At 39.0% G+C, this 64,651-nt stretch overlaps 2 protein-coding genes and 1 pseudogene across 2 annotated transcripts; all 3 read left to right on the forward strand.

The window, feature by feature from the left end:
• Positions 1 to 5,824: 5,824 nt before the first annotated feature.
• On the forward strand, positions 5,825 to 8,484 carry LOC147327266 (ras-related C3 botulinum toxin substrate 2-like; annotated as a pseudogene).
• Positions 8,485 to 33,048: 24,564 nt separating this feature from the next.
• On the forward strand, positions 33,049 to 50,878 carry LOC147327267 (uncharacterized). The gene is made up of 6 exons (XM_086297382.1): positions 33,049 to 35,813; positions 45,539 to 45,603; positions 47,519 to 47,602; positions 49,093 to 49,276; positions 49,361 to 49,506; positions 50,807 to 50,878. Exons 1-6 carry the CDS (start codon positions 35,438 to 35,440, stop codon positions 50,876 to 50,878), a joined length of 927 nt encoding a protein of 308 aa, XP_086153508.1. The 5' UTR covers positions 33,049 to 35,437.
• A 4,981-nt stretch (positions 50,879 to 55,859) lies between these two features.
• On the forward strand, positions 55,860 to 60,374 carry LOC147327268 (serine protease 1-like). Its single transcript, XM_086297383.1, has 6 exons — positions 55,860 to 55,896; positions 58,639 to 58,834; positions 58,930 to 59,103; positions 59,553 to 59,614; positions 59,912 to 60,054; positions 60,135 to 60,374. Exons 1-6 carry the CDS (start codon positions 55,860 to 55,862, stop codon positions 60,291 to 60,293), a joined length of 771 nt encoding a protein of 256 aa, XP_086153509.1. The 3' UTR covers positions 60,294 to 60,374.
• The last annotated feature ends 4,277 nt before the right edge of the window (positions 60,375 to 64,651 follow it).

A 64,651-nucleotide genomic window follows, 5' to 3' on the forward strand; every position in this document is an offset into this window, starting at 1 on the left:
GAAAACAAGCAAAAAAAACAAAGCAACATACTAAACACAACACCATCGCATTAATCTAGCTAAGTGTAAACAGCAGTAAATACTAAATATTCAATGTTGTTGTGCAGCACGCAGGACAGATGTGCTTCGAAGTAGCGGCCAAGAAAGGTGTAATTTGGGTCTACGAGCAGTGAACACCCGTGTACATACCTGTGTGGATCAGCGCGCTTGTATTCCAAAGGTTTCTCCATGTAACGATCTGCTAGGGAGTGTGGGGGGGCCACAGCCCCGTCCTCCAGGGTGTGAAGCGGGTATGGAGGAGGTCAAAACTCCAGACATCCAGAGGCCCCCAGAACACAAGAGACCATGGAAGACCAACAGAGGGGCAGCCGCGCCACTGTCCCAGTAAGAGCTGAGGAGAGTCCCAGATGAGGGTTCACTCAGCAGCCGCGGAGCAGAAGCCAGGGGGAGTTGCAGTGACGCGCCCATGAGCTCCGCCGGCCCCCAGCTGCGCCTGAGTGACCGAGCCCCAGGCCGAGAGGCCGGGGGCACCCCACCTCCGAAGGGGCCCGAGCGAGCCCCAGGCTCCAGGCCCCGATAAGCGGCCACCAAGGAGTGAGCCGGTGTGTACCTGGACACCCACCCCCAGACACAAAGAACCACCAACGCACCGACACCTGAGGGAGTCCGCCACCGGCAGGGGAAGTGGTGGTGGGTGGAGATAGGCCTCCAAATCTTGGAGGACCTGAGGTGTCCCCAGAGAGGTGGCGTCTGATACCCAACCTGACATATAGACACAGACATACAGGCACACACAGACACAAACATCCATTCCCACCCTCATGCTCTCATGTGCACTTACTCCACACTCAACCAACGTGGAGACAGACATAAAGAGACGCTGTACACACGATCACACTCCCCAAGCGTACTCTACAAACCGGGTCTAGGTACCCTTGCCCCTGGAGGGGGGAATTGCACCCAGACCCAGGTGGTGTTACCCTTTTCCCTGCGGTGGGGAGAGGCAGACCTCCCCGACTCCGTAGCAGCAGGGAGGCCCCACACCCCAGACCGCAGTCGGACGGCCAACTTCTCCTAGCCCTCCCGCTCCAGCAGGCCGCAGAGAACGGGGGTGGGAGAAGACTCCAAACCTCCCTCCACCCGCTCATTGTAGTGTTGATGCATGTGTGTTCTAAGGTGCAATTAAAACCCAGGAGGGCATAGAGCTACCTGCCAAGGAGCAGCAGGTAAGCGCATAGTCCCTCCTGATAGTCTTATTGAACAAAGCATCTGAAGTTCTTGCACATTCATATAGTGCTTTTACTACTAAGCAATTTTCCACTCACACACACACACACACACACACACACACACACACACACACACACACAACACTGGTTTTTCTGCAGCAGCTGTTACTTTCAGTCTGTATTATGCATTTAAACCCTTCATATTTTTCTAATATTACAGTTTTATCTTCCTTTTTAAAACCTGCACTGCCAGTATAGTTTATCCACATCCATTAGGATTGAAAGCCCTGGTTAACTTGATAACCAGGGCTTTCAATTGATAAGCAGCTTCCTGTGAGTACTTATCCTGATTCCCACTGTTGGGATAAGATAAAGGAAATATATTCTACATATGCTGAACTCACTTCACAGCACAGAGCTCAGGTCAAGAAGAAACTTTAAGAAAAAAAACTTCAAAGCAAGAAACTTTGAGCCACAGGAACATAAATGTATCATTTGAATCTAAAACTGAAGTTAGCACGACGTATCAGTATCTGTCAGAACACATGAACCTGAAGCAGAAACATCCACAACTCACAGTCAGGTAGTTTTATAGGATGGACATCAGAGCTGCTAGTAGCTGCAGCAGCATGATGTCATGAACTCTGCCTGTGCTGGTGTCTTTGTCTGTATAGATCTCAGCTTCTGCTGTTATCTGCACTTCTTGTTCCGGACCCCCTTGATGCACACTTAGATTTGCAAACATGGTCCTGCATGTGCACAGCAAACATAAAACATGATTACTGATGGTCACCATATTCTATTTCTCATCTTGTCTGAATGTATTTTACTTTTTACTGAATAGCAAAAACATGGCTACTAGACATTCCTTGGGTTAACAAGTTTTAGTTGCTGCTCTGGTCTCCTCACCCTCCTGGCTTCAGACGGTGAGCTGCAGAATCCAGCGGTCGCTGATCAAAGAGCCTCCACACAAGCTGGAAGGTCCATGTGGATAAACTGCTCTGAGCTGTACATGATACTGTCGCTCACATTCATCACCTCCAATGACTCTCTTTTGCAGAGCGACCTCTGTGTTCGCCGTCACACCTGAAAGAGGAATCCCCCGCCCACCAGGTCACTGCCAGTTTTTCTTTGTACCTGTAAAATATCTGCTCTCAGAAGTAAGGCAGAAACACACAGTGAGGACCAGAGCCATTAAATATAGATACTGTAGCTGAGCACTCGCTGATACAGAGAAAAGAGAAAAGGGCACCACACATAGTGTTGCTGCCATTCACTCTCTAATGACTGCATTTCAGTTTGAATATTGGACACTGCATAGTCACATAGTGTCATTATGAAGCTTTATGAACTGCAAAGCTGCAAAGCTCCACACATTTATGCAAAGTTACTTATCGTCTCTTTTTGCTTTTGGCTTTCATAAAGTTACAGAAGGGAAATGAAGGTAAAATATTTCTATAGAGAAAGTGCTTCACAATAATAATCAATAAAAATAAATACAAACATTAAAAGACAATAATAATATCCACTACCTAAAATTAAGTGTGTACAAATAAGTAGAGCTGCTCTTTCAAATGTTCAGACCGCAGAGATCAAATGTAATATTAGTGCATTCCATAGATTATCAGCCAACAGCCTTGAAGACACACTTAGTCTCTTTTAGTTTTCAGCCTAGAACGAGGAACCACCAGCAGGTTTCTGTCAGAAGACCTCAGTGACCTGCACCTTATAGATGGAAGCAAATGAAGTTTGATCTCAGCTTCATGCTCTTGTTCTGCTCGTGCTCTGATTTGAATTACATGTTCTACACACTTCACTGTATCTCACTGTCAGTTTGTCAATTTGTGACATTAATTCAGAGGAATGTGGTGTAAACCAATGATTTATAAACCTAAAACAGGCCATGATCACTAACCAATGCTAACTTTGAGAAGCAATGCAGAACATATTGTGCCCTCTGTGTGGCTAATGGAGCTCTTAAGAGTAGAAGAGCAAAACAAAAGAAAAAAAAAACCTCGCTCACGAGTCTGCGACTGCGTGCTGACAGAGAGCGAGTGGGTTACCTCTGTGTGACTTCAAGCAGCAGAGGGTAAGGCTCTGACTGTGGTCTGCATATATGTGCCGAGCAGCAATTCAGAATACCCACCGTGCACAGTTTCTGTGAGGTTTGGCATAACTCGATGCATTGAATCATTTTCATATTATACAGACAGAATTATGCAGTAAGAACCTGCAGTTAAATATAGAAACTGTTGTTGAATACTCACTGATACACAGAGGCAAGAGAAGAGGCAGCAGACACAGTGTTCCTGCCATTCACCCTCTAACAACTGCCTTTCTGTTGAGCAAACACTTTGGCGACAGTGGGAAGGAAAAACTCCCTTTTAACAGGAAGAAACCTCCAGCAGAACCAGGCTCAGGGAGGGGCGGGGCCATCTGCTGGGACCGGTTGGGGTGAGAGAAGGAAGACAGGATAAAGACATGCTGTGGAAGAGAGACAGATTAATAACAAGTATGATTCAGTGCAGAGAGGTCTATTAACACATAGTGAGTGAGAAAGGTGACTGAAGAAGAAATACTCAGTGCATCATGGGAATCCCCCAGCAGCCCACCGCATTGCAGCATAACTAAGGAAGGATTCAGGGTCACCTGGTCCAGCCCTAATTATATATTTTGGAAAGTTTTAAGCCTAATCTTAAAAGTAGAGATAGTGTCTGTCCAAACAGGAAGCTGGTTCCACAGAAGAGGGGCCTGAAAATTGAAGGCTGTCCCTCGTATTCTACTTCTAAATACTCTAGGAACAACAAGTAAGCCTGCAGTGTGAGAGTGAAGTGCTCTAATAGGGTGATATGGTACTACAAGGCTTTTCAGGGAGTTTTTAGGACATCCTGATAATAATGAATTACAGTAGTCCAACCTGGAAGTAATAACTGCAGCTTCACTCTGAGACAGGATATTTCTAATTTTAGAGATGTTGCTCAAATCGAGGAAAGCAGTCTTACATAGTTGTTTAATATGTGCATTGAAGGACATGTCCTCGTCAAAAATCACTCCAAGGTTCCTCACAGTGTTACTGGAGGCCAAGGTAACGCCATCCAGAGTAAGAATCTGGTTAGATGCCATATTTCTAAGATTTTAAGGGCCGAGTACAATAACCTCAGTTTTATCTGAATTTAAAAGCAGAAATTAGAGGTCATCCAGGTCTTTATGGCTTTGAGACATTCATGTAGTTTAACTAATTGGTCTGTGTTATTTGGCTTAGCTAAGCTAAGGTAGCAAATTCCTAAAAATACAGGGAGTGAATACAAGAGAGTGTGCTTCGGATGAAGCAAGTGAAGATTAAACTATGAAATAAGAAGTTATCTATAAGTTTTTAGTTATTTCGGCTATCCAGATAAGCTACACAAAAACACAACCATGTGTTGGAACAGGAAGTGATAGGAGGTGAGAAAAATAACCTTAGGACAGGTGAGATTGGTCAATGGTAGAGCTATTTTTCTGAAATTACACACGTTAGTAACGTGTGTAATTTCAGAAAAATAAAATAAAAATAAAAATAAATAAAATAAAAATAAAAAATAAATAAAAATAGGAAGACACAGTGCTGGTTCAACAAGACAAAGTGGACAAGTTTACAACACCATTCAACGCAACACCACACAAAGTTGTAAGCAGAACTGGAAACCAAGTCATTATTGAATCACCAACAGGAGCTCGCTATCACCGGAATACCACACATGTGAAGAAATACGAGACAAATGAGACCAGAGAAGGACACTATGACACAATACCTGAAAGGGAGGAAGGTGAAACACCCACAAAGACTGACACCTTCACTCCAACACCACAAGAGGGCTCCCAGGGGCCAGAGAGACCAAGTAGATCACAGAGGGCTAAAAAGATACCCGAGAGGTTTCGTGATTTTGTGGTGAAATGAACTATAATATGTTAAGGTGAAGAGGTAACTTACATTTGGCAAGTTTCAAGTTCATATGTGTATTTCGACATGTATATATTGAAAAAAGAAAGGTACATGTGTGGTGAGACATTTAGATTATATAATTGTTAGAAAGTAAGACAAGAAGAATGTTCAATGTTGGGGGGAAAAAAGACATCAAAGTTATTACAACTAAAGTTTGAATCTAAGGAAAAGGGGGGTGTCATGTATTGATATGGCTATGTCTTAATGTGATGACCTTTGAACCGGATGTGGTTGTCCGAAGGAAGCCCCGTTAAGTGGCTAGTTGTAAGATGGACAGTGTTCAATAAAGCAACATAAAGACCGTGCTTTATGTCCTGATTCAATTCAGAGTGCTCTGCCTAATTTAGTAATAAGGTGGGCACACAACAAGTGGGCTTGACTTTTGCGCCTATTGGCTGATCGTTTACTATCGACTAGTTTTCCTGGATACCTGCTCCGCGGACGGCTGCCACAGGTAGCAAAAACGTGCTAGGTCAAAGGTCAGGGAGGATGGCGGACTGGTGTGAACTTCAGTCAATTCTGCTCATTTTAGCAGATCAGATAGAGAGGGTAGATACATTTACCTGTAGATACTGTTTTGAGTCGTTTAGATGATGTTTCTGAAATGCTTGGGATGATAATTGCTCTTCAAGATGTTAGCATCGATGACAGCATTGTCGAAAGTTTAAGATCAATTCAGCACCGTGTTCGTTTGGAATACGCCGAGGAAGAACAGTCTTCAAATGTTGGTCGTCCACGTCTTGAAATCCCGGCTGCAGCACTCAGGACTTTAGTGCTGTCCTGGATAACCATCGGGGTAATTGCCGATATGTTTTCTGTGTCTCCGAGCACAATTAGGAGGAGAATGACGGAGGAAGGTCTAAGGTAAGTTTATGCTGTAATTTAACACCTGTGTGAGTCTGTACACAGCATTATTTAGATGTTGACCTTAATTATGACGTTTGATATTGAAATATTATCGCTTACTTTTTTATTGTGAATGTCTAAAATAAGCGGGGCAGCTACGGCTAGTATAATAACTATACTAACTATATTATATATGTCAAAAAATACACTCTGTTAATATCACTAATGGCACAGGAGGATGAGTGTACTTAAGTAGTATTTGCACAGACCTAATGGAAAAGCAGAGTGTGCCATGGTTAGCAGGTGTTTCTACATTTTGGGAGAAAAACAGCAATCAGACTGCGTGAATGTTGTTCTTCCAGCAATCTGAACTCTTAACTCTATAAATATGTTTAAACAACAAACAGAATCACGTATATCCTCCCTAACCACCAGCAGGATCTCAGATAGTGTTGACTGTTTGTCATAGTTGTTCTATGTTTGACAGTTTACGTTATTTCAGTGACTTTTCTATTTCAGGAAATCCATCCATCTTTTTAACTACTGGGTCATTAAGGAGGCTGAAGCCCATCCCAGCTGTCATTAGGCAAAGGGCGGGGTAGACCTCGGACAGGCCATAAAACAGGATTAATCTGGTACACTAGTCTCTTTCTTTCTGTAAAAAAAACATCTGTGTCTGCAAACATTTGTGTTATCAGTTTCATTTGAGCCTGAATACATTTGAATATGAATATGAAATTTCTCAAGTTTTTAAAAATGAGAAATTAAACTGTTATTCTACTATGAGACCACACAGGGGCAGCCCTGCCTTATTATGTATTATTCTCTCTTACTAGACATGGTTAGGATGGCTTTTGTGTCAAACTAACCAAAGTAATGTTGTTGGTTAATGTTTTTGTGAACAGTGGTATTTCAAGTATGGTCCTGTTTTTTTCTCCATTACAGGAGTTTCACTGGTTAAACAATCAGTGAATTGAAAGATTGTTGAACGAATGAATAACCAATGAAATGAAAGGTTGCCTATGACTTGTTGGCTGATCGCTGACCTTCTCTACTCTCCCCACAGATTCGACAAATATTCAGCTAATGTGATGGTGGACAGCAAGCCGGTCAACCTGGGCCTCTGGGATACAGCTGGACAGGAAGATTATGACAGGCTCCGCCCACTGATCTAGCCACAGACGGTACAGAATCACACATACACACACAGGCACACACAGTAACTAATGGACATAAAGTTACAGAGACAGAACTTGTATAACATGTCAGCTAATTAAAACTGCAGCAGCTATTCTAATTCTTTGTCTCCTTGTCTCTCCATCCAGGATGTTTTCCTAATCTGCTTCTCCCTGGTTAGCCCGGCATCCTATGAGAACGTCAGAGCTAAGGTGAGTTTTGGCTGTTTTTTATGAGGCCTGTCTCTCAGCTGCCGAGGAACAAAATGTAAAAAAGAACAAACAGAACAAAAGCAGGAATTTATTATAGAGAAAAAAAATAGGTACTTGGATTACAAAATGGAGAAAAAGCCTAAACAGGTCTAATAATTGATGTGAATGAATGATTGATGCTGTGGGTGAAAGTTGGATGATGTATTTCTCTCATCTTTAATAGCTACAGCATATCATTTGTTTTTCATGCCTTCATCCACCTTTCTGTAACACCTGGCATCAGAGCTTCATCTCCCTCCACCTTTGATTCTGTTTTTTGCCTCTAACACGTTCCTTGATTTTGCGTGTTCCCCTTTCTTGCCTCTTATTTAGTTTTCCTTTACTCTGTATTCTGCCAGTGGTACCCTGAGGTCCGTCACCACTGCCCCTCCACGCCCATCATCCTGGTTGGCACTAAGCTGGATCTGAGGGATGAAAAGGATACCATTGAGAAACTGAAGGACAAGAAGCTGGCGCCTATCACCTATCCACAGGGCCTAGCTCTGGCTAAGGAGATAGGTCAGTCACTCTTACTTTATTTGCTTGAAAAGCACTTTAAGATTTGAAGCTCTCCTCACCAGTGAAGATATGAAACTAGCAGATGAAGATGCTAGAGAACTTTGTAGCCTGACTGCCTCTGCAAATTTTTGTTATTCCCCTCATTTCCTGGCATCACAGTAAAAGTATAGTAGCTGTAGTTGACTATAGTGTTCTTTGAAAGTTGAACTTATTCTTCTCCACTACCAGCAAACCTTTCTTCTCTTACTTTGTCTTTGTAGTTCTTTCTCTTCTTTTATTAACATATATGTGTCTTCGCATGTATAGATGCAGTCAAATACCTGGAGTGCTCAGCCTTGACCCAGCGTGGTCTGAAGACTGTGTTTGATGAGGCCATTCGTGCCGTCCTCTGCCCTCAGCCCGCCAAGGTCAAGAAGAAGCCCTGCTCGCTGCTGTAAACGGTACGACTGAATAAAACACAGAGGAAGAGGAGGAAGAGAGATTAGACGTTTGAGAGAAGAGAGAAACAAAGTTAACTCGCTCATTAAATCAACACATAAAGTAGAGTAGAGGTTTGAGGGCTTCTTTTCTTTTCTTTGAACATAAGTCTGAAGCTATTCAATCAAGCCTTTTATTTGTCACATGCAATGTTTACATCTGCAGTGAAATTGGACCCCCCGAACATACATACGTATCAGCTCCAGCCTTGAGACCACAGCTGACACCGATATGGTAGCTGCATGAAATGATGGTGGTTTTCCTTTAGTGCGAACAACTGCATGTCAATTTCACAGTTGGTCTAACAGTCCGTCACTGGTCTCTCAGTCTCCCGTTGGAGAGCTTCTCTGAGATGTTATCAATCTTGTGCTCAGAGAGCAGAGACTGCCGTGAGCTTCTCCAAGATCTTATCCGTGCTGCGTTCAATGAGCCCATTTTGAGAAGTCACGACCCGTCCCATCATTTCCATCATAGCGGGCAGCCTTGTGGGGTTTTGGAAAGCCAATTCCGCCTTCCTTGATAAGCCAGGGCCAAGCCAACTCCGAACAGCAAGAACCCTGTTATCATGGTTCCGAAAAGGTAGATGTCTACAATGTCCTCGATTGACAGTCCCGCCAGGCACACGACCCTCCAGTTCCTCCACCCGTCCATTGTGTATCCAGAGGGGAACGTCCCTCTAGGACACTCGGACTTACTCAAGCCCAGGCTTCTCGTTGAGAAGAGCGTGTCAATTGCATTCAGGGACCAGTTGTTCAAATCCATAATTCCTCTTTTAGGTTGTAACAGACCGTGAGAGTCATCCAGGGCAAAAGTAGAAAAGTAAACGAGACTAGACAAGGACATTGAGAAGCCAAGCAGGAAAGAGAAGGAAGAGGGAGAGGAGAAAAGTGCGACTGCCTTCATCCAGAGCCAAACGAGAAAGGAAACTGTAGACACTTATCACTAAGAGGTGATTCAGAAGTTTGTTCTTGCACATATAATGGACAGAAACATTAAAGAGAAAAGAAAAGACATAAATGAACACAACACAAGACAGAAAAGTTTCACATGCTTTGTACTCAATTTCATTTTTTTGCAGAGGAAAAATAAATTTGTCCTGAATATTGTTGGAGTAATTTTGTCCCACAGGCATCAATTTAACCCCATGATTTATGTGACCTTTGTTTTAGATTCTCACAGGAGCACAGAAGAAGAGAAAAGGACTGCAGACCCTGAAGAATATATGCAAATCTGCCATGTCTCTAATGTATATCTACAACTTTAAACAAAACAAAAAACCAAACAATGTATGGTGTGCAGGTTTGCTATTGTTTTAGAAATGCCAACGAGCTCTTAAGTCCAAATCCAGACGCTGCCCAGACAGGATTTCTTTGTAAAATATATCAGTTTAGAGATTATAGACCCTTTGAGTTTAAGTGTAAGTCTGAGAGCAGCATGCTGCCTTCATCTAAAGTACTGCCAACAATATATATGTGTTTCATGAAACCTAAAATAAAAATAACTTTTGTAACTGAAATAAACACAGTGTTTCAGTGTGATTTGTTCACTGTGCTGTTTTCAGGGTGATGAATGTAAGGAGCAGAAATGGTCGTTTGTGAGGAAGCAAGCAACAAGCAAACTTGTGTCTGAATAAGATTTATTAACAAATGTATTATTTGTTGTGCTATTAAAATAAAAATAAAACATTTGATTGCACAAAAGATTCACATTATTTCTCCACAACATGTGACCTTTTGGATTGAATGCCTATACTCAACTATGGGGGATATAAAATTCTCATTTTGATCCAGCTGCTGATATCGCCTATACTCTATCCTTATTTACATATTGTGGAGAACAGCATCTTTTTCTGGTGGTGAGTTGAAAATGTTCAGACTCAAACAGCACTTTCAGTTTTGCAGTTTAATGTTTGACCAGCTTTTTTGCCAAAACACCTTCATGTTTCAATCATTTTAGTAATCCTGCGAACAGTTAATCATGTCACATGGTGCTCAAGTCTTCAGCTGTGATTTTATTTGTTATTTAATTAATACAGTTTAATGTCTTATAATATAGATAGCTACACAGGCATACAGAGAGATTGTTTACTTTATTAATCCCCAGTGCGACTGAAGATTAAACTGAATATAAAGCATTTAAAAGAAGCTCAATCTTAAACTCATAACAGAACAGTAATGTTAGTCCATATAAAACTGATGTGGAATATTTTCCTCTTGAATTATTAGGTTAACTTTGATATTTTGTGGTTAGTTTGCCAGGATGATGACTGTCATCCTCTCTGCCTTTCTGCAAGAGGCTCCATATGCCGCTGTTCTAGTGGATACTGTAAAAATAAATAAGCAATGATATATGATAATACATTATCATTAAACTCTTAACTATACAGTAGTAGTAAAAAATATTTTACTACTTTCCAAATATCAATGAAAGTATAGGCATTCATGTAATAATAATAATAATAATAATAATAATAATGAACATGAATTATGTTTCATTCACAAAATATTTTCTCTTGCCAGTTAGTATTGTATTGTAGTGGTATTGTAATTTTCAGGAGACTGACAGTAACAGAAATTAATTCCATAGACAAGAAATCAACATGGATGTGGACCGCCACACTGCAAAACATTTGGTAATCTTTTCTGAATGGTTTATAGTTATGACCCTATTAAGGATACACAGAAGACAATGGACGAATGGACAAAATAAAGCATGTAGAGTACTTTTCAAATTCTTTTTGGTGTTTGCTCAAATATGGGACCTTAAATAATTTTTTTTTAATAATATAATTTAACTAGACCATACCTAGAATTTTTTTGTGGTACATTTCCCTGATGACAGATCCTGATTTAATTTCATGGTTGGAAGGACCAGGAAAAATTCTAAAAATTGTTTGAGTTGAGACAAAATGACCCTATTAGCAAATCACCATCGGTTTAAGAAAGGACACAAAAAAATTCAGTTAACATACAAAATCTGATATGAAAGAGGCAACACACAGTCTAACTCTTTTGTTTTTATGTTGCATAATACAGAGAAAAACTGTTTTTACGACACTAATGATGCCAGTAACAGTCGCTGTTGGGGAGGACAGTTTACACTGAGCATGTGCAGTTTAAAGATGCCTTTTATTTTTAAGGAGGAAACCATCCTGAGCTGCTAGCTGTCCAGTTTAAAATCTATAGTGAAGCACTTTCTGATGTCTTCTTATTCCTTTTCAGTATTGTGGATGTTTTGTTCAATATTTCCTTTTTGATGTTTGTTTACCAGCCGTATTGGTATCAATACTTCCTGTTATTTAGCCGTAAATAGCCATTGTAGTGTCTTTGATTGAGATATGACTTATCGATCGTATTGATAATTTACGGAGAGCTTAGAGATGGATATCTGTGTAAGTAATGGCACAGCTTTTTTCCCCTTTTTTGTTTTTAGAATTAAGATTTTAAGAAAAGAAAAACAATTAAACCGTAGCTGAATCTGATCAGAGGAAAAGAGGTATCCGTCAGCTGTGACGCTGCGTTCTCGTTGATCTCCTTGAGATCTGAATGACATCAAACTTATTTTTGAAGTTTGCATTTACCCTGTTGTATTAAAAGAATACCTAAAGTTTCTTTTCCATTAGAGAATTTTTTGTTAACCTGTTTACTGGTCTTGATTATGCATCAAGTCAGAATCTGAAATTCATTTTTTTTAAAAAGGACGTAAAAACTCCCACGTTTTACAGCGTCGGCTATGCGGAGGCTGCCAGGCGTCGTATTTACACACCCATGGATGTTTAACTGTATTTATTGCGTACAAATAAATGTGAAATAAAGATAGCTTAAATGGAACAAGACTCTGTTTTAACACTTAATTCCTGCATCCACCTGTTTAAAATATATTATTTTAAAATAATGTGTTACATGACTACACAGAAGGATGTTTCAGCTCAGTATATAGCAAATAGAAAAAATATAAATAATTCTTAATTTTAAAATAAACATTAATCTGATTATTAAAAAAAATTATTGGACAAAAAGTACATGGAAAAAAGAACTCGGTGAAATGGAAAAAATAAAGTTCAATATCTTGAAAATCAAATAGAATACAAGCTTTGTTTTCTTCCTTGTTTTCTGTATTTATCTGTTTGTATAAGACAAACAGTTTATCATAAGTAACTGAAAGTCTTTCGGCTCTTCGAAGAAAAACTGATGGAATCCAACAAATAAACATAACTAAAAACTGCAGCCTCAAAAGTAAAACTCATTTGTTGCTGATAACGAACGCAAATCCAAAGTGTTGTTGTTCCCACCCCAGAGCAGCAGGTGGCAGCAGCACGATACAAAGGAACTGTACTGTACTGGGATTTCTGTTCGTTTTTGTTTTTATTTTCCAAAAGAAGAAGCTGTTTTTAACGTAAACTGTTGATTATAGAGTTTTTTGTTGCAGTTTGACCTTCAGCTGAACTTAATGTTGGGTTTCTATTGATTTTAGAGAAGCTATTCGCTGAGAGGTTGTCATAATTCATGCATGAAAGGGTTAAAACATATCCTTTGTTTCATTTTTTAGTGAAACTCTGGTAGAGTAGCTTTGAAACTGATAATTCAGCATATACTAAAAAATAAAGCCTTTTCTTACAGTATATTTGTGTGTATTTTATTTTGCAATATTTCTAATTACCACACTTAAAAGTGAACAGCCTATAATGCTATCATGACTCATCACTCAAACGCATCTTTTTCTCTCCGTTTTGGCCTTCCGTCCACACTGAGACAGCGTTTTCGGTCAAGGAAAGCGCAGCGTTTTGAAAACGCTCTCCAAAGCGTATACATTTGACGCCGTTTTCGCATAGCATTGTGGAAAGCGAACTGGAGCCTTTTTAAAAACAATGACACATTGTAGACTACGTCCACACATACACGGGTATTTCTGAAAACTGAGATTTTTTGTTTTTTTTTAAAATCCCATTCACACCTCAACACCAAAAACGAAGGAAAATGCTGCCAGGAGCATGCCAAAGCAACAGGTGGCGGTATATTCCTAACCGTGTAGAAATGTTGGCCAATCAGATGTCTAGACGCCTGGGCGGGAAAGAGTAAACAAAGATGGCGGCGCAAAGAAGCAGAACCGAGTACTATGTGTGGAGGGACCGTAACTGTCTGTGTATGTAAGCATTTAAACACTACAGAGAGTAAAATTAACAGTATTTTGTCTAAGTCCGCCATTGTAGAAATTAATTTCACCGAAACAATAACTTGGCGCACAGTGTGACGTCAAAAAAGGCGCACACCTTTGACCCTGCGTTTTCTCCGTTTTCCTTGTCCATAGTAAACGCAAAAACGGAGTTCTTGAAAATCTCCACCCAGGCAGGAATTTTTAAAACTCTCCGTTTTCAGTGGACGAAAGGTACAAACGCATAGATAAATCTACGTTTTCAAAAATACCCATACATGTGGACATAGCCTAGTCAAGTGATGCAATCATGTGATAAATTGTGACAGCCCCGTTAAAGATTAATATCAGTTTGTACATCCTCCAGATAGCTTTTCTTCAAATTCTTTAATTCTCAATCGCTTTTGTAACTTTGTACTTTTGTATTACTTGCAGCAACAACTCCACCTCATTGTTAGTCCATTTAAAAAACTAGTCGCTTTTCCTTTTCATTTTGCTGCATGTTTCAAAGAGCCGGAAAGTAAATAAACGGCAGACAGAAATGAGGCAGGTCGAGTCACCTTGCGTTTCACGCATGCGCAGTGCTGGAACAACTCTGTCAAAACGGTAGTTTGGACACGAGCATTTTCAGACAAAAACACCTTTTTCAAATTGATCCGGCCTAGTGTGACGTAAGATCACAGGCCGTTCCAATGACGTCACCAATCACCACACTTCAAAGCACAAAGCCTGCGTTGTCACAGTAACGCATTCTGCGATAGGAGGTCATATATAGGAGTGAACTTGACTCACACAGCCTTAACTGTCTGTCTGTCCTCATGTCTGCAGTGCTGCTGTCTCCTGTCACCCTGCATGTTTCTAAGGTTAGTTTTCTCCATATTTATATTGTTCTTGTAGTTTTTGTCCTCTGGTTATTGTCCTTGAGGTTTGAATATATGTGTGTGTGTGTGTGTGTGTGTGTGTGTGTGTGTGTGTGTTTGTGTGTGTAAATATATATATATATATATGTATATGTTTTTTGTCCACAGATGAGGTTTGAAGTGTCTGTGTGGTGCAGCTGGTCTGGTCTGTCTCTGTACAGTCGAGGCTGCACCCACCCATAAAACGGTGGAGGCTCACCAGGACATGCACACCTCACAAGTTCCCGGCTCTCTCGACTCGGTTGAAGACGGGTTTCTTGGAGAAGGGGAGGGCAGTGAGGCACAGTCCCCCGTCCCCACTTTCTTGCACTGAGGTCTGTTTGTTGCAAATATTTTTCACTTTGTTGAATTCTCCCAATTCTTTGAATCTTTGGGCTGAAGGAAGGACAATACTCGGTGTATCAATGCTCAATCAACAATCATTTATTTCCATACAATTCAACAATAAGAGCATTACAACGTCCGGACGGGAGAGATGCTACCAGAGGGTCAGGCACATGTCTCAGAATGGTGACGGGTTGCTCAGCTTTTTATAGTCTCTAGTGGCCCCCAGCTAGTCGTAAAAGCCAAAACATCAAATTTTTTCTCTGTTACAGCGCCTAAGTTATGACCTCGGCAGTTGTTTCTCTGCTTTCTGTAAGGTGGGGGTGTGGAATGTGGTCTGTCTATCTCCCCTGTCTTTAGACACAGAGTCTCCTGCTTACAACCTTCTCTTCATGATTCAACAATTAAGCATGTCAAGAAAACAGTGTAACACATTCCCAGCAGATCAAGGATACAGAGTGATGCACATTTATCTAATGAACTAATATGTGAATATGTTCTGTTAACTCAAAAGTATAATGAGAACTAAACTACATACAGCTCACACACTCTATATTAAAGGGTATAATGTGATCTAAAGCAGTATTCTAATTCAACTACTTTGATTACATATATAAGGTAACATATAATAACAGAATAATCTAATAACTTGTTTTTATGTCTTATCATGTTTATATGTGTATTTATGTCTTGTATTGCTGGTAAGTAACTTTCTTGCACTGAGGTCTGTTTGTTGCAAATATCTTTCACTTTTTTTTATGTCTTGTAATGTTTATGTGTGTATTTATGTCTTGTATTGCTGGTAAGTAACTTTCTTGCACTGAAGTCTGTTTGTTGCAAATATCTTTGACTTGTTTTTATGTCTTATCATGTTTATATGTGTATTTATGTCTTGTAATGTTTATGTGTGTATTTATGTCTTGTATTGCTGGTAAGTAACTTTCTTGCACTGAAGTCTGTTTGTTGCAAATATCTTTGATTTGTTTTTATGTCTTGTAATGTTTATATGTGTATTTATGTCTTGTATTGCTGGTAAGTAACTTTCTTGCACTGAGGTCTGTTTGTTGCAAATATTTTGCACTTGTTTTTGTCTTGTAATGTTTATATGTGTATTTATGTCTTGTATTGCTGGTAAGTAACTTTCTTGCACTGAGGTCTGTTTGTTGCAAATATTTTGCACTTGTTTTTATGTCTTGTAATGTTTATATGTGTATTTATGTCTTGTATTGCTGGTAAGTAACTTTCTTGCACTGAGGTCTGTTTGTTGCAAATATTTTTCACTTGTTTTTATGTCTTGTAATGTTTATATGTGTATTTATGTCTTGTATTGCTGGTAAGTAACTTTCTTGCACTGAGGTCTGTTTGTTGCAAATATTTTGCACTTGTTTTTATGTCTTGTAATGTTTATATGTGTATTTATGTCTTGTATTGCTGGTAAGTAACTTTCTTGCACTGAGGTCTGTTTGTTGCAAATATCTTTGACTTGTTTTTATGTCTTATCATGTTTATGTGTGTATTTATGTCTTGTATTGCTGGTAAGTAACTTTATTGCACTGAGGTCTGTTTGTTGCAAATATCTTTGACTTGTTTTTATGTCTTATCATGTTTATATGTGTATTTATGTCTTGTATTGCTGGTAAGTAACTTTATTGCACTGAGGTCTGTTTGTTGCAAATATCTTTGACTTGTTTTTATGTCTTATCATGTTTATATGTGTATTTATGTCTTGTATTGCTGGTAAGTAACTTTATTGCACTGAGTTTTGTTTGTTGCAAATATCTTTGACTTGTTTTTATGTCTTGTAATGTTTATGTGTGTATGTATGTCTTCAATTGCTGTTAAGTAACTTTCTTGCACTGAGGTCTGTTTGTTGCAAATATCTTTGACCTGTTTTTATGTCTTATAATGTTTATATTTGTACTTATGTGTTGCATTGCTGCTAAGTAACTTTCTTGCACTGAGGTCTGTTTGTTGCAAATATCTTTGACTTGTTTTTATGTCTTGTAATGTTTATGTGTGTATTTATGTCTTGTATTGCTGGTAAGTAACTTTCTTGCACTGAGTTTTGTTTGTTGCAAATATCTTTGATTTGTTTTTATGTCTTGTAATGTTTATGTGTGTATGTATGTCTTCAATTGCTGTTAAGTAACTTTCTTGCACTGAGGTCTGTTTGTTGCAAATATTTTTCACTTGTTTTTATGTCTTGTAATGTTTATATGTGTATTTATGTCTTGTATTGCTGGTAAGTAACTTTCTTGCACTGAGTTTTGTTTGTTGCAAATATCTTTGACTTGTTTTTATGTCTTGTAATGTTTATATGTGTATTTATGTCTTGTATTGCTGGTAAGTAACTTTATTGCACTGAGTTTTGTTTGTTGCAAATATCTTTGACTTGTTTTTATGTCTTGTAATCTTTATGTGTGTATTTATGTCTTGTATTGCTGGTAAGTAACTTTCTTGCACTGAGGTCTGTTTGTTGCAAATATCTTTGACTTGTTTTTATGTCTTATCATGTTTATATGTGTATTTATGTCTTATAATGTTTATATGTGTATTTATGTCTTCAATTGCTGTTAAGTAACTTTCTTGCACCGAGGTCTGTTTGTTGCAAATATCTTTGACTTGTTTTTATGTCTTGTAATGTTTATATGTGTATTTATGTCTTGTATTGCTGGTAAGTAAATTTCTTGCACTGAGTTTTGTTTGTTGCAAATATCTCTGACTTGTTTTTATGTCTTGTAATCTTTATGTGTGTATTTATGTCTTGTATTGCTGGTAAGTAACTTTCTTGCACTGAGGTCTGTTTGTTGCAAATATCTTTGACTTGTTTTTATGTCTTATCATGTTTATATTTGTACTTATGTGTTGCATTGCTGGTAAGTAACTTTCTTGCACTGAGGTCTGTTTATTGCAAATATCTTTGACCTGTTTTTATGTCTTGTAATATTTATGTGTGTATTTATGTCTTGTATTGCTGGTAAGTAACTTTCTTGCACTGAGGTCTGTTTATTGCAAATATCTTTGACTTGTTTTTATGTCTTTTAATGTTTATGTGTGTATGTATGTCTTCAATTGCTGGTAAGTAAATTTCTTGCACTGAGGTCTGTTTATTGCAAATATCTTTGACCTGTTTTTATGTCTTGTAATATTTATGTGTGTACTTATGTCTTGTATTGCTGGTAAGTAACTTTCTTGCACTGAGGTCTGTTTATTGCGAATATCTTTGAGTTGTTTTTATGTCTTTTAATGTTTATGTGTTTATGTATGTCTTCAATTGCTCTTAAGTAACTTTCTTGCACTGAGGTCTGTTTGTTGCAAATATCTTTGACTTGTTTTTATGTCTTATAATGTTTATGTCTGTATGTATGTCTTCAATTGCTGGTAAGTAAATTTCTTGCACTGAGGTCTGTTTATTGCAAATATCTTTGACCTGTTTTTATGTCTTGTAATATTTATGTGTGTACTTATGTCTTGTATTGCTGGTAAGTAACTTTCTTGCACTGAGGTCTGTTTATTGCGAATATCTTTGAGTTGTTTTTATGTCTTATAATGTTTATATTTGTACTTATGTGTTGCATTGCTGGTAAGTAACTTTCTTGCACTGAGGTCTGTTTGTTGCAAATATCTTTGACTTGTTTTTATGTCTTTTAATTTTTATGTCTGTATGTATGTCTTGTAATGTTTATGTGTTTATGTATGTCTTCAATTGCTCTTAAGTAACTTTCTTGCACTGAGGTCTGTTTGTTGCAAATATCTTTGACCTGTTTTTATGTCTTATAATGTTTATATTTGTACTTATGTGTTGCATTGCTGGTAAGTAACTTTCTTGCACTGAGGTCTGTTTGTTGCAAATATCTTTGACTTGTTTTTATGTCTTTTAATTTTTATGTCTGTATGTATGTCTTGTAATGATTATGTGTGTATGTATGTCTTGTATTGCTGGTAAGTAACTTTCTTGCGCTGAGGTCTGTTTATTGCAAATATCTTTGACCTGTTTTTATGTCTTGTAATGTTTATGTGTGTATTTATGTCTTGTATTGCTGGTAAGTAACTTTCTTGCACTGAGGTCTGTTTATTGCAAATATCTTTGACCTGTTTTTATGTCTTATAATGTTTATGTCTGTATGTATGTCTTCAATTGCTGGTAAGTAACTTTCTTGCACTGAGGTCTGTTTGTTGCAAATATCTTTGACTTGTTTTTATGTCTTATAATGTTTATGTCTGTATGTATGTCTTCAATTGCTGGTAAGTAACTTTCTTGCACTGAGGTCTGTTTGTTGCAAATATCTTTGACCTGTTTTTATGTCTTATAATGTTTATATTTGTACTTATGTGTTGCATTGCTGGTAAGTAACTTTCTTGCACTGAGGACTGTTTGTTGCAAATATCTTTGACTTGCTTTTATGTCTTATAATGTTTATGTGTGTATTTATGTCTTCAATTGCTGTTAAGTAACTTTCTTGCACTGAGGTCTGTTTGTTGCAAATATCTTTGACCTGTTTTTATGTCTTATAATGTTTATATTTGTACTTATGTGTTGCATTGCTGGTAAGTAACTTTCTTGCACTGAGGTCTGTTTGTTGCAAATATCTTTGACTTGTTTTTATGTCTTATAATGTTTATATTTGTACTTATGTGTTGCATTGCTGGTAAGTAACTTTCTTGCACTGAGGTCTGTTTGTTGCAAATATCTTTGACTTGTTTTTATGTCTTCTAATGTTTATGTGTGTATTTATGTCTTGTAATGATTATGTGTGTATTTATGTCTTCAATTGCTGTTAAGTAACTTTCTTGCACTGAGGTCTGTTTGTTGCAAATATCTTTGACCTGTTTTTATGTCTTATAATGTTTATATTTGTACTTATGTGTTGCATTGCTGGTAAGTAACTTTCTTGCACTGAGGTCTGTTTGTTGCAAATATCTTTGACTTGTTTTTATGTCTTATAATGTTTATATTTGTACTTATGTGTTGCATTGCTGGTAAGTAACTTTCTTGCACTGAGGTCTGTTTGTTGCAAATATCTTTGACTTGCTTTTATGTTTTATAATGTTTATGTCTGTATGTATGTCTTCAATTGCTGTTAAGTAACTTTCTTGCACTGAGGTCTGTTTGTTGCAAATATCTTTGACCTGTTTTTATGTCTTATAATGTTTATATTTGTACTTATGTCTTGTATTGCTGGTAAGTAACTTTCTTGCACTGAGGTCTGTTTGTTGCAAATATCTTTGACTTGTTTTTATGTCTTATAATGTTTATATTTGTACTTATGTGTTGCATTGCTGGTAAGTAACTTTCTTGCACTGAGGTCTGTTTGTTGCAAATATCTTTGACTTGTTTTTATGTCTTATAATGTTTATATTTGTACTTATGTGTTGCATTGCTGGTAAGTAACTTTCTTGCACTGAGGTCTGTTTGTTGCAAATATCTTTGACTTGTTTTTATGTCTTATAATGTTTATATTTGTACTTATGTGTTGCATTGCTGGTAAGTAACTTTCTTGCACTGAGGTCTGTTTATTGCAAATATCTTTGACCTGTTTTTATATCTTGTAATGTTTATGTGTGTATTTATGTCTGGTATTGCTGTTAAATGTGTATTTATGTCTTGTATTGCTGGTAAGTAACTTTCTTGCACTGAGGTCTGTTTATTGCGAATATCTTTGAGTTGTTTTTATGTCTTATAATGTTTATGTCTGTATGTATGTCTTCAATTGCTGTTAAGTAACTTTCTTGCACTGAGGTCTGTTTGTTGCAAATATCTTTGAGTTGTTTTTATGTCTTTTAATGTTTATGTCTGTATGTATGTCTTCAATTGCTCTTAAGTAACTTTCTTGCACTGAGGTCTGTTTATTGCAAATATCTTTGACCTGTTTTTATATCTTGTAATGTTTATGTGTGTATTTATGTCTTGTATTGCTGGTAAGTAACTTTCTTGCACTGAGGTCTGTTTATTGCAAATATCTTTGACCTGTTTTTATGTCTTGTAATTTTTATGTGTGTATGTATGTCTTCAATTGCTCTTAAGTAAATTTCTTGCACTGAGGTCTGTTTATTGCAAATATCTTTGACCTGTTTTTATGTCTTATAATGTTTATATTTGTACTTATGTCTTGTATTGCTGGTAAGTAACTTTCTTGCACTGAGGTCTGTTTGTTGCAAATATCTTTGACCTGTTTTTATATCTTGTAATGTTTATGTGTGTATGTATGTCTTGTATTGCTGGTAAGTAACTTTCTTGCACTGAGGTCTGTTTGTTGCAAATATCTTTGACCTGTTTTTATATCTTGTAATGTTTATGTGTGTATGTATGTCTTGTATTGCTGGTAAGTAACTTTCTTGCACTGAGGTCTGTTTGTTGCAAATATCTTTGACCTGTTTTTATATCTTGTAATGTTTATGTGTGTATGTATGTCTTCAATTGCTGGTAAGTAACTTTCTTGCACTGAGGTCTGTTTATTGCAAATATCTTTGACCTGTTTTTATATCTTGTAATGTTTATGTGTGTATGTATGTCTTGTATTGCTGGTAAGTAACTTTCTTGCACTGAGGTCTGTTTGTTGCAAATATCTTTGACTTGCTTTTATGTTTTATAATGTTTATGTGTGTATTTATGTCTTGTAATGATTATGTGTGTATGTATGTCTTGTATTGCTGGTAAGTAACTTTCTTGCACTGAGGTCTGTTTTTTGCAAATATCTTTGACCTGTTTTTATATCTTGTAATGTTTATGTGTGTATGTATGTCTTGTATTGCTGGTAAGTAACTTTCTTGCACTGAGGTCTGTTTATTGCAAATATCTTTGACCTGTTTTTATGTCTTGTAATGTTTATGTGTGTATTTATGTCTTGTATTGCTGGTAAGTAACTTTCTTGCACTGAGGTCTGTTTGTTGCAAATATCTTTGACTTGTTTTTATGTCTTATAATGTTTATGTCTGTATGTATGTCTTCAATTGCTGTTAAGTAACTTTCTTGCACTGAGGTCTGTTTGTTGCAAATATCTTTGACCTGTTTTTATGTCTTATAATGTTTATATTTGTACTTATGTCTTGTATTGCTGGTAAGTAACTTTCTTGCACTGAGGTCTGTTTGTTGCAAATATCTTTGACTTGCTTTTATGTTTTATAATGTTTATGTGTCTATTTATGTCTTGTATTGCTGGTAAGTAACTTTCTTGCACTGAGGACTGTTTGTTGCAAATATCTTTGACTTGCTTTTATGTCTTATAATGTTTTTGTGTGTATTTATGTCTTGTATTGCTGTTAAATGTGTATTTATGTCTTGTATTGCTGGTAAGTAACTTTCTTGCACTGAGGTCTGTTTATTGCAAATATCTTTGACCTGTTTTTATGTCTTATAATGTTTATGTCTGTATGTATGTCTTCAATTGCTGTTAAGTAACTTTCTTGCACTGACGATCTGTTTATTGCAAATATCTTTGACTTGTGTTTATGTCTTATAATGTTTATATTTGTACTTATGTGTTGCATTGCTGGTAAGTAACTTTCTTGCACTGAGGTCTGTTTGTTGCAAATATCTTTGACTTGTTTTTATGTTTTATAATGTTTATGTGTGTATTTATGTCCTGTATTGCTGGTAAGTAACTTTCTTGCACTGAGGTCTGTTTGTTGCAAATATCTTTGACCTGTTTTTATGTCTTATAATGTTTACATTTTTACTTATGTCTTGTATTGCTGGTAAGTAACTTTCTTGCACTTAGGTCTGTTTATTGCAAATATCTTTGACCTGTTTTTATGTCTTATAATGTTTATATTTGTACTTATGTCTTGTATTGCTGGTAAGTAACTTTCTTGCACTGAGGTCTGTTTGTTGCAAATATCTTTGACTTGCTTTTATGTTTTATAATGTTTATGTGTGTATTTATGTCCTGTATTGCTGGTAAGTAACTTTCTTGCACTGAGGTCTGTTTGTTGCAAATATCTTTGACTTGCTTTTATGTTTTATAATGTTTATGTGTGTATGTATGTCTTGTATTGCTGGTAAGTAACTTTCTTGCGCTGAGGTCTGTTTGTTGCAAATATCTTTGACCTGTTTTTGTGTCTTATAATGTTTATGTCTGTATGTATGTCTTCAATTGCTGTTAAGTAACTTTCTTGCACTGAGGTCTGTTTGTTGCAAATATCTTTGACCTGTTTTTATGTCTTATAATGTTTATATTTGTACTTATGTCTTGTATTGCTGGTAAGTAACTTTCTTGCACTGAGGTCTGTTTGTTGCAAATATCTTTGACTTGTTTTTATGTCTTATAATGTTTATGTCTGTATGTATGTCTTCAATTGCTGTTAAGTAACTTTCTTGCACTGAGGTCTGTTTGTTGCAAATATCTTTGACTTGTTTTTATGTCTTATAATGTTTATGTCTGAATGTATGTCTTCAATTGCTGTTAAGTAACTTTCTTGCACTGAGGTCTGTTTGTTGCAAATATCTTTGACCTGTTTTTATGTCTTATAATGTTTATATTTGTACTTATGTCTTGTATTGCTGGTAAGTAACTTTCTTGCACTGAGGTCTGTTTATTGCAAATATCTTTGACCTGTTTTTATGTCTTATAATGTTTATATTTGTACTTATGTCTTGTATTGCTGGTAAGTAACTTTCTTGCACTGAGGTCTGTTTATTGCAAATATCTTTGACCTGTTTTTATGTCTTATAATGTTTATATTTGTACTTATGTCTTGTATTGCTGGTAAGTAACTTTCTTGCACTGAGGACTGTTTGTTGCAAATATCTTTGACTTGCTTTTATTTCTTATAATGTTTATGTGTGTATTTATGTCTTCAATTGCTGTTAAGTAACTTTCTTGCACTGAGGTCTGTTTGTTGCAAATATCTTTGACTTGCTTTTATGTTTTATAATGTTTATGTGTCTATTTATGTCTTGTATTGCTGGTAAGTAACTTTCTTGCACTGAGGTCTGTTTGTTGCAAATATATTTGACTTGTTTTCATGTCTTGTAATGTTTATGTCTGTATTTATGTCTTGTATTGCTGGTAAGTAACGTTCTTGCACTGAGGTCTGTTTGTTGCAAATATCTTTGACTTGTTTTTATGTCTTATCATGTTTATATTTGTACTTATGTGTTGCATTGCTGGTAAGTAACTTTCTTGCACTGAGGTCTGTTTGTTGCAAATATCTTTGACTTGTTTTTATGTCTTCTAATGTTTATGTGTGTATTTATGTCTTGTATTGCTGGTAAGTAACGTTCTTGCACTGAGGTCTGTTTGTTGCAAATATCTTTGACTTGTTTTTATGTCTTATCATGTTTATATGTGTATTTATGTCTTGTATTGCAGGTAAGTAATTTTCTTGCACTGAGTTTTTTTTGTTGCAAATATCTTTGATTTGTTCTTATGTCTTGTAATGTTTATATGTGTATTTATGTCTTGTATTGCTGGTAAGAAACTTTCTTGCACTGAGCTCTATTTGTTGCAAATATCTTTGACTTGTTTTTATGTCTTGTAATGTTTATGTGTGTATTTATGTCTTGTATTTCTGGTAAGTAACTTTCTTGCACTGAGGTCTGTTTGTTGCAAATATCTTTGACTTGTTTTTATGTCTTGTAATGTTTATATGTGTATTTATGTCTTGTATTGCTGGTAAGTAACTTTCTTGCACTGAGGTCTGTTTGTTGCAAATATCTTTGACTTGTTTTTATGTCTTATCATGTTTATATGTGTATTTATGTCTTGTATTGCTGGTAAGTAACTTTATTGCACTGAGGTCTGTTTGTTGCAAATATCTTTGACTTGTTTTTATGTCTTGTAATCTTTATGTGTGTATTTACGTCTTGTATTGCTGGTAAGTAACTTTCTTGCACTGAGTTTTGTTTGTTGCAAATATCTTTGACTTGTTTTTATGTCTTATCATGTTTATGTGTGTATGTATGTCTTCAATTGCTCTTAAGTAAATTTCTTGCACTGAGGTCTGTTTATTGCAAATATCTTTGACTTGTTTTTATGTCTTTTAATGTTTATGTGTGTATGTATGTCTTCAATTGCTCTTAAGTAAATTTCTTGCACTGAGGTCTGTTTATTGCAAATATCTTTGACTTGTTTTTATGTCTTGTAATCTTTATGTGTATTTATGTCTTGTATTTCTGGTAAGTAACTTTCTTGCACTGAGGTCTGTTTGTTGCAAATATCTTTGACTTGTTTTTATGTCTTGTAATGTTTATATGTGTATTTATGTCTTGTATTGCTGGTAAGTAACTTTCTTGCACTGAGGTCTGTTTGTTGCAAATATCTTTGACTTGTTTTTATGTCTTATCATGTTTATATGTGTATTTATGTCTTGTATTGCTGGTAAGTAACTTTATTGCACTGAGGTCTGTTTGTTGCAAATATCTTTGACTTGTTTTTATGTCTTGTAATCTTTATGTGTGTATTTACGTCTTGTATTGCTGGTAAGTAACTTTCTTGCACTGAGTTTTGTTTGTTGCAAATATCTTTGACTTGTTTTTATGTCTTATCATGTTTATATGTGTATTTATGTCTTGTATTGCTGGTAAGTAACGTTCTTGCACTGAGGTCTGTTTGTTGCAAATATCTTTGACTTGTTTTTATGTCTTATTATGTTTATATGTGTATTTATGTCTTGTAATGTTTATATGTGTATTTATGTCTTGTATTGCAGGTAAGTAACTTTCTTGCACTGAGTTTTTTTTGTTGCAAATATCTTTGATTTGTTCTTATGTCTTGTAATGTTTATATGTGTATTTATGTCTTCAATTGCTGTTAAGTATCTTCCTTGCACTGAGGTCTGTTTGTTGCAAATATCTTTGACTTGTTTTTATGTCTTGTAATGTTTATGTGTGTATTTATGTCTTGTATTGCTGGTAAGTAACTTTCTTGCACTGAGGTCTGTTTGTTGCAAATATCTTTGACTTGTTTTTATGTCTTTTAATGTTTATGTGTGTATGTATGTCTTCAATTGCTCTTAAGTAAATTTCTTGCACTGAGGTCTGTTTGTTGCAAATATCTTTGACTTGTTTTTATGTCTTTTAATGTTTATGTGTGTATGTATGTCTTCAATTGCTCTTAAGTAACTTTCTTGCACTGAGGTCTGTTTGTTGCAAATATCTTTGACTTGTTTTTATGTCTTATCATGTTTATATGTGTATTTATGTCTTGTATTGCTGGTAAGTAACTTTATTGCACTGAGGTCTGTTTGTTGCAAATATCTTTGACTTGTTTTTATGTCTTGTAATCTTTATGTGTGTATTTATGTCTTGTATTGCTGGTAAGTAACTTTCTTGCACTGAGGTCTGTTTGTTGCAAATATCTTTGACTTGTTTTTATGTCTTATCATGTTTATATGTGTATTTATGTCTTGTATTGCTGGTAAGTAACTTTATTGCACTGAGGTCTGTTTGTTGCAAATATCTTTGACTTGTTTTTATGTCTTATCATGTTTATATGTGTATTTATGTCTTGTATTGCTGGTAAGTAACTTTATTGCACTGAGGTCTGTTTGTTGCAAATATCTTTGACTTGTTTTTATGTCTTGTAATGTTTATGTGTGTATTTATGTCTTGTATTTCTGGTAAGTAACTTTCTTGCACTGAGTTTTTTTTTGTTGCAAATATCTTTGATTTGTTTTTATGTCTTATCATGTTTATATGTGTATTTATGTCTTGTATTGCTGGTAAGTAACTTTATTGCACTGAGGTCTGTTTGTTGCAAATATCTTTGACTTGTTTTTATGTCTTGTAATCTTTATGTGTGTATTTATGTCTTGTATTGCTGGTAAGTAACTTTCTTGCACTGAGTTTTGTTTGTTGCAAATATCTTTGACTTGTTTTTATGTCTTATCATGTTTATATGTGTATTTATGTCTTGTATTGCTGGTAAGTAACTTTCTTGCACTGAGGTCTGTTTGTTGCAAATATCTTTGACTTGCTTTTATGTTTTATAATGTTTATGTGTGTATTTATGTCTTGTATTGCTGGTAAGTAACTTTCTTGCACTGAGGTCTGTTTATTGCAAATATCTTTGACCTGTTTTTATGTCTTGTAATGTTTATGTGTGTATTTATGTCTTGTATTGCTGGTAAGTAACTTTCTTGCACTGAGGTCTGTTTATTGCAAATATCTTTGACCTGTTTTTATGTCTTATAATGTTTATATTTGTACTTATGTCTTGTATTGCTGGTAAGTAACTTTCTTGCACTGAGGTCTGTTTGTTGCAAATATCTTTGACTTGTTTTTATGTCTTATAATGTTTATGTCTGTATGTATGTCTTCAATTGCTGTTAAGTAACTTTCTTGCACTGAGGTCTGTTTGTTGCAAATATCTTTGACTTGTTTTTATGTCTTATAATGTTTATATGTGTATTTATGTCTTGTATTGCTGGTAAGTAACTTTCTTGCACTGAGGTCTGTTTGTTGCAAATATCTTTGACTTGTTTTTATGTCTTGTAATGTTTATGTGTGTATTTATGTCTTGTATTGCTGCTAAGTAACTTTCTTGCACTGAGGTCTGTTTATTGCAAATATCTTTGACCTGTTTTTATGTCTTATAATGTTTATATTTGTACTTATGTGTTGCATTGCTGGTAAGTAACTTTCTTGCGCTGAGGTCTGTTTGTTGCAAATATCTTTGACTTGTTTTTATGTCTTGTAATGTTTATGTGTGTATTTATGTCTTGTATTGCTGGTAAGTAACTTTATTGCACTGAGGTCTGTTTGTTGCAAATATCTTTGACTTGTTTTTATGTCTTATCATGTTTATATGTGTATTTATGTCTTGTATTGCTGGTAAGTAACTTTATTGCACTGAGGTCTGTTTGTTGCAAATATCTTTGACTTGTTTTTATGTCTTGTAATCTTTATGTGTGTATTTATGTCTTGTATTGCTGGTAAGTAACTTTATTGCACTGAGGTCTGTTTGTTGCAAATATCTTTGACTTGTTTTTATGTCTTATCATGTTTATATGTGTATTTATGTCTTGTATTGCTGGTAAGTAACTTTCTTGCACTGAGGTCTGTTTATTGCAAATATCTTTGACCTGTTTTTATGTCTTGTAATGTTTATGTGTGTATTTATGTCTTGTATTGCTGGTAAGTAACTTTCTTGCACTGAGGTCTGTTTGTTGCAAATATCTTTGACTTGTTTTTATGTCTTTTAATGTTTATGTGTGTATGTATGTCTTCAATTGCTCTTAAGTAAATTTCTTGCACTGAGGTCTGTTTGTTGCAAATATCTTTGACTTGTTTTTATGTCTTTTAATGTTTATGTGTGTATGTATGTCTTCAATTGCTCTTAAGTAACTTTCTTGCACTGAGGTCTGTTTGTTGCAAATATCTTTGACTTGTTTTTATGTCTTATCATGTTTATATGTGTATTTATGTCTTGTATTGCTGGTAAGTAACTTTATTGCACTGAGGTCTGTTTGTTGCAAATATCTTTGACTTGTTTTTATGTCTTGTAATCTTTATGTGTGTATTTATGTCTTGTATTGCTGGTAAGTAACTTTCTTTCACTGAGGTCTGTTTGTTGCAAATATCTTTGACTTGTTTTTATGTCTTATCATGTTTATATGTGTATTTATGTCTTGTATTGCTGGTAAGTAACTTTATTGCACTGAGGTCTGTTTGTTGCAAATATCTTTGACTTGTTTTTATGTCTTATCATGTTTATATGTGTATTTATGTCTTGTATTGCTGGTAAGTAACTTTATTGCACTGAGGTCTGTTTGTTGCAAATATCTTTGACTTGTTTTTATGTCTTATCATGTTTATATGTGTATTTATGTCTTGTATTGCTGGTAAGTAACTTTCTTGCACTGAGGTCTGTTTGTTGCAAATATCTTTGACTTGCTTTTATGTTTTATAATGTTTATGTGTGTATTTATGTCTTGTATTGCTGGTAAGTAACTTTCTTGCACTGAGGTCTGTTTATTGCAAATATCTTTGACCTGTTTTTATGTCTTGTAATGTTTATGTGTGTATTTATGTCTTGTATTGCTGGTAAGTAACTTTCTTGCACTGAGGTCTGTTTATTGCAAATATCTTTGACCTGTTTTTATGTCTTATAATGTTTATATTTGTACTTATGTCTTGTATTGCTGCTAAGTAACTTTCTTGCACTGAGGTCTGTTTGTTGCAAATATCTTTGACTTGTTTTTATGTCTTATAATGTTTATATGTGTATTTATGTCTTGTATTGCTGGTAAGTAACTTTATTGCACTGAGGTCTGTTTATTGCAAATATCTTTGACCTGTTTTTATGTCTTATAATGTTTATATTTGTATTTATGTCTTGTATTGCTGGTAAGTAACTTTCTTGCACTGAGGTCTGTTTGTTGCAAATATCTTTGACTTGTTTTTATGTCTTATAATGTTTATGTCTGTATGTATGTCTTCAATTGCTGTTAAGTAACTTTCTTGCACTGAGGTCTGTTTGTTGTAAATATCTTTGACTTGTTTTTATGTCTTATAATGTTTATGTCTGTATGTATGTCTTCAATTGCTGTTAAGTAACTTTCTTGCACTGAGGTCTGTTTGTTGCAAATATCTTTGACCTGTTTTTATGTCTTATAATGTTTATGTCTGTATGTATGTCTTCAATTGCTGGTAAGTAACTTTCTTGCACTGAGGTCTGTTTGTTGCAAATATCTTTGACTTGTTTTTATGTCTTGTAATGTTTATGTGTGTATTTATGTCTTGTATTGCTGGTAAGTAACTTTCTTGCACTGAGGTCTGTTTGTTGCAAATATCTTTGACTTGTTTTTATGTCTTGTAATGTTTATGTGTGTATTTATGTCTTGTATTGCTGGTAAGTAACTTTCTTGCACTGAGTTTTGTTTGTTGCAAATATCTTTGATTTGTTTTTATGTCTTGTAATCTTTATGTGTGTATTTATGTCTTGTATTGCTGGTAAGTAACTTTCTTGCACTGAGGTCTGTTTGTTGCAAATATCTTTGACTTGTTTTTATGTCTTGTAATGTTTATGTGTGTATTTATGTCTTGTATTGCTGGTAAGTAACTTTCTTGCACTGAGGTCTGTTTGTTGCAAATATCTTTGACTTGTTTTTATGTCTTATCATGTTTATATGTGTATTTATGTCTTGTATTGCTGGTAAGTAACTTTCTTGCACTGAGGTCTGTTTGTTGTAAATATCTTTGACTTGTTTTTATGTCTTATAATGTTTATGTCTGTATGTATGTCTTCAATTGCTGGTAAGTAACTTTCTTGCACTGAGGTCTGTTTGTTGCAAATATCTTTGACTTGTTTTTATGTCTTGTAATGTTTATGTGTGTATTTATGTCTTGTATTGCTGGTAAGTAACTTTCTTGCACTGAGGTCTGTTTGTTGCAAATATCTTTGACTTGTTTTTATGTCTTGTAATGTTTATGTGTGTATTTATGTCTTGTATTGCTGGTAAGTAACTTTCTTGCACTGAGTTTTGTTTGTTGCAAATATCTTTGATTTGTTTTTATGTCTTGTAATCTTTATGTGTGTATTTATGTCTTGTATTGCTGGTAAGTAACTTTCTTGCACTGAGGTCTGTTTGTTGCAAATATCTTTGACTTGTTTTTATGTCTTATCATGTTTATATGTGTATTTATGTCTTGTATTGCTGGTAAGTAACTTTCTTGCACTGAGGTCTGTTTATTGCAAATATCTTTGACCTGTTTTTATGTCTTATAATGTTTATATTTGTACTTATGTGTTGCATTGCTGGTAAGTAACTTTCTTGCACTGAGGTCTGTTTATTGCAAATATCTTTGACCTGTTTTTATGTCTTATAATGTTTATATTTGTACTTATGTCTTGTATTGCTGGTAAGTAACTTTCTTGCACTGAGGTCTGTTTGTTGCAAATATCTTTGACCTGTTTTTATGTCTTATCATGTTTATATTTTTACTTATGTCTTGTATTGCTGGTAAGTAACTTTCTTGCACTTAGGTCTGTTTATTGCAAATATCTTTGACCTGTTTTTATGTCTTATAATGTTTATATTTGTACTTATGTCTTGTATTGCTGGTAAGTAACTTTCTTGCACTGAGTTTTTTTTGTTGCAAATATCTTTGATTTGTTTTTATGTCTTATCATGTTTATATGTGTATTTATGTCTTGTATTGCTGGTAAGTAACTTTCTTGCACTGAGGTCTGTTTGTTGCAAATATCTTTGACTTGTTTTTATGTCTTATAATGTTTATGTCTATATGTATGTCTTCAATTGCTGTTAAGTAACTTTCTTGCACTGAGGTCTGTTTGTTGCAAATATCTTTGACGTGTTTTTATGTCTTGTATTGCTGGTAAGTAACTTTATTGCACTGAGGTCTGTTTGTTGCAAATATCTTTGACTTGTTTTTATGTCTTATCATGTTTATATGTGTATTTATGTCTTGTATTGCTGGTAAGTAATTTTATTGCACTGAGGTCTGTTTGTTGCAAATATCTTTGACTTGTTTTTATGTCTTATCATGTTTATATGTGTATTTATGTCTTGTATTGCTGGTAAGTAACTTTATTGCACTGAGGTCTGTTTGTTGCAAATATCTTTGACTTGTTTTTATGTCTTGTAATGTTTATATGTGTATTTATGTCTTGTATTGCTGGTAAGTAACTTTATTGCACTGAGGTCTGTTTGTTGCAAATATCTTTGACCTGTTTTTATGTCTTATAATGTTTATGTGTGTATGTATGTCTTCAATTGCTGTTAAGTAACTTTCTTGCACTGAGGTCTGTTTGTTGCAAATATCTTTGACCTGTTGTTATGTCTTATAATGTTTATATTTGTACTTATGTCTTGTATTGCTGGTAAGTAACTTTCTTGCACTGAGGTCTGTTTGTTGCAAATATCTTTGACCTGTTTTTATGTCTTATAATGTTTATATTTGTACTTATGTCTTGTATTGCTGGTAAGTAACTTTCTTGCACTGAGGTCTGTTTGTTGCAAATATCTTTGACCTGTTTTTATGTCTTATAATGTTTATATTTGTACTTATGTCTTGTATTGCTGGTAAGTAACTTTCTTGCACTGAGGTCTGTTTATTGCAAATATCTTTGACTTGCTTTTATGTCTTATAATGTTTTTGTGTGTATTTATGTCTTGTATTGCTGTTAAATGTGTATTTATGTCTTGTATTGCTGGTAAGTAACTTTCTTGCACTGAGGTCTGTTTATTGCAAATATCTTTGACCTGTTTTTATGTCTTATAATGTTTATGTGTGTATTTTTGTCTTATATTGCTGGTAAGTAACTTTCTTGCACTGAGGTCTGTTTATTGCGAATATCTTTGACTTGTGTTTATGTCTTATAATGTTTATATTTGTACTTATGTCTTGTATTGCTGGTAAGTAACTTTCTTGCACTGAGATCTGTTTATTGCAAATATCTTTGACTTGTGTTTATGTCTTATAATGTTTATATTTGTACTTATGTCTTGTATTGCTGGTAAGTAACTTTCTTGCACTTAGGTCTGTTTATTGCAAATATCTTTGACCTGTTTTTATGTCTTATAATGTTTATATTTTTACTTATGTCTTGTATTGCTGGTAAGTAACTTTCTTGCACTTAGGTCTGTTTATTGCAAATATCTTTGACCTGTTTTTATGTCTTATAATGTTTATATTTGTACTTATGTCTTGTATTGCTGGTAAGTAACTTTCTTGCACTGAGGTCTGTTTGTTGCAAATATCTTTGACCTGTTTTTATGTCTTATCATGTTTATATTTTTACTTATGTCTTGTATTGCTGGTAAGTAACTTTCTTGCACTTAGGTCTGTTTATTGCAAATATCTTTGACCTGTTTTTATGTCTTATAATGTTTATATTTGTACTTATGTCTTGTATTGCTGGTAAGTAACTTTCTTGCACTTAGGTCTGTTTATTGCAAATATCTTTGACCTGTTTTTATGTCTTATAATGTTTATGTCTGTATGTATGTCTTCAATTGCTGTTAAGTAACTTTCTTGCACTGAGGTCTGTTTGTTGCAAATATCTTTGACTTGTTTTTATGTCTTATAATGTTTATGTCTGTATGTATGTCTTCAATTGCTGTTAAGTAACTTTCTTGCACTGAGGTCTGTTTGTTGCAAATATCTTTGACTTGTTTTTATGTCTTATAATGTTTATGTCTGTATGTATGTCTTCAATTGCTGTTAAGTAACTTTCTTGCACTGAGGTCTGTTTGTTGCAAATATCTTTGACCTGTTTTTATGTCTTATAATGTTTATATTTGTACTTATGTCTTGTATTGCTGGTAAGTAACTTTCTTGCACTGAGGTCTGTTTATTGCAAATATCTTTGACCTGTTTTTATGTCTTATAATGATTATATTTGTACTTATGTCTTTTATTGCTGGTAAGTAACTTTCTTGCACTGAGGTCTGTTTGTTGCAAATATCTTTGACTTGTTTTTATGTCTTTTAATGTTTATGTCTGTATGTATGTCTTCAGTTGCTGTTAAGTAACTTTCTTGCACTGAGGTCTGTTTGTTGGAAATATCTTTGACGTGCTTTTATGTCTTATAATGTTTATGTGTGTATTTATATCTGGTATTGCTGTTAAATGGGTATTTATGTCTTGTATTGCTGGTAAGTAACTTTCTTGCACTGAGGTCTGTTTGTTGCAAATATCTTTGACCTGTTTTTATGTCTTGTAATGTTTATGTGTGTATTTATGTCTTGTATTGCTGGTAAGTAACTTTCTTGCACTGAGGTCTGTTTGTTGCAAATATCTTTGACTTGTTTTTATGTCTTATAATGTTTATGTCTGTATGTATGTCTTCAATTGCTGTTAAGTAACTTTCTTGCACTTAGGTCTGTTTGTTGCAAATATCTTTGACTTGTTTTTATGTCTTGTAATGTTTATGTGTGTATGTATGTCTTGTATTGCTAATTGTTAGGAACCCTAACTTTATTTATTTTTTTAATAGTAAGATGTATGTATGTATGTATGTGTGTGTGTGTGTGTGTGTGTGTGTGTGTGTGTGTATATATGTGTGTCTGTCTGTGTGTGTGTGTGTGTGTGTGTGTGTGTGTATATATGTGTGTCTGTCTGTGTGTGTGTGTGTGTGTGTGTGTGTGTGTGTGTGTGTGTGTGTGTGTGTGTGTGTGTCTGTTTATTGTCCACAGATCAGGTTTGAAGTGTCTGTGTGGTGCAGCTGGTCTGGTCTGTCTCTGTACAGTCGAGGCTGCACCCACCCATAAAACGGTGGAGGCTCACCAGGACATGCACACCTCACAAGTTCCCGGCTCTCTCGGCTCGGTTGAAGACGGGTTTCTTGGAGAAGGGGAGGGCAGTGAGGCACAGTCCCCCGTCCCCCGACGCCCCTCGCGATGCCCCTCCTTCTTCGACTAACCCTCTGCAGAGGAGCCGTGAGAGCCAGGAACTTGTGAGTTTTGTATATCCACTCAGGCATCCTTCATACCTGGTCTGTAGGAAGTTCCTGTCAGAAGGAGGATGGACAGTGAACATTTTAAGCCCACTCGGCAGCGACAGATGGCCACCCCTTCCTGAGCCTGGTTCTGTCGGAGGTTTCTCCCTGTTAAAAGGGAGTTTTTCCTCCCCACCGTCGCCAAGTGCTTGCTCATAGGGGATTTTTTGGGCTTTTTTTCTTAAAACCAACCGCTGATAAGTTCACTGGCATCAAGTTTAGGACTCTGCAAATATTTAAATGGATAATTCGTCATCAAGTGAGGAATGATCCATTTAAATCATATTTGAGAGTCACATATATTTGTATATAAATATGATTTGTTGGACAATAAGGCAAATCACAGACTAATTTGGACAATTGGGAAAAATTAAATAAATAAAAAAAATTGGATAAAATGCATGTGTCATTGTTTCATATTGATTTCAAATAACATACCATTTGATTTCAACATATTTTTGTTACACTTGCAGTGGTGTTATTTTGTTATGATCCTGTTCCTTTTAAATATAAATATAAACCATCTAAATAGAAATGGAAAACTAGAAAGATTAAAAATATAGCTTTACTAATCTGAAAGTTATTTGTCATTGGATCCATCATTCCCACAGTGGAAACACATTATCTCATATTATGTTCAATTCAGTAGTTAAAAGTATAAAATTTAATAATGTCTATTTTTAGTTTACTTTGTTAATAAACACATTTTTTAGTATTTTAGAAACACTAACATCATACATATCCAAATATGAAGCAATGTTTTAACTCCCATTTACATACAGACCTGTGGCCAACTTTACAAACCATTTTGAATTTTTCCAGCTGAGGCGTTCAAAATAGATATACTTTTGATTGTCACAGTGTTATTTGGGCAGCTGCCTGCCTAATATAACATAACATCACCACAATATTTTACATTAAATGAGGAAATGTATCTTTGTTTCCTCAGCTAAGACTGCTTGGCTGCTGTAGCTTGTGTTTATGTTGAGAGTGACATCTGATTTAAAAGCAAGAAGCAAAAGCCACTGAGCACCATCAGTCAGCACAGAGGCAATGCTACAAATTTAAGGAACGAAGGTCAATTCTTTGTGTGTGTACATGCACAGAGCACATGTGCACACGGTTGTGCAGATTAACTCACAGATGTATATGACAACTCATGTTTGTGGCATTAACATTGTTTTCCAATCTTAAACAGAAACAGGAAGCTCCAACCCGGAGGGCGGTGCACTGTTGGACGGACCAATCGGAGTCTGCGCTGCGGGACTGTTTTGATCACGCGGACTGGGAAATGTTTCACGTGGCCGCCAGAGACATTGATGAATACACAGACTCAGTCTGTGGATTTATCAGGAAATGCGTGGAAGATGTCGTCCCATCCAGAACAGTCAAATCCTTCCCAAATCAAAAACCCTGGATTAACGGAGATGTTCGCGCGGCACTGGCGGCACGGAACACCGCCTTTGCCTCCGCGAACACATCGGACTACAAACACGCACATTACCAACTCCGGAAGACGATCAAAGCAGCCAAACGTGAGTACAGGGACAGGGTGGAACAACAGTTTGACAACCCTCGGAGTATGTGGCAGGGACTAAACACGATCACAGACTTTAGAGGGAAAACGATTAGTTATGTCTATAACTTCTGTTCCCTGAAGGAGAGGAACGAGGTACAACACATAAGTATGGGATATCACGCCCTCGCGTGTCCTGGCTGAAGAAACCTTTATTCACGCCTTTACGGCAGATGACGTGTGATGACACGCGCAAGGCCCCGCCCGCACATATAGCCGCTGCCATCACCGTCATCCCTCAGTTCGATAGCCGCTCTTCACCGAGCCAACTGCTCAGTGGGGCCACCCTGTGTTGTACCTCGTTCCTCTCCTTCAGGGAACAGAAGTTATAGACATAACTAATCGTTCCCTTTCAGTCTATTCACTCGGTACAACACATAAGTATGGGACCTATATACACGCCCCGCAGAGCAGCCACCGAACCGGAACGGGACCACCACATCCTTAGTGAGTGGTAGACCCAGCAGAAAGGACAGCATGAGCCACCGAAGGGGCTGTAACGTCCAACCGATAAAACCGCACAAAAGTGTGCGGCGACGCCCAATTAGCCGCTGCACAAATATCAGCCACAGGCACCCCTCTAAAAAGAGCCCATGAGGTCGCCATCCCCCTGGTGGAATGAGCTCCCACCCCGTGGGGCAACGCAAAACCTCCGGTGCTGTATGCCAGCGAGATAGCTTCTACAATCCAGTGGGACAGCCTCTGTCTGGACAGAGCTCTACCCCTATTCGGATTAGCGAAGCAGACAAACAACTGGTCACACAAACGCACATCCCGAGTGCGCTCAATGTAGGTGCGTAGCGCACGCACCGGACAAAGAGAATGCACCCTCCTCTGCTCCTCAGATTCAAAAGGAGGGGAGCAAAAGCTCAGCAACTCAAACTCCATTGAACTATAAGATGCAGGCATGACCTTGGGAAGATAGGCGGCATTCGGACGCAATACGACCTTGCGGCCATCAGGAGAAAACTGTGTGCAGGCAGGATGCACAGACAGCGCATGAAGGTCCCCCACTCGCTTCGCCGAGGCCAAAGCGAGAAGTAATGCGGTCTTATACGAAAGAAGTTTCATATCTACCGACTCAACGGGTTCAAACGGAGGGCCACAAAGGGCCTCCAGCACCAAAGACAAGTCCCAAGCCGGGACACTGGACTTAAGCACGGGCCTCAGCCGGCGAACCCCTTTCAGAAAACGCACGGCGAGGGGATGCGCACCTGGTGTCACCCCGTCAAAACCGATATGACAAGCAGATATAGCCGCTAAATAAACCTTGATCGTCGAAAACGAAAGGCCTTTATCCAACAGCTCCTGCAGGAATGTCAAAACATCCACAATAGAGCACTGAAATGGGAGAGTGTGGCGGTCCTGGCACCATCGCTCGAAGGCTCGCCATTTGTAAGCGTACAAGCCTCTAGTAGACGAGGCCCTGGCGCTCTGAATCGTCGCTACCACACTAGGTGGCAGACCCTTAGCAACCAAGTTTAACCTCTCAGCAGGTAAGCATGAAGGTGCCACAGATCCGGGCGCGGATGAAACACTTCCCCCCCCGCCTGAGAGAGGAGATCCCTGCGGAGAGGAAGCTGCCAAGGACTTGCTGCAAGCAGGCTGATTATTTCTGCATACCACGACTTCGCGGGCCACCAAGGGGCCACCAGGATCAGAGAGAGGGAATGCCGACGCACCCTCTCCAGAATTGGAGATATCATTCCCACTGGGGGAAATGCATACAGGAGCACGTCTGGCCATTGGTGCGCTAGCGCGTCCAAGCCCAAGGGTGCATCGTGGTCGATTATGGAGAAGTACAGGGGGCAGTGAGCATTCACCCTGGAAGCAAAAAGATCTATTTGCGCCTCGCCAAATAGATCCCAAATCTGAGCCACTATTGAAGGGTGTAACCTCCATTCTCTCACCAGAGGACCCCCCCTGGAGAGAAGGTCCGGCCCCAGGTTCAGGTGGCCCGGGACATGGGTGGCTCTTAGAGTCAGAAAATGAACACTGCACCATAACAGCAGAGAGCGAGACAGCTGCAACAGGGGAAGAGAGCGTGTTCCTCCCTGCCTGTTTATATAAGACACCACTGTTGAATTGTCCGTCCTGACTAAGACATGCTGGCCCTGCAGGACTGGACGGAAACGCTTTAGAGCTAAGAACACTGCTAACAGCTCTAAGTGGTTGATGTGCAGCTGGCGCTGAGCCGCGGACCAGATCCCTCTCACTGACGCACCCTCGCACAGCGCTCCCCACCCACTTAGGGAAGCATCTGTGGACACCACCTTGCGAAACAACACCCTCCCAATCCGAGAGCCCTGGTGCAGTAGCCCGGGCTCCCTCCAAGGACGGAGAGCTAGCATGCAAGACGCAGTCACCGGCAGCCTCCTCCGGAGGTGACGCGAAGAACACAAACGGTGAGAGAGAGTCCAGCGTTGAAACGCTCTCATTTTCAACAGCCCAAGCGGCACTACGGCGATCATAGATGCCATCATGCCCAACAAGCGCAATATCGTCTGGAAACGCAGTCTGCGTCCCAGCTGAAATTGAGCGAGGCAGCGATGAAACGCGGCCACTCTGTGCTCTGACAACCGTGCGCGGCTGGAAAGAGAGCATATCTCCAGACCGAGAAAAGCGATCTGTTGACCTGGGATTAGCGAGCTCTTCTGAAAGTTCACAGAGAACCCCAGTGTCTGAATGTGTGACAGAACCCGCGACAGCTGCGTCTCCGCCTGTTCTCTGGAGCAAGCCACGAGAGCCCAGTCGTCCAGGTAGGCCAAGATGCGGATGCCCCTCTTCCTGAGGGGCGCTAGCGCTGCCTCGGCACATTTCGTAAAGGTGCGGGGAGCGAGCGACAGCCCGAACGGCAGCACTAGGTATTCGTAGGCTACGCCCTCGAATGCAAACCTCAGAAACTGCCTGTGTTTCGGGTGTATAGCGACATGAAAATAAGCATCTGTTAGATCGATTGTCGCAAACCAATCTCCCGGGCCGACTGCACTCAGGAGCTGTCTGAGTGTTAGCATCTTGAACCTGTACGTTCGCAGGTACGTGTTCAAGACTCGCAGGTCGAGGATGGGACGAAGCCCTCCCCCTTTCTTCGGAATGACAAAATAACGGCTGTACCAACCTTTGTCCGTCTCCGAAGCGGGGACCACCCGTATTGCTCTCTTCTGTAATAGCGCCTGTATTTCCTCTCTGAGTACCAAGGCTGCCTCGGGGTTGACAATCGTGTTCACGACTCTTTGGAAACGAGGCGGCTTGACCCGGAACTGCAACCGGTAACCCATGGCAACGGTTTGCAGCACCCACGGAGAGGGGGCGCAAGCGCGCCACTGAGGGAAGTGAGCAGCCAGCCGGCTGGCCTGCAGCACTGACGGCGGGGCGCCGTCGCCCCCCAGTGTGTCTGCAGGGGACTGCATCCCCTGCCTGACCTGGCTCATTTCGCCTGCAGGTTGAGCATTTGAGATTGTTTGAGAGTAAACAACACTCTTTATTGATTGCAACATGGGAACATGTACATTTATACATTTTGTTGGGTGCACCTTTTCCGGGGCATAACAATGAAAAACAGCGGGAACACTCGATGTGGTCGCTTGAACATTCAACACCTCTGAACCGTGTGCAGGGGTTATGTGCTTGGGAGACCGCGATAGGGAAGTGCAGCGCCTTCTGGGGCTGACAACCTGAACAGAACTTAAGCGGCACCTCTTGTGCGGCAACAGAGGGGTAAGAGCAGCGTCTCCCTGCTGCCGGATCCCTTCCCCACTCGCAATCACAGCTAGGAGGGCTGAGGCTTCTTCCTCCTGGGCGTCGGGTCCCGTCGGGGGCCCGGGGGAGGGCCTTTGCCCCAGGCCGACTGGCGTGGAGCTCGGGCCGGAGTACGTGCTCTCGCCGGCGGCCCTCCCACTCCAGCAGTGGGCGCCGGTCTCTTGCCAGCTGTCAGAGGAGCGGCGGGCCTGTGAGAGCTAGCAGTGGGCTTGGGCTGGGGCTGGCGTCTGGGGATGATGTCGCGCAGAGCTTCCGTCTGCTTCTTCCTCAGATCGAATCTAGCCTGAATGGCTTCAAGTGAATGTCCGAATAACCCAGCCGCAGACACTGGTGCGTCCAGATACACAGCTCTGTCTCTATCAGGGACGTCGGAGAGGGTCAGCCACAGGTGCCTCTGCGCCACCACTGTCGAAGCCATCCCTCTGCCCAGGGAGAGCGCTGCACAGCGAGACGCACGGAGGATGTAATCCGTGGTGACTCTAACCTCGTTAAGAAGAGGTGACAGCGGGCTGTCCTCCGGAACCAGCGATCCAAGCTCCGCCAGGCACATTGCTTGGTACGTCTGGAGCATGGTGACGGAGCTCATGGCTCGAGCGGTGCCGGCCTGAGCCCGATAAATCTTCTCCAGCTGCGAGGCCGAGAATCTGCAGTGCTTGGACGGCAGAGTTGCGGGGCCACCGACACCATGGTTATGGGACGGGGCCAGATAAGCAGCCAGAGACGGCTCCATAGGGGGTGGGTTAGCTAAACCAGCTCCCTCGGCGCCGTCCAATTCCATGTACTGTCCATAGCCGGGCACAGTGACGCGGGTAGACAGAGGTTTGTCCCATGACGCTGTTAGCTCGCAGAGAAAGTCTGGGAACATGGGGAGGCAGTTTTTGGCCGTTGCGGGCTCCGGTGGAAGGAAAAAACCCGCAAACCGCGACGGCTTCCGAGCTGGTGGAGGAGAGGGCCAGTCCACCTGCAGCTTCTCAGCGGCACGGCGAAACAGGGAGAAAAGAGAGGTGTCATCGTGGCCGACCGGCGCAGCAGCGGCGGCATATTGGGTCGACAATGAGCTCTCCTGCTCATCCTCCGACAAACCATGGATGTCCAGGCCGATGTCCAGCACGTCATCGTCTTCCTGGGGAGCGCTGGCGGGCTTCAACCCAGGCTGAAGCCCGTCAGCGCTCCTGCATGGTTCCGGTCCGTCATCGGCTAACCCGTCAACGTATTCCATGTGGTCAGCCCAGCTAATCGCGGGGACATCGACCTGAAAATTTTCGTCTTCGGACTCGGACGAAGCCGGGGCTCCAGACTCGGAAAGAAGAGGGTCATGCCGTGCGACAGCCGAGCGTCCCAGCACTCTTTCCACAAACGTCACCCGTCTTTCCAGGGTCGAGCGTCGGAGCTGGCGACAAAACGCACAAGCTTCGGGCTCCGTCAACGCTCTCCTAGCGTGGACGATCCCCAGGCAGACAGGGCAGGCATCGTGCTGGTCGCTGTCGTGCAAAGAGAAACCACATCCCTGAGGACAGGGGCGAACAGAAGATTTCTGCTTTGCTCGCTTCGGTTTGGAGTCCATTCCCAAAACGCAAAGCGAAACGCTGCACAAGAAAAACTTGAAAATAGCGCTCCGCGGGCAGCCTACGCACCAACTGGGTGGTGGAGGCTAACACCAACAGGGGCAGTTAAGCTAGGTTCAAGTTGGCAGACAACGGAGCTAACTAGCAGTAGCTAGCTAGCCCAACTCAGCAGAGGTGTTCTCAGCGAGGTGAAGAGCGTAAGAACTGAGGGATGACGGTGATGGCAGCGGCTATATGTGCGGGCGGGGCCTTGCGCGTGTCATCACACGTCATCTGCCGTAAAGGCGTGAATAAAGGTTTCTTCAGCCAGGACACGCGAGGGCGTGATATCCCATACTTATGTGTTGTACCGAGTGAATCGACTGAAAGGGAACCAGCACACCGCAGACCACGGCCTCTCTGTGTGAGGATCTAAACGTATTCTACGCTAGATTCGACACAGCGAACACCATGAGACCGGACAGTGTGCGCACCGCGGATGACGTCAGTGCGCACACTGTGTCTGAGGAGGATGTGCGGAAGTGCTTCAGGAAGGTGAACGCACGCAAAGCTACTGGTCCGGACGGGATTCCCGGCCGCGTCCTCAGGTCATGCGCGGCTCAGCTGGCTGGAGTGTTCACGCACATCTTCAACCTTTCCCTCTCTCTGTCTGTAGTCCCAGCCTGCTTCAAAATGGCCACCATCGTCCCTGTACCCAAATCCTCCACCATCTCCTCATTGAACGACTGGCGACCTGTAGCCCTGACCCCCATCGTAAGCAAATGCTTCGAGAAGCTGGTCAGGGACTTCATCTGCTCTGCACTACCCGACTCACTGGACCCTCTACAGTTTGCATACCGCCACAACAGGTCCACTGATGATGCCATAGCCCTGACACTACACACTGCCCTGTCACACCTGGAGAAGAGAGACACGTATGTGAGGATGCTGTTTGTAGATTACAGCTCAGCATTCAATACCATCGTTCCCTCGAAGCTGGACAGGAAACTGCAGGATCTAGGACTGAGCAGCTCCCTCTGCAGCTGGATCCTTAGCTTCCTGTCTGACAGACGCCAGGTGGTCAGACTGGGCAGCATCACCTCATCCCCCATCACACTGAACACTGGTGCTCCACAGGGGTGTGTACTGAGCCCTCTCCTGTACTCACTCTACACCTACGACTGCACAGCCACTAACAGCTCCAACATCATTGTGAAGTTTGCGGACGACACTACAGTGGTGGGTCTTATCACCAACGGTGATGAGACGGCTTACAGGGAGGAGGTCAGCGCCCTGACCCACTGGTGTCAAGACAACCATCTCACCCTCAACGTCGCAAAGACAAAGGAGTTGATAGTGGACTTCCGGAGGTGCAGAGAAGTACACACCCCCATCACCATCAACGGCGCTGCTGTGGAGAGAGTGAGCAGCTTCCGGTTCCTTGGCGTACACCTGGCTGAGGATCTTACGTGGTCAGTACACACAAACAAAACAGTGAAGAAGGCGCAGCAGCGCCTCTTCTTTCTCAGGAGACTGAAAAGATTCGGCATGAGCCCCCGCATCCTCAGGACCTTCTATCGCTGTGCCATTGAGAGCATCCTCACTGGATGCATCACCACCTGGTATGGCAACAGCACCGCCTACAACTGCAAAGCTCTCCAGCGAGTAGTGCGGTGCTCTGAACGGATAATTGGAGGTGAGCTTCCCTCCCTCCAAGACATCTACAGGAAGCGGTGCCTGAGGAAAGCGGGGAGGATCATCAAGGACTCCAGTCACCCCAGCCATAAACTGTTCAGACTGCTTCCATCAGGAAGGAGGTTCTGCAGCATCCGGTCCCGTACCAGCAGACTGAGAGACAGCTTTTTCCATCAGGCCATCAGACTGCTGAACACGTCATAGACACCTCAGCTTCACTACTGGAACTTCAACATTATGCACTCCACACTGTATATAAATGCCACTTGTTTTGCACATATTCAACTCTGTATATTTTATATATTTTATTATTATTATTATTATTATTATTTTATTTTATTTTTTTACTATTTAATTTGTAAAAATGTGTATACACACACACACACACACACACACACACACACACACACACACACGTAGGAAAATATTTAGTATACACATCCAGAAATGCATACACTATTATATATTGTACATATATTTATTAGTTTCAGGTTGGCCATTCTTGTATTTTGCTCGTTTGTGTTGTTGTGTTTGCACATCTCTGTTGCTTGTGGGGCTCGCACACAAGAATTTCACTCGCATGTGCTGTGCCAGTGTGCCTGCACATGTGATGTGACAATAAAAAGTGATTTGATTTGATTTAAATGTAATACATACATTTCCGTCATTGGCCATAATTCTTGCAAGGAAGGGACTCAAAGGTCACAAGTTATTAAATAAAATTAATTAAACACACCATTAAAAGAAGTTCACTATTCACTCCTTAAACGTCATAGCTAGCAGCAGTTATTTATATCTATGAAAGAGAGAGCTTAATTGTTTGATTAAGCTTGATTGGAATGTCAGCTCCACACTGTGGCTGGTTGATTAAATAAGTTGGGGGAGCAAAAGTAAAATGAGCTACTTGTGGGATACTATTTAACTTGGCTTGGGTAAGCTGCTCATTTTATGCTCATTTTACTTTTCAGATGGTGTCAAGCCTGGCAGTTTGGTGTAATTGTTAGCCTTGTAATTCATAGTAATATATTTCTCACACACAACCTCAACCTCTGCCTCTCCATGTGAGCAGAGACGCAGCAGCATCTTGTTTCTACAGGAAGCCTGATTAAAATGTTAGGCATTTATACGGTGTACAAGATTAAAGAATATAAAACTGATATTACTAAACCTGATTTCCTTCCATCTATTTTCTGCTGCTTATCTGAGTCCGGTCATGATGCCCAGACGTCCCCCTCCCCAGCCACCTACTCCTGCTCTTCCTGGAGAACAGTGAGCCGCCACTCTGGTGCCTTTCGGTGTAAACGAGTAGCTTTCCAAATAACTCAGCTCTTCATCGTGTTTCTAAGGCAGAGGTCAGACATCCTTCAGAAGATGCTCATTTGTGTCAGATTTTAGTCATAGGTAAAGGTATGACTGTAGACTGACGGGTAAATCAACAGGGATCAATACCCTGCTCCTCTTTTTTCCAATACAAGTTCCTCTATCAAATCATTTTTTGACACTTGAGTCAGCAGTCCAAGCAGAGATGTCCAGAAGTTCCTTTTCCCACTTAAGTGGTATTTATGGTCACACAAATGCGTCTGACAACAGACAGGCAGCGAATACTGGGATACCACGGCGAGCCGGCCGAGATACATAATGTGTCCAGTGTGTGTTTGGTCTGCCCTTACCAGCTCGTCTAGGAGACATTCTGGAGGCCTCCTATTTCAGATGCCAGTCAAACCACCTACACTGGCTCCTTTCCTTTCTGTGAATGATCGCAGTTGAGGAGGAGAAGCTATGCTGTCCCCTGGTATGGTCTCCCCAAGGCAACTGGTTCTTGATGAGGGGCCAAACTTAAGTACAATTCAAAAGACCAAAGTTACTAGCCTGGGACCAGTACTGGGGAGGTTTCTTTGTTTTCCAGAACAGCTAATAGCTGTGCCCCATGAGTTCAGCTTAAAATATCCACACAGGTACTTCGTCCTCCCTCGGGTGGGCAGAGAGCTTTGTGGTCCAGGTTGTGGTCCAGTCCCCGGCTGCTTTAGCTGGCTTTAGAAAAAACCTGAAATTAGAATTAAAACTGTTTGTACCTTCACCTGTGTTACTTACAGTGATATGTTATGTAATTTGTTAACTGTCTCTTTAAGCTTTCAGCAGCTGGAGAGTTAAAAATAGTCTGTGTGAAAATAGGCAGGCGGTGAACTCGAGCCTGTGATACGTTTTTAATGTCAGGCTGTGACCACAAACACCAGAGTGGTCATCAGCATTCAGATCAGCTGATAGTAACCAGAAACGGCTTTATGGTCATTCTCTTAATTGTTATTGGCGTTTTCTTTTATTTGACTTGTTTAAAATAATAAAAAGCTGATTTGGGTTCATTTTATAAGCAAATCACATAACTTAATACAACAGAAATAAACTGACAGAGTAATGGAAAATAAAAAATGATAAATGTGGCCCAAAGCTACACGGATCACTGGCCACAATTCATTCAGCTGGAGGTCTTTTTTTTTTTCAAAGTTAATTTTAAATAGAAATAAATGTGGGCAAGAAATTAAAACTAAATAGGGAGCAAGCCTGAACCCTAAAGGCTTTACTAAGTGTTAATTATGCAGGTTTAGACATGGGCTGATTTGTAAGCTTGTGATAAACCTTAAATAAGTATATATGTATATTTTTGTCTGTTCCCTTGAAACGCATGCAGGTTCTGCAGGAGTTTCAACAGCAGCTGTTTGTGCAGAAGAACATGGCGTTCCAGCAAGCAGTACGGTAAATACTGATGTTTTTCTCTTTTTATTCATTATTAAATGCATAAAATATCACATGCGATTGCTTTTAGTGATTATTGGGGAAAATAAACTCGTATTTATTATGCATGGAATGAAATCCCCAACCTTAAAAATTTAGAACTTAACATGATTTCTCTAAAATGTTCAAGTAAAACTTGAAGAATAATTTTTGAAACTATTAAAATCCAAATCTCAAAGTGTTTGGGTTGCTTTTAATACAAATTTTGTAGCATAAAATAAGGTTCGTGTTTGACTAATTTAGTTGGCAGGAGGTGTTAATCAGTTTACCGGAAAATCAATTTCTACAGAAAAGTGAAGTGAAATGTGGATCCTTCAGGTTTGAACTGCACAGGTTGGAAACCACAGGTAAAATGCTGTAATGAACACAGATCAGAGGAGATTGTTGAGAAGTGGAACAAAGCTCAACAGATGACAGATTAATTTGTTTAGACAACAATCAATACAAAATCAGACGAGTGGAACAAGCAGCTCACGGGCATCCTGAAAGCTGAGCTGGCCGTGGCCACAAAAGCCCGGACTGGACTCGGCTCAGGACCTTGATGCTCAAAGCGGCTTTAGGCAGAGCAGATCCACCTTTTTGGTCCAGAGTTAAACATCTCAACAATACCAGATGCAGAAATTTTTTTTTTTTTTTTTAGACATTCATGATCACTGGAGTATGAAGCTTGAGAAGCTGGGTGATGACCTTTCCTCTAAATTGATACACAAGCAGGAAAAAATGTTCTAATTTTCTAAAAAATTGTAAGTAACAGACAAAGTAGCTCCATTGTTTGAGTGTCAATAATCTGTCTGCACTGAAATAAACAACTAATTTAAATAGATTTTAATCACAAAAGTGCTGCACACACATTATGGAACAGTCTGGGTAAGAAGTCAAAGCAGGAAACATAATAAGTCCTGCGTGATTGGTCTTTATCTTTGTTAGTCTGAACTATGAGCCTGAAGGCAGAACAGTGAACTTTGTACTGTACTCCTTGCCCTGCACAGGAACTTAGATTATTTCCCATTTTTAGTTTTTATTTACAGATGTGTCGTCTCATTTCCTCACCGTGGGACTATTTCCAGCTCGTGTTTGTTCCGACTTTATCAGACTGTTTATCTTCCTAAATAAATGCACAACCTCCACTTTTAATTAAATATTTGGATTGGACGTGGATCTTTAACATGTCACCAGGTGAAGGACTGGTGACATCCTTCAGAAGATGCTCATTTGTGTCAGATTTTAGTCATAGGTAAAGTTATGACTGTAGACTGACGGGTAAATCAACAGGGATCAATACCCTGCTCCTCTTTTTTCCAATACAAGTTCCTCTATCAAATCATTTTTTGACACTTGAGTCAGCAGTCCAAGCAGAGATGACCAGAAGTTCCTTTTCCCACTTAAGTGGTATTTATGGTCACACAAATGCGTCTGACAACAGACAGGCAGCGAATACTGGGATACCAGTTATAATTCTGACTTTGAAGTGAAGCCACTTTTTGTTTTGGCTGTTTTTAATCAGTTCCAGTCGTGTTTAACCCCCATTTAGATTTACTTTCCCAAACTTTGTGGCACTAATGATTCTGTGTCCAGGTTTAAAACACCTGCTCTTTGAATTTGTACAGAAATTCTAGTTTAAGTCTGAGTTTTGTGCTGCTTTGGAGTATTAGTTGTTTTATATTACCTGAGTCCTGAGTAAAGTGTGGTATAAATGCAGGCATGGTCTCAGTGTTTTCTTCAGTGTTCTGGCTGATGTTATTGAAGCCACAGTGAGCATTTTTGTCCGTTCACCAGTGTGGCGGTATTTGAAAAATATACATCACGGGTGAAATGAAGATGGTTAAACTGTTACATCGCAGCTTTAATTTGAATGAACGTGTTTGTCTGTCTGCAGGCTTCTCAGCCAGACGAGCTGACCATCGAGGAGCAGGAAATCTTGGAGGGCATCGATGATGGCGACATGGAGGACTGGGTCAAGGTACAAAAATAACACAGACACAGTTATGTAGCAGATGCACTCTCATGTTTGAGGGTTGGTTGTTTTGTGTATTAGTTCACTCTCTGGCTCTTAGACTGTTTGACAAACATTTAGTTTCAGTTTTTATAAGACCTCGCACCGGTACAGACTATCTACTGGACGTTTTAGTGTTTCTCTGGGATCAGTTGAACTGATGTGGCTTCAGGAATTAGAATAATTCAACTAAAATGCGTGCGGTGCATTGAGGCAGGTCAGGTTGGCCTGGGTGGTAGAAGCTCTGCTGAACATACAGACAAATCAAAAAATGTACAAATACACAGTTCTCTGCTTCTTTTTTGGCCCTGCAGCCGTAAAGGGCTGATGGGAGATTCTCGTCACGCAGCCGGGCAGGCAGGTGGGCGGGCATGGCACCCAAGTTTGTGAATGCAATAATTCATGAATGAGGCAGTTTTTAAATTCATACCTTAAGTGCAGCTACTGAAAATCTGGGCCAAATCCTGATTGATGGTGATCCAATCCTGCCTCAGCAGCGCTCCGGTTTGATCACAGTTTGTCAGCTTCTGCTTTTTAACAGCGGTTCGTGGACTCTTGATCAGTTTGAGATCTGCGGAGTGACCTGGTCATGGATATAAAATGTTAATTTGATGATCTCCCAGCTACTTAGTTGTCATTTTCACTTTGTTTGTCACAGACTGTTACAAAGTTGCTCCTGGACCTTTGGGAGAAAATTTGAGAAGTCTTTGAGGACATTTTTCGGGTGGTCAGTGGTGTCTACTTAAATGTAGAAATGTCAGCTGTGGATGCTCCCATCATTGTGTGAAGTCATTCTTTTATAAACGCCTCTGCAGAGCTGCTGGTGTGTAGTCATTGTGTACTTTGTGTGTGGTTGTTTTCAGATCATTTCCCTGAAGGAACATTGTGCATTGTTGCTGTTTTACTTTTGTTTATTGTGTAAGTCTGGCTTTCCTGTGAGCCATTGTGCAAATGTTCCACGTGTTGAGCCAATATTTTATGTATATTTACTTAGGTGATTATCTTTTCATATACAGATATAGTGTTTTAATGGGGTATTTATTTTAATGAATATAATCATACATAAAAATGTGAGCAATATCATTTATATAGATCTGTTTTAGTGCTGTGATTCCCCACAGCATGCCCCAACAGAGATCCCAATACCTCTGAGTGTTTTCAATCTGAATGAAAATAAGTAAGCAGCGGAAGGGGAGGCCACCGGTGTTCATGAAATCAAGCTTCATGAATTCAGCAGAGGCTTGTTTAGGATTTTAGATTTCTCGTTAATTCAGGAAGAGCGAACAAAAGCTCTCCTATTATTCTCTTTGTGGCTGTTATTAAATTCTGGCGACGATGCAGTGATATTGTTACAGCCCTACTCTTTACATCTGATTTTATTTTTTCTCATTAGGAGTTTTCCTGTTGAAACATTTTTGGCTGTTGTCATCGTCTGTGTGCATTGTCTGTGTTTCCAGGCCAGAAACCGTAGCGGACAGGTGGGCTACGTCCCGGAGAAATACCTGCAGCTGCCCTCCTCCAACAGCCTGCTGAGCATGCTGCAGTCGCTGGCCGCGCTGGACGCCCGATCCCATTCCTCCAGCAACTCCACCGAACCTGAAACCGAACTCCCAACCGGCTCCGTCAACGGAGACTCGAGGAGTGAGATCCGCCTCCACCAGATAATATCGGAGTTTTGATTTCCTGCTTTGTTTAATACCCTCGTTGCCACTGTCTGTGTTGCAGTTTCATTCGCAAAGGCTTTGTACGACTACGCGGGACAAACGGAAGATGAGCTGTCGTTCCCAGAAGGCGCCATCATCCCCATCCTGAGCAGAGAGACCCACGAGGACGATGGCTTCTGGGAGGGCGAGTTTAACGGCGTTGTTGGTGTAAGAGTTCAAATAATAGTTTGCAAAAGCTTGTGACTGCAAAATTGTGTCTGCCTAAGGGACAGTTTGTTCCAGGAGATAAGCGAGAGTTAGAAGATTAATAGGAAGCACCTGGCCTCCAGACGGAGAAGATGTCCTTTTAAATGTGTCCAAAGTCGTCAACAGAACATTTGTGGTTTTGAAACTTATGCCTGTGTTGTATCTGCTTGACGCATGAGGGGGCGTCATAAAAGTAAACCCTGATGGTATAAAACAACTGCTTGTGTATCGTTGGGCGGAGATCGATGCTGTCTGTGGGCAGTGTTCATCTCCCCACGCGCGTGTTCATTAAAATCATTGTTTGACCGAAGCTCTTCTGGACCATTATTGTTTTGTGCTCACCCTCAATATTTGAACTCGTAACAAACAGCAATAACGGCAAAACATGTAATGGACGTGCTGGTCCACTAGACAACATCATGTTGATGTAAAGCTTTGGGTCTCTTATGCAAAGTAAAGAGGCTGAAATAAGGTGTCCATGAGTATCAGTTTTCAACATTCAGTATTAAGAGACAAAGACTGTACGGGTTGGGCCAGTCGTCAAGTCCTGGAGCAAAGTGAGCCTGCAAATCAATAAGATGCAAATCAGTTTATACCTTTCATATAATGTTTGAATTTGTTTATTCTGAGTTTTATTGTTCAGTTAGTTTCCACAGTTCATATATCATGTGTAATTTTTCATTAGTTTCAGTGTTTGTTTGTATTTTATTCTATTCATGATGGTTGTGTTGACAGATTTGTCCAAATTTAAAGCTATAGATGTGAACTTTTGGTTCCTTTATTATTACCTGTATAATTAGTTTCAGTGTTTGTGAAGTGGGGAAGGAGGACCCAAAAGCAGGACTCGTGCGATGGAGAGTGCTCTTTATTTACAGTGGAGTAAATAAGACAACACAATAATCTCTTGAGCTCCCTCGACTCCTGTGTCATGTCTTCACCCAAAACTCTGTGCTCTCTGCTCCGTGGCTGCTGTCCACCTGTGCTCCACTCTCCTCCTCCTGGGAAAAAAAACAACAGAGGCAGCCGTCAGGACACCATGCCGCCTAATCAACAAAAAACAGTCCCAGTCTAAATAATCTAAAAGACCAACCACGGCTCCAGTGATGGCAACACACAGTTCTAGTGACCAACCCAGTGGGCGGCACTCGAGACAAAGCAGTTCAGGTGGCCTGCACACATTTAGTATCAGGCTTTACAAAAAAAAGTATCAACTATGTTAGGATCCATGTTCATCATGTGTGATGTGTGTTTACATTTGAAGGTGTTTGTGGATTTGTCACCTCTCTTCAAGGTGTGGTTTGTGTTTGATGCTGAAACAGATAAAGACTGCTGATTGGCTGAAGTGGGGTTCAATAAAAATTGTTTGGTTGTTGTTTTGGGCACTGCTCAGGTCCACATTAAATAAACTGCTGCTCATGTGTGTTTGTAGGTTCTCAGTCATCCAGGTCATGGTTGTCTAAGGAGCCTGGAAAGAAAGCGACTTTACTTCTTTAAGGTTCTGGATGATGTTTAACTTCTGATCCAAGAAGCTTCTTCAGTTGATGTGCTTCCTTTGCTCATTTTCCACCTCTGCACAGTTTCGTTTGATGACAATGCAGTGCAGTTCTCCCAAACATACAACAGAGGGCGCTATGCACATTCACTGAAGTGCAGAAAAATACAAGTGGAGGAGGAAACAAACAGCAGCATCAAGAGAGAAAACTGAAGTGTTCAAAGCGAGTTACTTTAGTCTCTTATTGTAATATTAATCGACATCTAAACATCACGTTGATGCTTCATGTTTGACTTCCGTGTCCTTTTACTGCTCAGTTGGAAAATATTGATGCAATTTAAAAGAAGAGGAGAAGAGTAATTTCTCTGTACTACTTCAAAAGTAATTTGAAAGCACTGCCTCATATGGAAAATGAATCATGATGAAATCCTGAAACAAATAGTGTTTGTGAATATGAAGAGTTTAGTTTTCATTTTGGTCTTAGAAGTATAAAAATGCAGGACTGAAGACAAGATGGAAATGATGTGTTATGAGAAATAAAACACATATGTCGCTATGTACTATAATTTTATTTTGTTTATTTTTTGTTCTTGTAGGTTTTTTGCTTTAGTGTAAATTTTGAAAGCACTGCTTTTAGTTTGAAAATTGGATTCAGTGTTTAGAGTTCGGACAAAACAATGGACGGTTTCAAGAAATGTATTTTATCAACAAAACTTATTTTGATGGTTACTGTATTTATTTTAATGCCCTCAGTGCAGTGATTGAAAAAAAGTTCATCTGACACCAATGAGCCAACAGCCTCCACGTAAACATTTCTTTTTTTCTTTCTTTTTTTTTAAACAGGGTTTAATCAGCGCTGACATACAGACATTTATGCGCTGGGTATAACAGACATGCTTACCGTGTGAAAGGACCGCGGATGTCTTGGAGCAGAGAAACATGCTGTATTGTTGTTTTTCTTTATTGCATAAGCAGCGCCCGACTGTCAGAAACGCTCTGTGCGGGTAGCTCCAACGCACCTGCAGGCATCCATTTGAAAGAAAGGTGTCGCTGCGGCTAGGCTCTCGGGATAGTCAGGCTTTTATTTATATTTGCGGCATTCTGGTGCGTTAAAACTAGCAGCCTCTGTGTCCCGCTTGGATCACCATTCTGAAAATTCAGATATTTAAATAAAATGATGAATCGGCGAGTGATGAGGAGCCACGTAGATCCTAAAATCAGGTTTGATTAAATTAAACTCTTATGAACAGTGATGACGCGTTCCAAACAAACGATGCTTTCTACATGGCCAAATTGTGTGCTAACTACCTCACAGCGCTGTGTCCGGGGTCCGAAAAAAAAAGTTAAAACGATATACCTTGCGAAAGTTGTGAAGTGCTGAGGAAAATACTGTGTGTCTGATGGGGTGTTTTTATATAGGTGGACTTGGTTTCAGTTGACCTCTGACATGGAGAGATGAAAAGAGCAGTTTGTAAAGAAAAAAGGTGGAAACTATGGAACTACAGTTGGGATGTGTGTGCTGGGATGCTCTTGATAAGTATGCAGCTTTTATTGTTTTATGACTTGTTTTGCTGACTGTTGGGGCCCTACCTGTAACCCCCTCTGTCTAATCATCAAGTCTTACTGTTGCAGTGCGTTTGTGTGGCTACTAGACAATTATAGGTTGTATTAAAGCAGGGGTGTCAAACTCAAATACACAGTGGGCCAAAATTCAAAACTGGAACAAAGTCGTGGGCTAACATTAATATTTATTGAAAAAAAAATCTTCCTCCAGATATAAGAATGAATATTTTCTTATGGACTCAAATAAGTTTTGCTGGAAACCTGAATATGGAACAAGCAAAGCTTAATACTAAACAATATATATATTAGCTGTATAATACCAGTAGGCCAGCTCTAATAGTAATTTGGTATGGCTTCGCGGGCCAAATGTAATTAGGCTGCGGGCCAGAGTTTGACACCTGTGTATTAAAGGAACATTGGGGGGTCGATACAGTGCTATTGTGGCTAGTTAAGAATGTGGTTTTTAGAAGTATCACAAGAAAAGTTTATTTCTAAAGGGATACATGTTGTTTGTGGTACTCTGTTTTAAAAACTATTAGCCTCTGTGTCTTTCAGAGCACAAAAGAAAAGTGAAATGCTCCTAAACTAGTTATATTACTACTGAGGTTGAGGCAGTAACAAAGTTCTTTAAATCATCAGGCAAGAAAATCCAGAAACCTTGGGTTAGCCGTGGCTATCCGGGTCATCTGAGCCCGAATAGCCTCCTTCTCCTCCTGCACAGGAAATAATCCAAAGTCCGTTAAATTCAAAAGAGTCACTGAAATAAATGTCTGCTGGGTAAAACACGGTCAGGTTAAAAGCGAGCCGTTTAATGTGGCTGATAAACGAGTACAAAAACAAAAGGCAGATGCACACAAGAAAGAACCTAACTAGAACTAAACTGGGAAAACTAAATGCAAAGAACAAAACCTTGAACGTTGCAAAAACATGGACACTCCTGGAGACATGGAACAACAGACAACCTGACAAAGAATGAACAGAAACACACAGAATAAATACACACAAGGGTGATTAGGGGGAAGTGGAAACACATGGGGAAACAGCTGACACTACTCTGACATAAGGAGACAAAGGAAGCAAAGCTGACTACACTGAAATAGGACACAGACCTTCAAAATAAAACAGGAAACATGAGACGCAGACAAGACAATATAAACTTGATAACATAAGAGGGCAAAGGGAGACTAAAACACAGGGGTAGAAGACACAAGAGGAATCTAAATAAACAAATGAGCTTAGATAACCTGATGAACTTAAAAATAAACCATAAACATCAAAAATAAACTAAAACTTAAAACGCTGGGTCAAAAGACCCAGGATCGTGACAGTGGGAGGTTGAAGCTGCCACAGGGCAAAAGCAGGACAGGCTGCCAGTTTATCACAGGGCTAACACAATATATGTGATAGAAAATCAACTGAAATGTTTGATATTTATTTATAATAATAAGAGAATAACTACTATTTATAATAATATTATAGTTGTTATTATAAATATGTGTATATTTTTTATAACACCCAACATAAAAGGCTTCTTTCCAAACCTGAGCTGTTTCAGACGCTTCTTGAAATTCTGACTTCTCTGAACTCAAATTCAAATACAAATACAAATTCAAAATACAAATACAAATTCAAATTTTATTTGTCACGTACACAGTCATACACAGTACGATATGTAGTGAAATGCTTGGACAACTGCTCGTGACCTAAAGAAAACAAAAAAAGGAAAAGGCTATGAATAAGATAGGAAATAAATATGAAAAATTAAAAAGGGTAAATTTAACTAGGAAGGAATAGAATATAAATTAAGGTTAAAAATGAAATAACTGTACAACACAAATTAGAATGAAGGGTAAATTTAACTGGGAAGAATAAGATAAAGATAAATATATAAATTAAAGTTGAAAATAAAATAACTGTACAACAAAATACACAATATAGAACTATATAAGAATGTATGAAGAAATCTAAATATAAATAAATATATACACAATAACAGCAGCTGTACAAGTATTAACCGGAAATGAAGAATATAGTGACCAGTGTTGTGCAAAACCAAAGTCCAGAAAGTCCAGTGTGTGTGTAAGAACTGTATGTGTGGGTCAGTACTGTGTGGTGGTGTGATTGAGAGACCGTATCGCCTGCGGGAAGAAGCTCCTCCTCAGTCTCTCTGTGTTGGTCTTCAGGGAGCGGAATCGCTTTCCTGACCTCAACAGAGAGAACAGTCTGTTGTTGGGATGGCTGAGGTCCTTCACGATCTTCCTGGCCTTGGTCCAGCACCGAACTCAGTGTAAGGTGTCTGCTCCCTCACTGTGGCTGTGCCTGGAAGTACTTCTGCTTCTTGTCTTCCCCTAATGCAGCTTTAAAGTATTAAGTATGAAGCAACAGTGCTTCTCTTTGCGCCTCTGAAATCTGTGTTCTCTCTACTGATAAACAAAAGAAACAATGTAAAATGTATTAATAAATCAGTAACAAAAATATAGCGTAGAAGGTAAGTAGAGATTTTCATACCATCTTCAAGCCTAATGCTTTTAAGTCCCACACTCAATGCAGCCTGACTCAAAACCTGATTCTAAATGGTTCAGCACAGACACAGACTTGCTGACTTTTTATAGTCACTCTATAAATGCTGTCCATTTAAATCATCTCACTTGTAAACACTGCCGTATCCACCGGAGATCAGTGAGAATGGATTCTGGAGTCTTCCCATCCTCCTGTTAGTGATCCTCCATCTGAATGGATGATAACAACCTTCTGAACTGACTAGCAGGTGTAGAAAGCCCGACTAGCCCATATCTATGGGACTGATCACTGCTGATAAACCCACTAAATGGATGGATAAGAGCTCTGGTCACATTTGGAGTTGGGCCACAGCTCTGCACAGTGGCTGCCAAATGGTCGTCTTCTATTGTGAAATTCAGCACAGCAGAGAAGAAATAGCACATTATGACACAGTATGATGGAAAGGCAAATAAGAAAAGTGTGTAAATTAATAGATTCAACTCATGTTTTACTTTACATTTTGACAGCATGACTGCTCTTCCCTTCCATCAAGTACATTTTTCCACTTCTAGAATCCCTAGAAGCCAGAAACACAAAACAAGGCTACGTCCACACGTACACGGGTGTTTTTGAAAACGGAGATTTTCCGTTTTCGGTTTTTTTAAAAATCCCGTCCACACGTAAAAGCCAAAGACGAAGGAAAACGCTGCTAGGAACATGCCAAAGCAGCAGATGGCGCTATATTCCTATCCATGTAGAAATGTTGGCCAATCAGAAGTCAGCCTGGGTGGGAAAGAGTAAACAAAGATGGCGCATAGAAGCAGAACTGAGTCCTATGTGTGGAGGGACAGTAACTGTGTAAGCATTTAAACACTGCAGAGAGTAAAATGAACAGTAATGGTATTTTGTGTAAGTCCGCCATTGTAGAAATTCATTTCACCGAAACAATAACCTGGCGCACAGTGTGACGTCAAAAAATGCGCACACCTTTGACGCTGCGTTTTCTCCGTTTTTCTCGTCCACACGTAAACGCAAAAACTGAGTTTTCAAAAATATCCACCCTGGCTGGAGTTTTTAAAAATCTCCGTTTTCAGTGACCGAAAACGCCGTTTACGTGTGGACGAAAGGTGCAAACGCATAGAAAAATCTGCGTTTTCAAAAATACCCGGGTACTTGTGGATGTAGCCCAAGATACTGCTGTTATTATTAAATAGTTTCAATTTGTTTCTTAGTTTATTTGTGATTTAAATTTTCACCTTTCATCTTTATGCTTAGTTTGTTCTGGTTACTTTGAATTTTGTAGCCTCGAGCTTATTTCTCAGACTATCTCCTTTTGTAATTTGTAAAAATAGTTCAGTGAGTTTATTTTCCTCCATTGTCCTGCGTTCTGTGTCACGTCTGTGTTTCTGTTCTTGCACACCAAGTTACTTATTGTGTTAGTCTGTTGTCTCTTGTGGTTTTTATTTAGTTTTACGTCGCTTGTCTCGTTTTCTTATTTAGCTTCAGCTGCCCTCCCAGGTGTCTCCTGTTTGTCCTGAGCTCCTTGTGTATTTACTCCCTCAGTTTGTCTTAATTGGTTGCTGTGTCCTCCCTCTCTGTATTGTTTCCTTCCTCAGTGTTTCCCTGGTTTTGCTAGTATCCAGTTTCCCTGCTGCTGCCCTGCCACTGTGTTTTTGTATTTTTTGCTACTGCATTGAAGCTGATCTTTGAGTTCATCCTTTGTCTCCTGAGTTCTGCATTTGGGTCCATATTTGAAATATATTCGAAAAACTAACTCTGTAGGTGCTCACACGCCACTGCACGCTCATGCATGTGTGGGAAAGAAAGAGAAAGAGAGAAATACTGCTACAAGCTAGTTCAGAAATCAGAAAGGGTTTTATTGCCAAATGTTGAGCAGGTTTACAACATTAGGAAATTGCTGCGGTGCTTCAGTGCAAACATACTGTTATAAATTACGTTTAAATAGACATGAAAATAAAAATAAGAGTAAGAATTAAAAGTGCTAAGTAGATAGATATATACATGATATATACATGAGTGCAGGTGGTGATCAGTGCCAAACATGGAATGATGCAGTGAACACAGCGTAGGGTCATGTGTTAATGGTGGGAACAGTCATACGGTTATTGTTCATGTGTCCGACAGCAGAGGGGAAGAAACTGTTCTTATGGCGAGAGGTTTTGGTGCGAATGGACCGGAGCCTCCTGCCTGAGGGGAGCAGGTCAAACAGACTGTGTCCAGGGTGAGAAGGGTCAGCTGTGATCCGAGCTGCACGCCCCAGTGTCCTGGAGGTGTACAGGTCCTGCAGAGATGGGAGTCTGCAGCCAATCACCTTCTCAGCAGAGCGCACAACACGCTGCAGTCTCTGTTTGTCCCTGATAGTGGCTCCAGCGTACCACACAGTGATGGAGGAGGTGAGGATGGACTCGATGATTGCAGTGTAGAATTGCGTCATCGTCCGTGTTGGCAGGTTGAATTTCTTCAGCTGCCTCAGGAAGTACATCCTCTGCTGGGCTTTCTTAATGACGGAGGTGATGGTGGGCTCCCACTTCAGGTCCTGGGTGATGGTGGTGGTAGTTGTGATAAATGGTAGTTTAAATTGTGTCCAGGTAATGAACCATTAAATCTCCTCTTGCACCATCTGAATCTCTCTGCAATCACATCACATAGTATGCATATTTTAATTTATACAGCCAAATATCACAAATCTGACCTTAAGGTCTTTGCCACCTGGACACACACACACCAACCGCTCTGAAGAAGCTTAGAGTGGATTTGGAAATAGACACCTGAGGTGAAAGAATTCAAATGATTAAAGTTGTGCTATTATTAAAAAGGTAACAATATCAAGATATGATTCAGGAGGATGTGAAACAACTTCTTAGGTTATGTACTTATTGATTATCAATAATTAACAATGAATATGTTTATTTTACAACCATGCAAACATGACTGATTAACCTGCATGGGGAAAAACTGAATATTGAGTATTAACAACTAAGAGTGCAATAAGTGACCACTGAAAGAGGCCCACACAAAAAGTTTTAAGGCTGTAAGACAGCTGTATGTCACAGAACAATGAACTTCATTTTGAGCTTACTCATAATCAAATAGCATTTCATATCTTTGTTCACTAAGGCAGGAAAACAGCCTCAAGGTTTTGTACTGAGTGAATGAGACATTGTGGATTCGTTTCTGTCAAACATCGGTGTTCAATGTTGTCACTTATGGAAGTGCAATAATGATATGTACAAGACAAATAAAAGAAAAGAAATTGTTATATCAAGTGAGCCAATATCACATTAACTGAACAACTGATGTTTCATGCTTTTTTTATACTGCTTTTATAAAAAGTTTGAGACAGACCCTAATGAGCTACTGAAGCAAATAAATAACTGTCACTGAGCTTTGCATCTATATCACTGAAAAAGGCAAAGAGTTTGTGAAACAGAACAATTGGGACTGCGAGTATAGTTGCTGCACAATATGTTGTTCAGGTGGTAAGCCAACCATCTGTAAGTATATTACTCTTCTCTCAGGTTTCACGGTGTGCACAGAGGTGGATTTGCACAAGAGAATCTTTCACGACCATAGCTGTGAGAAAAATGATCGTCTGTATCACGTGCACATAACTCTGACCCATGGAACACATTACCATCATCTATGTGGCGGCTCTCTGATCCACAGCCAGTGGGTTCTAACTGCAGCTCACTGCTGGAAAGATCAACCTGGATGGTGAGAAATGACTGTTTCACATATTTTAAAAAAAACCAGTCCAGAGACAAAAATCATTACTGGTATTTTGTTCTTTTACCATTTCCATTGTTTAGGACTATGTCTGCATATGTAGGAATTCATCCAGGTCCAGGAAGAATGGTGACAATTATTGATCACAAAATCTTTGAGGACCAAACAGGAAAACATGACATCATGCTTCTGAAAATCGACCCACCAGAGAATAAGATTAAGCCTGTTGTCTTCCCTAAATGTACACGTCGCAAAAAGTGAGTTTTGAGTAACCTTTTAAGTGTAAAGTTTGAATTCCTTAATATGTTGACATAATATGTATTTTTCTTGTTTAGTTGGTTGGTTTTTTAAACTTCCAGGAAGAGCAAAAAAATGTAGCAACATCTGTAGTCTATGAACAAAATGACATCATGCTTTTGAAGTTACAAACCCCCATTAGTGACTGCAGAGCTTCTTTATTAACAATAATGTAACTGAGACTTGAATATTGAGCAGAGGGTTCTGGTTTTGATTTTAGGTACCTGCTTAGGAGCTACATCCATGATCTATAATAACTGACAATAAAACACGAGCATGAGGAAATGGAAGGAAATGTAATGTTTTAATAAAATGTTTGAATCTGAAAAGATTAGCTGACTTAGAGTGAACTGGAAATACTCAGCCTGCAGACATGGAGATGGAATTTTATTTATTTTTTAATTTGTAGGATGGATGTCATTCAGATTGCAGGCCATGGTGGCTATACGGTTGATGTAAACTACAACAAACGTAAGACCAGTATTGTTTTGATTATTTCACAATTTTTTAGTTTATATTATACTTTGATTTTGTCTTGTGTGCCTGTTATAGTTACTTTTTCATTTTATTTGAAAACTGTGATGACATAAAGTATTTATTTCATTTTTTTGTGGATATACTGTCAATTTCCCTCCTTTTTAAATGCTGCTCAGCTTCTTTTAAAGAACACATTTTGTTCCAGAAATGAGGCAAAGCATGTTTCTTTCAATAGCTGATTTCCTTGCATGAAACATGCAGTAGCTTTTGTTATTTTCCTTTTTTCTCTAGTCCCTGATGAACCGCCTCATCTCCAGTGTGCAAAGATGCATGTTGTTGAGTGTGAGCTTAACCTCCATCCATGTAATTCAGCATTCTTATGGCCAAATGGAAACACGATGTGTTACAAAGAACCTCGAGTGGACATATGTAAGGTGAGTTACCATGCTGCCAACATTTTATCTGTATCATTATCAGATGTTTTGGTACAAAATATTTATGTTTTCTCTCTCAGGGTGATTCTGGTGGTGGAGTGATGGCCAAAAACAACAAGATTCATGGTGTGCATGTTGGTGGTTGTGAACCTGCCTGTACCGGACCAACTATTTCTCTGAAGGTCTGCTCTTACATTCATTGGATAAAGCCGATCATTACACCAAATAATGGAAAATAATAAAATTAAAATAACATTCAAAATAAACAGTCCGCTCTGCAAGAAACTGCTTCGGTGTGAATTGTTTCTACATGTGAACTTTCGATTGTTAAAATATAAATACGTCATGTGTGTTTTCAATGTAGTTTCAGGCGTCAAGTAGATCATTCAGTTGTTCAGAAACTGTGAAGTTTGCATGAAGGTTGTTGGGTCCTTTTTGCCAGATGATATTAAGTACAATTACTACAGTAAAGTACAAATGTAAGGAATTTGTACTTTATTTTATTTTATTTGGTCTTTCCATCACATTTGTGGCTTCTTCTCCGCTGCTTCTAAGTGGAAATTGGTACATTTAACTTCACTACAAATATCTGACATCTTTAGTTGTTATTTTACAGATGAAGATTTGTGCTCGTGAAACACATGAAGTACAATTTTGTTTCTGTAGTTGATCAATCAGTTATTTGACTTGCATGAATTTAGCAACTATTATTATATGTTTAATCTTTAAAAGTACTTACTGTTGATATTATTTACTGTAAATTGTTCAAAATCATAAATGTGTGAGAAGCACTCAATCAGGGGCGACTCCAGCATCAAACCTTTAGGAGGGCTCAGCTCAGTCTTAATGTCATGCTTTTAGTGTTGCCTTCAAAAGAAATGTAATTTTTGGATGACCTACAGCAGTGTCTAAGAATAACAGATTTTAATATAATACATCAGCTTTACGGTGGTCACTTTAGTTTAAAACCCGATGCAATGGCACAGTCATGTTGACCAGTAAATTTCAAAAACAGTTTAAGAAAAAGCAGATCAGAGGAGAAACCTGCACGGCATTGTTTCAGTCTCTTAACCACATAGAGGCCAGTCCACCAAATCATCAAGTATTTAAAGTACCATTATACAATACAGACAGTTCAAAATCCCCCTGCGACTCCACCTGCACAAGAAGCAAACTGGTAATAGAGCTGGTTTTAAATGACAGCTTTTGAATTCATGCAAACCCAAACACTTTGTTGAGCAGACTCAGCACAGAGACTCGTGTACACCAATTCAGAGAGTGGAGAACAGATTTGTAGTCTGTCACATCAGTATAGTAGCATTCATCCTGTTCAAGTTTACAGTGATGTGAATGCTGCTAAATGCTATTATTCACATTAATAGCAGAGTGCTACTGAAAAGCACACAACGCATCCATTTAATGCATGTAGATTGTGTGAAAAATCCACCTGATCTCTGTTAGTTCCAGTCTCTCTGTCCGCGCTTCCTCTTTGTACTGACAATCACACACAAACATTTTATATTCAACTAAAACAATAACGAAAAATATATTCTTGTAATAATTATTTTAAAGGCGTCGTTTGATAAGAGCATAGCACCCTGCTTAGTTATGAGCGATCACCATAGATGAATGTGGGCAAAGCAGAAGTGACATATATGTAGCCAGGTGGAAGGTCTTTATTATCGGACATGTCCCTGACTTTGACTTCATGTCCACTCTTACCTGTTTCTTATATGTGCTGAGTTCCTCCATCTGTCTCCCTCTCTGTCATCCCCTCTCAGTCTTTGTGCAGTCACCCAAAGGTTAATTATAAAAGTATATCAGAGTTTACAACCGAATAAAAGGCATAAACTGGTCCATATCAGTTTGCTGCTGCTGGCGAGGGTGTTGCTAGGATCTTGAAGCATACAGGGCTTACAACAGCCCTGAAGTCTTTTGAGTTTTCACTCAATAACAGCACCTTTTAAAGTTATTTGTTTTTATTCATTTAAACATATAGTAAAATTAATATAAAGTGGTAAATGTTATGCACTACCTAAAGTGTGAAGTCACAGAATGATACTATTTAGTGCAGTTTTTAATCATTACCAGTCTTCATCTTAGAGCTTGTGCTCTTATTGTGCCATGATGTCTCCTTTTAAACTGTGTGGATGTTCACCTCTTCTTCATCCTTCCTGTTCCTTTCACCAAACTGCTCACTCTTGTTCTCCTCTGATCTCACTTCCTGTTCTGGTTATAAGAAGAATGCAGTCAGCATGTGTCAAAGACACTCCCTCCAAATATATGATTTTTGATATGATGATTAGATATTTAACATTTTATTTATCAACTATTTTATGCACTAAATCAATTATTAAACAAATATCATATTGTAGAAATGCAAATAATAATGCACTAAGCAGTTTCATGCCACAAGAGCTAAATGGTCACTTCACTGTATTTATTTCCCACAAACTACTATACCTAGGATCTTCAGGTTTCCACTATATTTCATTAATCTGCAGCGACTGTAGAACATAAAGTATATTGACCTCTATTGTTTTCTTTATGACTTGGCCTGAATACACACACATACACATCTTTGACTAGCACAACAAATGAGGTAATTTTCCATGTGTTTTAATAGGTTTAAGTGATTTATGGGTTTTATGTATGTGTGTGTATTTTGGTCTTCGGTGTAAATTTATACAAACTGTAATTTTTTCAGATGAAAGATCCGTTATTTAATGTTGCTTAATGTTGACTCTATGGAGAATAAAGCCTTACATGAGTGTTGCTATTTTTAATTGTGGAGTGGAAGACCTACTGTACTTGTTGTTTAGTCTGTAATCTGAATGATGAATTTAACCAAACTAATAATTATCATGTAACTGCAAGAAGACTTAATGAAACTGAAACAATGCACCCTAACACAGGCATTTGAACTGTAGGCTAATGAGTACATGAAGTGTACCTCTACAGCTGAAAAGAGTTTGACTGTATAATTTCTGGATCTACTGATTTGTTTCTGATGTATCTCTTCTTTTATTTAGCCTGTATTTGTATAGCACTTTACTAGTCCCTAAGGTCCCCAAAGCGCTTTACACAACCAGTCATCCACCCATTCACACACTGGTGATGGCAAGCTACATTGTAGCCACAGCCACCCAGGGGCGCACTGACAGAGGCGAGGCTGCCGGACACTGGCGCCACCAGTAGGCAACGGGGGAAGTATCTTGCCCAAGGACACAACGACCGAGACTGTACAAGCCGGGGCTCGAACCAGCAACTTTCCAGTTAGAAGGCGAACTCCCAACTCTTGAGCCACAATCGCCCCATTATGTACAGAAAGATGATGAAATCCTCTTTATTTGAGAAAGTGTCCTTAAACTATTTTTCCTCCTTCTTACTGAGTTTCCAAGCTACCTCTTTGTTAAGTGAATAAACTATTTGAACAAGAAAGATATCATGGCATTTATGATGATACTCTCTGTGTGTGTGTGTGTGTGTGTGTGTGTGTGTGTGTGTGTGTGTGCGCGTGTGTGTGTGTACGCTCGGCAGAGGGGAGGTCAAGACAGGAGCTCGCTGAGTTGACCTGGTACATCAAGTTTGGATTTCCCCAGTTGTTGGTAAACAAAAAAGATTTAAACTTAAAAGATTTTGAGTTCATGCACACTGGAAAAAAAAATTCTCTTCATCACAATCATTTGTTTAAAAATATGGCTGTTTTACTGATCTATGGTTATTATTAAAGAGGAAGGAAAGAAGAAGAGGAAGCCTGAGCCCAGGTTCTGTCCATTTTCATAACAAGTGACAGCACAGACATCTGAGCTTTTTCGTCATAAAGATTGTGATGTGAAGCATCAGCAGGTAAAGTGTCGTTAAAGTGTCACTTCAATAATGCTGCTGGCAGAAAGAAGTGTTGACACATACTAGCTTTGAATAAAAGGCTTAAAACACAAACAGTCTAATCCTGGGTGTTGCTTTTAAGCTTAAAGAATATAATAAGTTCTAAGACAATTCAGTTTACTTCTTACTGTCCATGTTGTGTTGTGGTATTTACTTTATCATGAATGTACGCTACTTTGTTCTAGCGACTGTAAAAAATAATTGTATTCATGAAATAAACTAGACTTTCACAGTCTGCATCTTCCACAGTTTTTATGCTTTTGTTCACTCCAAGTTTGACACAAACCCACAGACAACCAGAGTTAACTATGTGAAGCAATCACAGACACTGTAATGGCTGATTTTTCTAATAAACACAATCAGGTTAACATTAAGGTTTAACATTGAAGGAGATTTGTTCCATAGTCACAGTTATACTTGTATTTCCTTTACTTACATCCAACACTACTATGTTCTGTTTCAGTCCAGGTGCTGGCAGTTTATCCTTTGTTGTTTGGACAAATAAGCTTAAAGCTAAACCTTCATGTTTTTGATGGGAAAGTTTGTTAAACCATTGCTCAACTTATGTCTGCACAGAGCAGATAATTATGATGTACTTGTAAAAAGACTTGATAAGCAGGTCACAGCTGAATCAAGGGGTAATAAAAATAAGACCACGCGGTCTCAGCACGACTACACATGCAGTGGGTTATCGCACACATTTGAAAGA

The sequence above is a fragment of the Aulonocara sp. 'chitande type north' Nkhata Bay genome, linkage group LG6 (assembly GCF_057382095.1).
Source record: "Aulonocara sp. 'chitande type north' Nkhata Bay isolate Kocher_YH1m ecotype deep benthic linkage group LG6, A_spYH_male_GT1.1, whole genome shotgun sequence".
Lineage (NCBI taxonomy): Eukaryota > Metazoa > Chordata > Actinopteri > Cichliformes > Cichlidae > Aulonocara > Aulonocara sp. 'chitande type north' Nkhata Bay.

Excerpts from the sequence above, each read along its gene's own strand:
- LOC147327267 (XM_086297382.1), top strand. The coding sequence starts at position 35,438 with ATGTTTGTGGCATTAACATTGTTTTCCAATCTTAAACAGAAACAGGAA. Across the intron at positions 45,604-47,518 it reads GCGTTCCAGCAAGCAGTACG|GCTTCTCAGCCAGACGAGCT; the intron begins GTAAATACTGAT and ends GTCTGTCTGCAG. Across the intron at positions 47,603-49,092 it reads ACATGGAGGACTGGGTCAAG|GCCAGAAACCGTAGCGGACA; the intron begins GTACAAAAATAA and ends CTGTGTTTCCAG.
- LOC147327268 (XM_086297383.1), top strand. The coding sequence starts at position 55,860 with ATGTTGGCCAATCAGAAGTCAGCCTGGGTGGGAAAGA. Across the intron at positions 59,104-59,552 it reads AAATGTACACGTCGCAAAAA|GATGGATGTCATTCAGATTG; the intron begins GTGAGTTTTGAG and ends TTTAATTTGTAG. Across the intron at positions 59,615-59,911 it reads TGATGTAAACTACAACAAAC|TCCCTGATGAACCGCCTCAT; the intron begins GTAAGACCAGTA and ends TTTTTTCTCTAG.